Source organism: Arachis hypogaea, chromosome 3 (assembly GCF_003086295.3).
Source record: "Arachis hypogaea cultivar Tifrunner chromosome 3, arahy.Tifrunner.gnm2.J5K5, whole genome shotgun sequence".
In the NCBI taxonomy this organism is placed as follows: Eukaryota; Viridiplantae; Streptophyta; class Magnoliopsida; order Fabales; family Fabaceae; genus Arachis; species Arachis hypogaea.
The window spans coordinates 120,796,126-120,868,214 of NC_092038.1; the positions used below are offsets into that span (position 1 = coordinate 120,796,126).

At 34.3% G+C, this 72,089-nt stretch overlaps 4 protein-coding genes and 1 long non-coding RNA gene across 5 annotated transcripts; 2 read left to right on the plus strand and 3 right to left on the minus strand.

The window, feature by feature from the left end:
* Nucleotides 1–14,297: 14,297 nt before the first annotated feature.
* Nucleotides 14,298–17,275, minus strand: LOC114927527 (uncharacterized). Its single transcript, XR_011878843.1, has 4 exons — nucleotides 17,207–17,275; nucleotides 15,944–16,019; nucleotides 14,901–15,320; nucleotides 14,298–14,479 (listed from the first exon to the last, which is right to left on the minus strand). It is a non-coding gene; the product is annotated as an uncharacterized lncRNA (long non-coding RNA).
* Nucleotides 17,276–19,235: 1,960 nt separating this feature from the next.
* LOC112791127 (cell wall / vacuolar inhibitor of fructosidase 2) lies at nucleotides 19,236–20,105 on the plus strand. Its single transcript, XM_025833846.2, has one exon. The coding sequence runs from the start codon at nucleotides 19,275–19,277 to the stop codon at nucleotides 19,953–19,955; it is 681 nt and encodes a 226-aa protein (XP_025689631.1). The 5' UTR covers nucleotides 19,236–19,274; the 3' UTR covers nucleotides 19,956–20,105.
* A 1,567-nt stretch (nucleotides 20,106–21,672) lies between these two features.
* On the plus strand, nucleotides 21,673–26,203 carry LOC112791128 (chromatin assembly factor 1 subunit FAS2). The gene is made up of 12 exons (XM_025833848.3): nucleotides 21,673–22,219; nucleotides 22,378–22,489; nucleotides 22,812–22,838; nucleotides 22,956–23,028; nucleotides 23,344–23,447; nucleotides 23,555–23,766; nucleotides 23,858–23,954; nucleotides 24,481–24,553; nucleotides 24,733–24,821; nucleotides 25,018–25,156; nucleotides 25,251–25,351; nucleotides 25,427–26,203. Exons 1-12 carry the CDS (start codon nucleotides 22,106–22,108, stop codon nucleotides 26,065–26,067), a joined length of 1,782 nt encoding a protein of 593 aa, XP_025689633.1. The 5' UTR covers nucleotides 21,673–22,105; the 3' UTR covers nucleotides 26,068–26,203.
* A 641-nt stretch (nucleotides 26,204–26,844) lies between these two features.
* On the minus strand, nucleotides 26,845–30,014 carry LOC112791129 (protein trichome berefringence-like 7). Its single transcript, XM_025833849.3, has 5 exons — nucleotides 28,725–30,014; nucleotides 28,120–28,278; nucleotides 27,549–27,869; nucleotides 27,312–27,382; nucleotides 26,845–27,232 (listed from the first exon to the last, which is right to left on the minus strand). Exons 1-3 carry the CDS (start codon nucleotides 29,558–29,560, stop codon nucleotides 27,554–27,556), a joined length of 1,311 nt encoding a protein of 436 aa, XP_025689634.1. The 5' UTR covers nucleotides 29,561–30,014; the 3' UTR covers nucleotides 26,845–27,232; nucleotides 27,312–27,382; nucleotides 27,549–27,553.
* A 12,787-nt stretch (nucleotides 30,015–42,801) lies between these two features.
* On the minus strand, nucleotides 42,802–43,575 carry LOC112771186 (uncharacterized). Its single transcript, XM_025815837.3, has one exon. The coding sequence runs from the start codon at nucleotides 43,573–43,575 to the stop codon at nucleotides 42,802–42,804; it is 774 nt and encodes a 257-aa protein (XP_025671622.2).
* Between the last annotated feature and the right edge of the window lie 28,514 nt (nucleotides 43,576–72,089).

The following is a 72,089-nucleotide window of genomic DNA, read 5'->3' on the forward strand; positions in this document are numbered from 1 at the left end:
CTCATCCCTTAATTGTAGTGTATTGTAGTGGCCAGAAGTCCACATGTTAACCCGTTCATTGTTCTTGTTGCTCCAGTCATGGTTCTGTGGGTCGGTTAACCGCCTGCAATGAGCATCACCAATCTGGAATGCTGGCTCTGGTCGAAGTTGTTGGAGCTCGAATTGTCATCTAACTCGGTTTGTTGGGTGCCACTCTATACACTCGAATAAACTAACGGCGACTTTGTGGAGCAGATAAACAAATTAAATTTACGGCTAGGTCGTCAAGAACCACCATTGCCATATACGGCCGCCATATAAACTACACATCAGTAACCACGAGGCCGATTAGTAAACTTATTATTCTAAATAAGCTACTTAACATAAAATTTTAAAACCTACCTTGTTGACTCCTATGCCATCAAGTTGTCGCCAAAACTGTGCCGTAGACCTTCGCGTATATCTTGTTAGCTGGTGCCAATGACTCCACCTAAACAAGACTAGAATGCTTTGCTGAGTTAAGAAATTAACTAAATTAATTAGTGATGACAAACATTATTTTATTGGGCAAAATGAATAATTAAATATTAATTATTTACAATTATATGCTGCTGATTATTTATGATGATATGTTGCAGGCCAAAAATAAATATAATGCAACAGCGGTCCAAGTGAATGAGAGAAACATATAAATAAGGCTGGTGGGCTAAAATTCAAACGAAGCCCAAAAGAAACAAAAAATACAAGGCAACGGGCTGAATGAAAAAGATCCGATCCAAGCCCAGTTCGTTGCCTCTCTCATTCAAACTCTTCCATCTTGCTCTCACCCAAAAGCGACATTAACTTGTCTCCTCTTGGTCAGAACTCAGAAAACGAAAGAGAGAGCTTCTTCCCTAAGCTATTCACTAAAGAAGCAAGAAATAGAAGATTAAGCAAATAATAGAAGTCTAATCACCCATCATCAATCTATATCAAGAAGAGGTTAGAAGTTAAAGGTGATTTTCATTTCCTTCTACATGCATCTCATTTTCTTCTCTTCTTTCCAACACTCTGCTATTCCAAAAATGGGTTACAAAGAAAGGTTGATTTCTGCTCTAATCTATTGTGTATCCACGGTCACAAGTGTATCTTGGGAACCAAGTTGGTTTTCAATGGCTGAAATAGGGTTTTACTATTGGAAACATCTGTTTATGATTTCAAATGTCTTCGGTCAAGCAAAAAGGAGACAGCTTGGAAATCCCTAATTTGGGATAAATGAAAAAAGTAATCTCTGTTCACCACTGCTGTACATCAATGGTCAAGATTATTTCTTGGAGACCAAAAAGTATCTCAAAGGTTCAGATCTGGGTTCACTATTGAAAATAATTTTCTTTGCTTTCCTGAGGCTTTCGGTCAAGCAAGAAAAAGTCATACTCAAATTTCTAATTTGGGGATTAACTGGAAAATTGGCGTAGTAAGCTGGAAGCACACAGCTCAAGAAGTTGACCTAGAGAGAGCAGCCCAGCAACATGCAAGGAGATAAAAGAAGACTTTCTACTCATTCAGAAGCAAGGAGAGAAAATCAGAGTTTGGTGAGTTGAGTTCTGTGAAGTTCCTCTACTTGGATAATGCTCTCTTTCAAAGAAGCATTCGGCCAACACTGAAGAACTGTACCTGAGGTTTGCAAATCTGGTTTTGCACATAACAAAGAGGCTGCTGATGAAGTCAATATCCTTCATGTTTTACAGATTGTGATGTACTTTTCTATGTTTATCTTTCTGTAATTTCTTGTGAGAAAAGGCATTGTGAGAAAGCTCAAGTAAAAGCCATGAGTGGAAAAAGGCTGAGTGATACACTTGAGTAAAAAGCCTAGAGTTATTTTCTGATTTCTTTAGGTTGGTTAAGTGTCTTGTATCTTGTACCTGTTAGGTATCCCTTTCTTAGTTGGGTTAGCACTAAGAGCGAATAGTTAGTGTTAGCATAGCCAATGTCAAGTTAGGTTAGAACTTGAGTGTGAAATTGGTGTATGTAATACTTTTAACTATAGTGGAAATTCCTCCATTGTTGTGGAGGAGACTAGACGTAGGTTGCGTAGCACAAGGCAACCAAACCAAGATATATGCTGGTGTTAGCTTTTTTCTTCTCTGCTGTGTTCTGTTTTCTGATATTCATGAGACAAAAATAAATTGTCTCATAAATTTCTGCTGCTGAGTACAAACAGAATCAGAACTGAAAGATTGATTTAAAAGGTCATAACAGCAACTTAAAAGGAAGGCATAGATTCAACTCCCCCTTCTCTAAGCCTACCACAACCTTCAATTGGTATCAACAGCTAAGGTCTCAAGAATCAAGCCTAACAGCTTGGAGCAAAGATCCAATGGCGAACAACTTGGGCACAATCACAGTTGCCTACACCCTCACTGAAGGCCAGTCCAACAACCGGCCACCTTTCTTCAATGGGAAGAACTATGCCTACTGGAAAGAAAGGATAAGGATCTTCATCCAGTCCATTGACTACAACATATGGAAGATCGTTGTGAACAGTCCAAAGATCTCAACAAAAACAAGTGCTGATAGAGTGGTGACTCCAAAAGAAGAAGCTGAATGGAATGAAGATAATAAGAAGAAGATGGAGCTGAATGCAAAAGCAATCAACCTTCTTCACTGTGCTATCAGCTTTGAAGAGTATCGGAAGGTGTCTAGATGCAAGACAGCCAAAGAAATCTGGGAAAAACTCCAGGTTACACACGAAGGCACTAAACAAGTCAAAGAAACGAGGATTGATATGCTGCGAAAAGAATACGAGATGTTCAACATGAAGGATGGAGAAAGCATTGATGAAGCGTTTGAGAGATTCTCAATCATAATTAACAACCTTGATGCTATGGGTACAAACTATGCAGAACATACCTTGGTGAGAAAACTCCTTAGAAGCCTCACAAATAAATGGGAAACCACTGTCACTGTCCTAACCGAGAGCAACAACCTAAGCCCCATAACCTATGATGAGTTGAGAGAAAAACTCATTGCCTATGAAACCACACACACAAACACCGACTCAAAGAAAAAGAGAATAGCCCTTAAGTCAAAAGTAGAACCAAAAGAGAGTGAGTCTAGTGATGGTATTTCAGATGATGAACTCTTATTTTTTGCTAGGAGATTTAGAAAGATGATGAAGAACAAGAGCAAGTACAAGGGTTCAAGCTCAAAGGAACACAAGATGGACTTAAGCAAGGTGACTTGTCATAATTTCAAGGAGGCTGGACACTTCAAGCTAAACTGTCCAAAGCTCAAGAAGGATGACAAAGGCAAGAAAGAAAGGAAAAGAGTGCTCATGGCAGTTTGGGAGGATCTTGAGAATGACTCAAATGAGGAAGAAGATTCTGAAGGTGAAGACAAAGACTGTCTCATGGCTGGAAACAATAACTTTGATGAGGTAAATTACTTTGACTTGTCTATGGATGATTTACATGCTATTATTGATGATCTCACTTCAAACACCTCAAAATTGCTTGACAAGTACAATGAGTGCAGATCTGAAAGAGATGCGTTAAGAGCTAAAAATGATTTTTTAAAAGAAAAAGTGAAGAAAACTGAATGTGCTTTGGACATTATTGAAGAAAATAGATTTCTAAAATATGAACTTGAAAAACTAAAAGGAAAGTACATTATGGATCCTTCTCATGAGTTAATTGCTGAAAATGAAAGATTAAATGATATGATTAAAAGGCTGAATGGTGACTTAGCAAAATTTGCTCAAAGTTCTAGTAACTTGGACAAATTACTTGCAAGCCAAAGACCATTATTTGAAAAATCTGGTTTAGGTTATATAGCCAAAGAAGATGCAGTTTTTAATGATTCCTCTATAAAATTTGTGGCTTCTTCATCAAATATTAAATTCACACCAATCAAATCTGGTCTTAGACATGTTCCAACAATTGAAGAAAAATTTGATAAAGTATACACAAGTGAAACTGAACCTTCACCAAGAACCGAACCTAGTTCAAATAGACCAGGTTTATGATACATTTCGAAAAATGAGGTTGCTTTCAAGAAATCACCTTTTTACAACAAAACCTCATATTCAAAAAGTCCAAAAGTTCAAAAAAAAATCTGGTGAAAATGTTTTTTCAAAGAGGAACAATTTAAAAAAAAAATCAATTTGTCAAAAGAAATGCACCTCCTCCAAAAACCAAAAAAATTCAACCTTTCTATCATTTCCAGCAAAGCAACTCACCTCAATTTCAGCGATACACATCAGAAAATCATTATGTAAATTGCAAGAAATTTGGTCACTCATATGCACAATGTTTCATTGAAAAGAGAGTTGTAGGAAATAAAATTTACAATGTTATTTGTGATTTCAATGCACTTGGGCAACCAAGATGGATTAACTTCAAAGGATCCAAATTAATTTGGATACCTAAGGCTGCTTGAAACTCTTCATGCAGATTTGCCTACCATCCAAAAATAAAAAGGACATGTGGTACATGGATAGTGGATGCTCAAGGCACATGACTGGAAGGTCAACTTATTTCATCAAACTAAACAAGTATGATGGAGGTTTTGTGACTTTTAGAGATGATGGTAAAGGTAAAATCATTGCTGTTGGAAAAGTAGGTAATGAACAATCTACTTTCATTGATGATGTGTTTTTGGTATGTGGCTTGAAACACAATCTTTTGAGCATAAGTCAGCTGTGTGATTTAGGATATTTAGTGGTTTTCAAAAGACTTGAATGCTGTGTTGTTGATGAGAAAACAAATGAAGTGCTTTTTGTTGCCAAGCGTTTTAATAATGTGTATGGACTTACTCTTGATGAGCTAAAGGATCAAAATGTAGCTTGTTTTCACTCTAAAGAATCTAAAAAGTGGTTATGGCACAAGAGATTGGGCCATGCAAGTATGTTTCAAATAAACAAACTTGTAAAGAAGGAATTAGTAAGAGGTCTTCCTTTGATAAAATTTGACAAAACATCACATGTGATGCTTGCCAAATGGGAAAACAAACAAGAAGTTCTTTTAAACCTAAGGAAGACATCTCTACTAAAAGATCACTTGAGTTACTACACATTGATTTATTTAGTCCAATAAGAACTCAAAGCCTACGTGGTAAACATTATGGTTTAGTGATTGTGGATGACTATACTAGGTTTGGTTGGGTTTTATTTATTGCACACAAAAATGAAGCCTTTTCGGCCTTTGAACCTTTTTGCAAGAAAATTTAAAATGAAAAGGATTTAAAAATCTCTTCAATAAGAAGTGATCATGGAACTGAATTTGAAAACAATTTATTTGAATCCTTTTGTGAGGAATTTGGAATATCTTACAACTTCTCTTATCCAAGGATACCACAACAAAATGGTGTTGTGGAAAGAAGAAATAGAAGCATACAAGAGATGGCAAGAGCTATGATTTGTGAGAGTAATGTTCCAAAATTCCTTTGGGCTGAAGCAGTTAACACGGCTTGCCACATTTTGAATAGAACAATCATAAGGAAATCTTTGAAGAAAACCCCTTATGAACTTTGGAAAGGCTACCCACCAAACTTAGACTACTTACACATCTTTGGATGCAATTTTGTTTTAAATAACAAGGATAATTTGGGTAAATTTGATCCAAAGGCGTATGAGTGTTTGTTTGTAGGATATTCCACAACTAGTAAAGCATATAGGGTTTATCATCAAGATGCTAGAATTATTGAAGAGTCCATATATGTTACATTTTGTGATACTAACTTAGTGCAAAGTATTTTGGAAGATTGTGATGCAGAGAATCAAGTTCAAAAGGACAATAAAACTGTTCAGAATAAAGAAAATGGAAATTCTGGACTAGCTGAACCAGATGCTGCAGCTGCTGAAAATTCGAGAGACAATTCCATTTTGTCTCATGAATTTGAAGGAAATCCTGAAACCAGCAGTATCCAGAATCCCTTGGTGACTGAATCTGCCTCCAAGTTCACCAGACCTCGTGAATGGATATTCTTAAAGAATTATCCTGAGGAATTTGTCATTGGGGACGTCTCTCATGGAGTGCAAACTCGGTTTTCCACTAGAAAGGCAAATGAAGGATCAAACATTGCCCTTATTTCACAAATAGAGCCTCAAAATGTCAAGGAAGTCCTTAGTGGCCCTTCTTGGGTTAAAGCAATGGAGGATGAGCTTCTTGAGTTTGAGAAGAACCAAGTGTGGACTTTGGTTCCAAGGCCAAGTGGAAAGAAAGTGACCGACACCAAGTGGATATTTTGGAACAAGTTAGGAGAAGATGACAGCATTGCAAGAAACAAAGCAAGGCTGGTGGCACAAGGATATGACCAAGAAGAAGGAATAGACTTTGATGAATCCTTTGCCCCTGTTGCCCGAATAGAAGCAATAAGACTTCTCTTAACTTATGCTGCATTTTGTGGTTTTAAATTATATCAAATGGATGTGAAATGTGCATTTTTGAAAGGTGTGATAGATAGAGAAGTGTATATGGAGTAGCCACTTGGTTTTGAAAATAAAGAGCATTCTAATCATGTTTTCAAATTATCTAAAGCTCTCTATAGTTTAAGACAAGCTTCTAGAGCTTGGTATGAGAGACTTAGCTCTTTTCTTTTGAAAAAATAGTTTCTAAAGAGGCACCACAGACACAACTCTATTTATCAAGAATTCTAATGATTCTTTTATTCTAGTCCAAATATATGTTGATGACATTATTTTTGGATCAGCTAATGAATCCATTTGTTCTGAATTTGGAAAACTCATGACAAGTGAATTTGACATGAGTATGATGGGTGAACTTAATTTTTTTCTTGGGCTGCAAATTAAACAAACTGAAAATGGTATTTTCATTCATCAAGAGAAGTATGCCAAGGAATTAGTTAAAAAATTTGGTATAGAAAATGCCAAACTCATGGGAACTCCCATGCACCCTAATTCTAAATTAGATAAGGGAGAAACTGAGAAAGATGTAGACGAGACTAGGTATAGAGAAATGATTGGTTCTCTTATATACTTAACTTTTTCTAGACCCGATATTGTGCAAAGTGTTGGATTGTGTTCAAGGTTCCAATCCAAACCTAAAGAGTCACATCTTTTAGCAATTAAAAGGATCATTAGATATGTTCATGGCACATCCAATTTTGGTCTTTGGTATCCTAAGATTGATGATTTTTTTGTAGTTGGTTATTGTGATGCAGATTTTGCCAGTGATAGAGTTGATAGAATGAGCACTTCAGGCTTATGTTGCTTCCTTGGAAAGTCCTTAAATGTTTGGTCAAGTAAGAAGCAGCCAACAGTGGCTTTATCCACTGCAGAGGCTGAGTATATAGATGCTTCTTCATGTTGTTCTCAGCTTATGTGGTTAAAAACACAGCTTGCTGATTACAAATTAAATGCTGAAAATATTTCCTTGCTGTGTGATAATATGAGTGCCATTAATATTTCTAAAAATCCAGTTTTGTACTCTAGGACTAAACATATTGAAGTGAAATTTCACTCAATAAGAGAACATGTCCAAAAGGGGGAATATTAGCATTCAATTTGTTAAATCAGAAGAGCAATTGACAGATATTTTCACTAAACCACTAGCTGAGGACAGATTTTGCATGCTTAGGACTAGTTTAGGGATTTTAAGTCATGATTCATTGTTTGAAGATTGCTTATGTGTTTGTTGAAGATTTTGTTTCATAGGTTCGGATAAGACAATTTTGGGCAGAAGAAGAACCATCATTTCGAATTTAATTTTCTGGGCTCTGAACTTTCTTGGAATAGGATTATGAACTTTCTTTTTTCCAAGAACACTCTTAACTTGTAGCTATTGCAAACCCATTCATGTATTGTGCATGTATTTTTGAAATTTCTCATTATCATCATTTCAATTTTTGAAAAACTACAACTTCTGTTTTAATTGTGCTAATATCTTGTTTGAGAATTCTATTTTGCAGGTCAAAGAGACATTTGCTGAATAAGAAATGAGAGATCTGGATTTTGTAGTGTAAAAATGGACATGGACCAAGCTTGAATCTTATTACACATGTGGTCTCTTTTTGTTCTCTGAAACCTTCAAGTGATATGAAACTCTCTTTTTGGTTCTAATGAGTCTTTACCAAGAATTGGTCTTTGCACATTGTGAGTTTTGTTATATAACTATGGTGTTGCGGGTTGAAATATGATCTTTATTTCTCTTCCAAATTTTTCTTAGTATTTCAAAACGCAACATTTAGCTTTAACATGTCTCTAACACACTTTTTGAGGTCCTATTTTGTTTTATTTTTCCCACCTTGATGACTAAAGGGGGGAGAAAAATGCATATATGAGACTTGATAAGACATAAGACTTATTGAGATTATTGGATATTAATTTTGACTAGTCTTGTGTTTGTTAACTGACTTGTGTTTATGAGCTGAAATCTGTTTGATTTATTTGTGAACTGAACTTGGATGACTTGTTTGTGAACTGAACATGGATGACTTTAAGTCATTTGAACTCTATGTTGTGCTGGTGAATTGTTGTGTTGGCATTATTGTTTGTGTCCTCAGGATAAGCAATAAGCATACATTAAGGGGGAGCAACTCATATGAAAGAAAGGGAGAGCATATCAAGCTAATCTGGTATCATCAAAGGAAAGTCTCTGACACTTTCTTGCAGGGATTAAGGTGCTATTTTTTGTTGATCTTGCTTATTGTCTGCCCTTGATGACAAAAGGGGGAGTAATAGCTGCTGAATGCTACCTTTGCTGCTACTGAATTTTCTGTTATTTGAATTGTGAACTTTTGATTGTTGCTGATGATAGTGTTGAGCATATAAATTTTGTTTTGCAACTGTGCTGCTACAGGAAATGTATCCCCACTAATAATTAAAACTTGATTTCATATGTTGTTGACTTGCCCTTGATTAATCTTGATACTTTGATTTTGCTGCTGACATAATATGTTGAGTATTGGGCTAAATTTGTAGTGTTGATTGTTTAAACTCCCTTAGTCAAAATATTTTTATGTAGCTCTTTATGGTGCTCTCTATAAGTAAATGCAAACAGGAAAGAAAAGAAGAGTACAAATCCAGGGGGAGCTAACTTTAAAAAAGAAAGGGAAAGTAACACTAAAGCAAGAAACATCAATCAAAAGGAAGTTTTCTAACTTTACTAAAATTCAATTCCTTTTGGTTATTGCTTAAATATGTTTGTCATCAAGGAGGAGATTGTTGAGTTAAGAAATTAACTAAATTAATTAGTGATGACAAATATTATTTTATTGGGTAAAATGAATAATTAAATATTAATTATTTACAATTATATGCTGCTGATTATTTATGATGATATATTGCAGGCCAAAAATAAATATAATGCAGCAGCAGCCCAAGTGAATGAGAGAAACATATAAATAAGGCTGGTGGGCTAAAATGCAAACGAAGCCCAAAAAAACAAAGAATACAAGGCAGCGGGTTAAATGAAAAAGATCCGATCCAAGCCCAGTTCGTTGCCACTCTCATTCAAACTCTTTCATCTTGCTCTCACCCAAAAGCAACGTTAACCTGTCCCCTCTTGGTCAGAACTCAGAAAAAGAAAGAGAGAGCTTCTTCCCTAAACTATTCACTAAAGAAGCAAGAAAGAGAAGATTAAGCAAATGATAGAAGTCTAATCACCTATCATCAATCTATATCAAGAAGAGGTTATAAGTTAAAGGTGATTTTCATTTTCTTCTACATGCATCTCATTTTCTTCTCTTCTTCCCAACACTCTACCATTCCAAAAATGGGTTACAAGGAAAAGTTGATTTCTTCTCTAATCTGCTGTGTATCCACGGTCACAAGTGTATCTTGTGGACCAAGTTGATTTTCAATGGCTGAGATAGGGTTTTACCATTGGAAATATCTGTTTATGATGTCAAATATCTTCGGTCAAGCAAAAAGGAGACAGCTTGGAAATCCCTAATTTGGGATAAATGAAGAAAGTAATCTCTGTTCACCACTGCTGTACATCAATGGTCAAGATTATTTCTTGGGGACCAAGATGTATCTCAAAGGTTCAGATCTGGGTTCACCATTGAAAATAATTTTCTTTGCTTCCCTGAGGCTTTCGGTGAAGCAAGAAAAAGTCAGACTCAAATTTCTAATTTGAGGATTAACTGGAAAAGTGACGTGGTAAGCTGGAAGCACACAGCTCAAGAAGTTGACCTAGGGAGAGCAGCCCAGCAACATGCAAGGAGATAAAAGAAGACTTTCTACTCATTCAGAAGCAAGGAGAGAAAACTAGAGTTTGGTGAGTTGAGTTCTGTGAAGTTCCTCTACTTGGATAATGCTCTCTTTCAAAGAAGCATTCGGCTAACACTGAAGAACTGTACCTGAGGTTTACAAATCTGGTTTTGCACATAGCAAAGAGGCTGCTGATGAAGTCAATCTCCTTCATGTTTTACAGATTGTGATGTACTTTTCTATGTTTATCTTTCTGTAATTTCTTGTGAGAAAAGGCATTGTGAGAAAGCTCAAGTAAAAGCCATGAGTGAAAAAAGGCTGAGTGATACACTTGAGTGAAAAGCTTAGAGTTATTTTCTGATTTCTTTAGGTTGGTTAAGTGTCTTGTATCTTGTACCTGTTAGGTATCCCTTTCTTAGTTGGGTTAGCACTAAGAGCAAATAGTTAGGTGTTAGCATAGCCAATGTCAAGTTAGGTTAGAACTTGAGTATGAAATTGGTGTATGTAATACTTTTTAACTATAGTGGAAATTTCTCCATTGTTGTGGAGGAGACTAGACGTAGGTTGCATAGCACAAGGCAACCGAACCAGGATATATACTGGTGTTAGCTTTTCTCTTCTCTGCTGTGTTCTATTTTCTGATATTTATGAGACAAAAATAAATTGTCTCATAAATTTCCACTGCTGAGTACAAACAGAATTAGAATTGAAAGTTTGATTTAAAAGGTCATAACAGCGACTTAAAAGGAAGGCATAGATTCAACCCCCCTTCTCTAAGCCTACCACAACCTTCATGCTTGTAATCAGAACAACACAACAACAACAACAACAACAACAACGGCAACAACAATGATAACCAATAGTGGCGCACAAGTGGAACACCAACATCGACGAGCTCATCGCGAGAAATAGGTACCAGGAACGGCATACATTCTCACGCCCAAACAAAAAGCAGAACGAGGGGCCCATCTATCTCTTTACAGTTGTATCGTGCATCATGACACAACAACCTGTAAAGATGTACCAGACTAGCTGCCCCTAACTGTATAGTGGAATGCGGTAGAAATCTTGAAGTAGAGGCAAAAACTTCGAGTTTAAAGAATTGGTCGACTTATCTGGAAATAAAAATGTTCTGAGCACGCAGAAAATGTGAGCTTGCACATACCGCTCGATTAACTCCTGCGTGTCACACAGTTCGGTGTCTTTGCACCGCCAGACCCATGCAAGATTTATTTTACCCAATACGTGATCGTCCAGACCAGGCACCCGATCAAAACAAGCGAAGCAGTTCTCTACCAATAATAATAATAATAATAATAATAATAATAATAATAATAATAATAATAATAATAATAATAATAATAATAATAATAATAATAATAATAATAATAATAATAATAATAATAATAATAATAATAATAATGATGATGATGAAATTAACAATAAATCTAATAGTAAAAAACACAAATAAAATAAAATAAAATAAATAAATTTATTCATCATAAAATTAAAAAAATATTTACCTATTAAGGATGATCCAGATATTTAATAGTATGTTCTTGAGGTATTGTAAAATTACGAACCATTTTTTCTCTTAATTTACTCTTCACTCACTGAAATTATCCTTCTTCTCTTCTTCTTCCTTTCTCACTGAAACTCTAAACCCTTGCAACAAACTCCCTCCCTTACAACCCAAAACGTAGAAAGGCTCCTGCAATGTCACTCTAACGAATCCTCAACAAAGTAAAACCTTTGGTCCTTCCCTCCCAATTTGTGTTTTGCATTATAAAGACTCGCTTTAGCAATTTTTCCAACATGTGTCGGTCATGCACCTTGCCAATCACAACCTGCGTTTGGGTAGTTCTAAGGTGGTTAATCAGCTAGTCTTGTCTGCCTGTAGGGGAACATAGAACACATTTCAATATGTGATTATCCTTCCATGTAAACACAGCTGTATATTTATTTATTTATTTTATTTCATCTAAAGTATGACTTGCATTTTGCAGATAAGTGATTATGGTAGATCCATATATGTGAATAATACACCATGCATCAATATAACTGAATATCACTATTTTTTACTCCATTAATAAATTAATTTCTGTTTCTATGACAATAGTTTCTTTAATTTGTTGTAAAATTACCTATAAAATTAAACATGGGGTAATTCACTATAATAAGCCAATGGGGGGAAAAATTTACACCAATAAGCCAAAAGCAAAACTGGTTCATGAATCAACTAAGACACATTTTTATGTAGTTCGAATTAACCTAATTCGAACTTCAAACTCTATGTAATTCTAATCAGTCTGATTCGAATTACACACACGCACACACCCACTAATTCGAATCAACCTGATTCGAATTACACACACACACATTCCAAAATAATTCTAATTGGGGTGATTCGAATTACTCAATTTTTGGTACTAGTAGTAATTCGTTTTTCAGCTAAATTGATGTAGGAGTGGAAGGGTGAGTAGGTCACTGGGTGAATGAGAGAATTAGTGAATGAGTGAAGGAGTGAGTAATCAAACTCAGTGGTGAAATATAGCACCGAACATGACTATAATCAAACTCAATAAAAAATTATAATCAAACTCAGTAGTGAAATATAGCAACGAACATAACTATAACCAAACTCAATAAACATTTATAATCAAACTAAGTAGTCAAGCACTGAACCTGAGTTTGCACCGAACCTGACTATAATCAAACTCAATAAATATTTATAATCAAACTCAGTAGCCAAATATAGCACCGAACCTGACTATAATCAAACTCAACAAACATTTATAATCAAACTCAATAGTAATTTATAATCAAACTCAGCAGTCAAGCACTTAACCTTACTATAATCAAACTCAGTAGACATATATTAATCAAACTCATTAGTCAAATTTAGCACTAAACTTGAGTATAATCAAACTCAGTAAACATGATAATCAAACTATAGTTTATGGTTTAGGGTTTAGGATTTTTGGGTTTATGGGTTTAGGGGTTTGGGATTTATATTTTCAATAAAAACTATTATAATCAAACTTAGTAGTCAAATATAGCACTGAACTTGAATATAATCAAACGCAATAAACATCTATAATCAAACTCAGCTACAAGCACCAAACTTGACTATAATCAAACTCAGCAACGACCATTATCTGGTGATAACTCTATTTTTTTTATAGATAATTGTAGCTTATTTAGAGATATTTTTTTATTAGTTTCGTTATATATTTACGTATTTTTATTCTTGTTTAGCTATGATTGTAGAATATTCGAATTATTTTGAAATGCGTGTGTAATTCGAATCACCCTGATTCAAATTACTGTATGTGTGTAATTCGAATCAAGTTGATTCGAATTAGTGAGTGTGTATGTAATTTGAATAAGACTGATTCGAATTACATAGAGTTTGAAGTTTGAATTAGGTTAATTCGAACTACATAAAAATGTGTCTTGATTGATTTATAAACCAGTTGATTGGTGTAAATTTTCTCTCCCTTGACTTATTATAGTGAATTACCTTAAACATGTCTACATATGTCAACATTCACTACAACAAAACAGCATTTTGGCGACGGTTTTTTCTAATGCTTGGCGACGGTTTTTACTGTCACTAAATGGTTTTGCGACGGTTAAAAAAAGCGTCACAGATTTGAGCGTCGCTAGTTGACATAGTGACGGTTTTGAACCACCGTTGGTAAGGAGTGTCGCTAAATTGTTTGTAACGGTTTTTGAAATATAAAACCGTCACTAATTTGTAACACTTGTAAAGATGTTTTTTATGATGTATTTCGCGACGTTTTGAAACTGTCGTTAAATTACTAATTCCTGTGACAGTTTTTTCTTATATTTCATAACTATTTTAAACCGTCACTAAGTTACTAGTTTTTATGACCGTTTTTAGGTATATTTAGTGATTATTTAAACTGTCACAATATTTTTAGTGACGATTTTTCAATTTAAAACCGTCACTAAGTTACTAATTTATGTGACAGTTTTTTCCTTTATTTAGTGACTGTTTTAAACTGTCATAATCTCTCCAATATCAATGCTTTCTTTTATTAATTATTGCATAAATCATTTCTATTATAAATAATAATTTATGTGTCTACCAACAAAATAATAAATGGCACTATATTTCAATAAATTTAAACTCAATCGCACAAGTTTTACATAGTCATAATCCATAAAATGTAAATTCAAAAAATCCCAACTTAATCCAAACATATAAAGCTAACAATTGTACTTGTAACTTAATCCTCAAAATTTCTCCGCAACTACTTCGCTTCACCTTCAACCTCAATAGTATCCAGTTTCAACAATTGCTTCACAAGCAACTCTTTTCCTCTACAAATGAGATAATGCAATTATTAGAATGCATTTGGTGAATATTGCTAATAACAATTTTATGAGAATTCATGAAATGCAGTAAATAAACATGCTAATAAAGATGAAATTAAACCATGCTAGAACTCCATTGGTTAAGAAGAATGATCAACAACAAAGCCCCTAGATCATTACTGACAGTGACAATAACAATAAATATTTAAAATCCTCAGAACCAGTAATAATTATAGGAAGCTCAGGATCAAAGCATACAGCAGATACATTATGTGTGTGACCCTCCAAAGTCTAGACACAACTTTTAGTCTGATAATCCCATACCTGTTTCATAGGTTTTATCCATGTAATAATTCCAATCTATATATACATAAAAGGCAAACAAATCTTAGCAAAGTGTAAAGAAAATGGAAAACAGAAAACAAACCTTTGTAGTGTGATCATCAGATCTAGTTATTAGGTAAGGTTTGTCACCACCTGTAAAGTAATTAACACAATTCACTCCTTTCTGATGAGCATCCAATGCAAAATTAGGGTCTAGAGAGCCAAGATTCCAAATCTGCAAGGAAGATTATGGCATTAATGCCCTATATTGCAAATTTCTAAAAAAAAAACAGCCAGTGAAGTTGAATCCTTTAAAAATGATATTAGTATAATTCAGATGCTATTCATTAAATCTTAAACTATCTTACAGGTTAGATATACCTTTTACATTTTACCTAAAAAATAACTCAGACTAAAAAAATTATAAATCATAAATAAACCAAGAGCTGTCATCTAGTAGCCTTTGGTGATCTGATACTTCTTCATCACATGATGGAATTTTTTCACTGGTTTTAGGAATATGCTGCAAGTACAGACAAGAGACATTTGTATTAATATCCTAATTGGAATTCTATAGCTACACTTACATATAAAGCACTAAATTCAATATATTCACTACATAAACACTTGGATCAGAAGCTACAATCCTTCAACTCAAACAGAGTTACCCAAATAGTATATCATATACACTTGGATCATAATGCTTTTTCAACATGAGATTAAATATCTAGCTTTGTTTGACCTTGGAAAAAAAAATGATATCCAACCCCAATGCATTAACCTTGGAACATGCAAATCTTTGAATCACAACCTTTTTTCCCCTGAAAAAGAAATATAACAAAGAAATATACCAATAGCTTTAATTCTAATCAAACAAGGGCATACAGTTGCTTCAGCTAAACTATTTTCGAAGGCAAAATCAATAAACCTCCTAACCCCTCGCTCATACTCTATTGAGTTTCGTGGCTTTGTGATCCATGACTTATCCATTGAACCAATATAAGAATATTCCTTCAAATTTCAAACAAGAGTATATCCTTAATTCTATCTACAATGCAATAAATACTAAATTATGAAAAGTACCATGCAATAAAAATATAGTTTGTACAGTAGTAAAAATAAATATAAACTAAGAAAAAAACTAACTGAATGTGGCGATGCCGCAAGGAAGCTCCACCTTCTAACTCTCTCACTTCCAACAATACTTATATGAATCTTCTCTCTGCATTCATATAGAAAATTCTAATGAGAAAATTTCAGGTTGACTTCAAGGACTTAATAAATATAAACCTTCATTTTCACTTGACCTTGAAATTTCACCGCGTGGGCCAGAGATTATTATCAACGAAAGCAAGCAAATACAAGTCAAACCATGATGTGCACAAGGCAAGACCACATATCTACGTCAATCATATTAGATATACATTATTAAAATAGTACAATAATATATTTTTTTAAAATTATCTATCATTTAGTCTTTAAAAAAAAATTAAAAAATAAGTAACTTTTCATAAAAAATAAGTAACTTCTTATAAAAATATATATTCAAATTAATTAAATAATATTATTTAAATAAAAAAATTGACTAAAAACTGAAAATTTAAAAATAAATAGCATTTCTCTTATTATATAAAACAAATATAAAATTGAAACGTGCTTCTGCCACTTGAAATCAAGTTCGAAGTCCAAAAAATACTAAAGACTTACAACCAGTCATCCAAAAAATATTAAACTAAAAAACACTAATTCTGGTCTAAAACTGGTATTAAAGAGAAAGAAAGCACTAGTAAAAATAGCAGCAGCAGTAGTCTCGCAATGTGAAATATATTAGCAATGGAGAATTGGAAATCTCATATATATATTAGCAATTCCATTTCTGTCTCATGACACATATGCTACATTAATTTATTTCCTATAATATAGAAGTTAGACACCTAAGTCAATATGAACACAAGAAAGTTAGTAAGAGATAGTTTTTTTATACTAGTAGTGATGGTGGTCTTTTGCTTTTAGCTTTTGCTATAAATTAGTCATCAAGCTCACATCAAGTTTATAGGTGCACAAAAACAAAACTATCAGGTTTTACAAGGATGGACATAAGAGAGAGAGATGAAATCTAAGACTAAAGTTCAGCTAATTAGCTTTTTCATTTCTAGTATAGCAATTTGCATAATTCAGGAAGATGACTAACTGATTCATGATGTCATCAAGGCACAAAAACATCAAAGAAATCAAGAGAAGAAATAATAAAGGGAGAATTCAAAGAAATCTAGTTGAAGCATTTCATCGAATATGTTAAGTGCAGAAAAAAAGTGAATTCTATACTCTTAATACTGTTACATGCACACAAACAAAGTAAAACAAAACACAATTGCACGATATATAAGTAAAATGGAGAAGAATTATGACCAGAACAGTTCCGAGATTGTAAATTGCCTGATGGAAATCAAATTGTAAACTGAATAGCTGCACGGAACTGCATTGAAGAATATTGGAAAGTTAAAAAGTGGAAGAGAGAATAAGTTATATGCTAAAGGACATAGTAAATGTAAAGAACTGGTTTGCAAATTCTATCTGGTATCCTCCTATAACTTTTGTACCTTGCTGATAGCAGTTCTTACAATCTTTTGCTTTTCTCAAAATGGAACAATGGCACTAAGTTCCTAAATTGGAAAAAAAATACAAAGCACAAAGAAAATAAGTTAGAACTCCAATACAGAAAAAATATAATTCATATATCAAGATTGATAGCAATATCTTGTTTTGTTTAATTAAGTTCATTTTATCAAAGAAATAAAATGATGAAAGCCTGGGTGATTATTTACTATAGAATAATAAATTTTAGCAACATAGTTACACAATCAGTGATATAATGTAAGGACTATTACTTAACAAAATAAAGAAATAGTAGAATAAGCTAATTATGAAATAAGACTCTGGTTTAATATATCTGGAGTGTGCTACATGTATGTACGGATAACCTTCTTAGCTAAGGATTAATAAAAGATGTGACTCCCCTAAATTTACTTAAATTGATAACTAAATTACAATAAAACTAATTCAGTATTATGCAGTATCCATCAACAAATTCAGTATTTCAGATTTTACATTTATTCTTCTCAAGAGCTTCTCAAATTTTGCTTCAGTTTCAGTGGTTCTTCCTTTCTGAAAAATACCTCTAACAAAGTAAGATCAACACTTAAATACTAGATTTACAAGATGATGAATGACTTCGGTTATCATAGTAATATTAACTAATAAATAAAATGAAATTTAAATACCTAAAAAATTTCTAAAACATCTCGGAACAAGTTTATCTGACTATTAAGATCCTTTTTGGCAGAATCCTTGCCACGGGATGAATGAGACTGTTTAGCCCAAAAATCGCACAGCACGATATTTCACTATAACTGAAACTTGAAAGTAGTAACTAGTAGTAGTAAGTATTGAAAGGATAATGACAAACAAAAAAGAATTCTCAAAATTGTTCATTAATAGTACTCAGAAACTCGGTTAAAACGGAGCACAAATTAAACCAAGATCCACTAACAATATCATTCTATAGACCTAACACAAAAGAAAATAGGTTGAAGCATTTCATCGAACATGTTGAGTGCATTCAAAGAAATAATAAATAGAGCATTCAAATTAAAGAAATCTGGTTGAAGCATTTCATCGAACATGTTGAGTGCAGGTAAAATTAAAATGATATAAGAGAATTCAAAGAAACAATTGCAAGTATGAACATGAGGATATAATCATAACAGTAAATTGCAGCAACAACAAAGAAATTGCAGGAAAAAATATAGTAAAAGAACAAGTAAATACTCACTATCAGTGTTCAGTGGGGTTGGAAAAGAAGAAAAAAATCGCCAAATGGAGAATTAGGGTACGGTTCGCACACATAAAATAGGAGAAGAGAAAGGACGACGCGGGGGACGACGAACAGTGAAAGGCGAGCGCGAAGCGCAACGGTGAACAGAGAACGCGACTGCGACGCAGCGACGGTGAACGGCGAACACACTGTGACGGTGAACGGTGAATGCGATCTGCGACGGTGAAGGTAATGGTGTTACTTTTCCTGTTTCTCGTCTCTTCTCATTTCATCTCAAACAGCAGAGTAAAAGGAAGAGTGAAGAGAGATAAATTTTATTACTGACGGTCAAAAAAATTATATTATAAGTGTCACAATGTTAATTAATGGAGACCCTTAGAATTAGGGTCACAAATTTAGTGTAGCTATATAACTAATTTGGTGTAGTGATTTGTATTATCATTCTATGAATGATTGAATGTTAAATGAGCATGTAGTAACATATATGTAAAGTAAATAATTCAATGTCTAATAGTAATACCGAGTATTGTCGGTGTAAATTTTTTAGTCTTGAAAATTATATATAAAATAACACTAGAGACAAATGAAGGCAACTAGATCTAAGGAAGAAAAAGCATCCATATAAGCCCGGTTGTTAGCTTTATGTTGACCCGGTTTTCAACATCACACATTCTCTCTCTACTCTTCTACTCCCAACAAAGTTATCACTCTTCTCAACTAAAGCTTGAGGCTTGTTGGAATCAACATTTTCTTGATCACACACATACACTTGTAATGGCTTCTTCTAAGATCTTATACCATTTACTTCTCCTGTTTTTTGTACTAGGAGACACAAGATTATATGTGAATGGGGACACCAAGTTGATGAAGAAAACATGCAGGCACACAAAGTACTACGATCTATGCTTCTCTTCCCTGAAATCAGATCCAACAAGTTCAAACGCAGACCCAAGGGGACTAGCAATGATCATGGTTGGGGTTGCCATGGCCAATGCAACATCCACTTCTTCCTACTTGTCTTCTCAGTTGCATAACCCGGCCACCAATGACACTACCTTCAAAAGGGTCCTTAAAGAATGTTTAGACAAGTACACATATGCAGGTGAATCACTTCAAGCTTCTGTTCAAGATTTGGCTGATCAAGTCTATGATTATGCTTACATGCACGTTTCTGCGGCCAAAGATTATCCAAATGTTTGCCACAACTTGTTCAAACAGAATCCTGCTTTGGTTTACCCTCCTGAACTTGCTCGTAGAGAGAATGCTTTGAAGCATATATGTGATGTTGCCATGGGGATTATTGATGATTTTAATTGGTATTAGAATCATTAGTATTTGCATTTGCATATTAAACCATTTTCTATCTTGTGCTTATTATATATATTTTCCTTTTAATTTGAGTCTATTATCAAATTCCTCACTAATCGTTTGTAAGTATTGATCTTTATGAAATTTTAGTTGTGTTCATCAGTACAATTTTGCCATTACTCTGTGTAAAGCCAACAATCACGGCACATTTGAAGGCATTTGCGTGTTTATAGCATTAATTAGTGGTCCATTTGTTTGGCTGTAGCTATCACATTCACATTCACATGTCACAGGTGTAGTGAAAAAGCATTACATAACATGAGGATTATGCAAGATAAAAAGTTATATTATTTTCTACCGATGAAGGTGAAAATTGGTCAACTTTTCTTAGGAAGAATAACGAGTTCGTCTATTGTGGTAATTGGTGAAAAGATTCAATCATTACTGCTTGCTAGCTACCCAGTACCCACTATGATTGATGTCCTTTTTCTTTTTGACAAATGATTGATGTGTAGCTACCAGTGGGGTTGCCTTATCGGATTGGTCTTCTACTCATACACACTTATGATTCGATTTTAATCATATCCGGAGAAACAAAATCGGAAAAACAAAATGGTATTTGAGTGAGATATAAATAAAGATATTATATTTAAAAAAATTGTATTAGTATATTTTATATTTTTTAATTATTATTTTAATAAAAAAAGATATAAATATTAATAAGAGATATAATTTATTTTTGATTTTTTGATTTTTTATATTTTTTAAATTTTTTAAATAAAAAATAATAAATTAGACTATTATAATTTATTTTAATTTATTATTAAATAAAATATAAAAATATTAATTTTTATGTTTTTATTTTATTTTTTATATTTTATTTTCAGTGTGTTTTCCTATTCTAGTAATTCACCAAACTCCAGCCTTATATATGATATATAAAATTGAGATAGTTACCTTTTAAAAAATTAGAGGGTATTAATGTAGATGAATTATTTTTCAAAAGATATTTTACCAAAAATTTCTATTGTATTAATCTATTCCTATGTAATTTTTATTGACAAACATTGAAATACTCTAAATTAACTGAATTTTATTCTCTAATAGAATATAACATTTATATATAATATTAATTAAAATAATTTTAAATAGTTATATTTTTTAATAAACTAACTTTCATACGAGCTCCAAACGATACATTTATTTGACCGTATATTAAAATAATTTTTAATTTTTCAATAGTTTTTTTATTAATTACTTCGTATTCTTTCAAAAAAATTGAATGAACTTGAAGCCTGAAGGCATATGCTTCATTTCCTGTTACTGTTGCCTAAATATATTGAAGGGTGGGGCAGGAGGAAAAAAAAGGGTTCACGTCCTTGTAACTGTCTTTGGACTTTTTATTTAGGATAATTTACTGATTTAAATAAATTGGTCGTTAATATTATTAGAATAAACATTTTATAAAGTGGATATACATTTTTTTTATAAGTTATGTAAATTACGATAAGGGTTTACAAATGTGCATAATCTCCTGTAATGTTAGTAAAAAAATATCACATAATTCTGATAATATTGATAACCAATATTTAAATCAGGAAATTACCCTTTTATTTATTTATATCTAAATTTGCTGACCAAAAATCACGTGAGCCTCTGAGCTACATCACCAGTATAAACAAGGCACCGTTCACAACAGTATATTATAATTTTGGATCTATTAAATTCATGTGTTGTGAGCCAACACTTTGAATGGATTTGGGAAAAATAAATGCCAGAAACTAGAATCGTCTCACTTTTTTTTTCGTCAGAATCGTTTCACTTTTTGTAGTACAATTGGGCCGTTTTGGGTCAATGTCACGAAATTGGGCCTTTGTTTAGTTCGATTGGTCCTAAGTGAGCCTTATTAGAGAGAGGGGGGGGGGGGGGTAGCAAGAAGAGGGCAGACAGGAAAAAAAAAAAGAAAAAAAAAAGAGAAGAGGCGTTATGACGTGTAAGTAGTGTCGGGCACTTCCCGCCAAATGAAAAAAAAAGAGGCGCTAAAAATTCCCCCTTCCCTTTCTTCCCTAAGTTTCTTTCAAACACAAACACTACACTTCGAACTTCAAACCCTAACCCTCTGATCTGATCTAATCCGATCTGAATCGCCAACAGAAGAAAAAAAAATGAAGGGTGGGACGGTTCAGATCAGCTGGCACGAAAGTAAGCCCATCTTATCCCTTGATTTCCACCCTTCCTCCTCCACTCTCGCTACCGCCGGCGCCGATTTCGACATCAAGGTCGATCCCTATTCTTTCTTTCCTTACTTTCGTTTTACCCTCTTACTTGTATTACGGTTGAATGCTTGTGACTGTAGCATCATTTCGTTCCCGATGCAATTTCATAACAAGCATCTATCAGTAACCCTCACCTTACTACCATTTTCTTGTTTTAACAGTTATGGTCGATTAAGCCATCCGAATCACAGAAGCTTCCCACAGTTACCTATCTCAACAGCTTGTCTTCTTATCATTCTTCCTCTGTCAATGTTATTCGCTTCTCTTCTTCCGGTCAGTCTTCATTTTCATCTTATCCTTGCATCGTCTCAAATGTGATTTTTGTATTTAACTTGTTAATGTTACTCTGTTTGTCTTGCTATGTAAAATATTAAAATTGAGGTGTAAATTTTCATGAATAAGATTACAAATTGAGCTCGTTTATGAAAAATTTCAGCCTCTTTTTAACCCCAAACCAATCATACTCTAAATATTATAATAATGCATTCTAAGGAATTATATCCTTTTTCTTTTACGACTCACTTGCTATTCTGTTGCCTTATGATTAGTGATTAGTGATTACTAAGTAGTGACAATGCTGTTTTGTATGTTGCAGGGGAGCTACTAGCCTCTGGTGCTGATGGTACGATTTTGATAACTACTATTGAATCTGTGTAGCCTTTTTTTTTTTTTTTTGGGCTTAAGGTAACAAATAGTTTAGATTAGACAATGCTTCGCAATTGAATTCCTCTCTTAACAGGAGGTGACCTGTTAATATGGAAGTTACACTCTACTGATGCTGGCCAGACATGGAAGGTTCTTAAGACTTTACGGTGAGTTTAGGCTTTGATTTATTGATAAGTCCTTTTATATGTTATCAACTACATAAATAAGTGGTGGGTTTAGGATTTAAGGTTTAGGGTTGTATCATGATACAACTGCAGAATTTGTTTGTGCATGGTCACTTCTTGTAATTTTAACAATATTAACTTTTTGATGTTTATATCCTAGATATATTTATGGGGGGTGAAGAATATTACTAAATCAAAAATTACAAACTGTAATTAAAATCACCCATAAACAAGGAACTTGATTCTTCTTTCTAATATCTGCTTATCAAAGATTTGCTTTCTTCGTTTTGGAATTAGATCTCATCACAAGGATATCCTTGACCTGCAGTGGTCTCCTGATGCCAATTATATCATATCTGGATCAGTTGATAATTGTTGCATTATATGGGATGTAAACAAAGGTAATGCAGGCAATGTGAAACTGTGGCATGTGTTCTGATACTCCATAACTGTATGCAGTTGATATGCTTGGTTTCTAATCTTATTGCACTTGCTCCTTGTGTGTCAGGCACTAACCTTCAAACGTTGGATGCCCATGCACATTATGTTCAGGGAGTTGCATGGGACCCTCTAGGGAAGTATGTTGCCTCTCTTAGTTCTGACAGGACATGCCGAATTTACATCAATAAGCCTCATAAATCAAAGGGAATTGAGAAAATCAATTACGTTTGTCAGCAAGTTATTTCCAAGGCAGAACAGCCATTATTCAAGAATTCTAAGGTTGGGATATGGAGCTCCATTTGTGCCTTTATTTGCATTATAGATGTCTTGTCATGTACTTGAAACCTTAGGCATAATTTTCATAATGCAGTCTACAAAGTATCATCTCTTCCATGATGAGACATTGCCATCTTTCTTCAGAAGATTATCCTGGTCTCCTGATGGTTCATTTCTACTTGTGCCTGCAGGTATTTACTTAGATCCTAAACCAGTTAATCTTTGAACTTTATTGCACTAGTTTTTCAGTTTATACTTTTGTACTTGTATGCATGGGTTCTTTTTAGAATGGGTCCATTATTTTATTTCTTATTTGTTCGTCATATTTTTATTGGGTTTAGTTGAAATGTGCCTTTAGAGCACATGTTAAGATCACTGTTAGTAGAAATTTATAAATTTTTCTTAAAATAAAAACATAACAAATGCATTAGAAATTTAAACTTTGTATCTTCTCCATAAAAGCTTTTTCAATTGGTTTTATTTACAAGTGAATGTACTGGTTGAATACTCATGGCCATAAAATTTGGTTTTTCCCTTGTGGTTTGGGCTTACGTGACATCCATATAATTTAATTGCACCTTTCTGGTTGTATTTAAACTATTGTTCCTCCTTTTAGGATTTCAGTTCCAGCGTAGCTTGCACTACATGCTCTTTATTTCTTTCTGTTTTTAATTTTTATTTAATTTAACAAACTCGTGGCACTACCTTTTTATTCAGGTTCTTACAAAATTGGCACTGGATCTGATGCTGTATATGCGACTTACATATTTTCTAGAAACGATCTTTCTCGGTAAGTCTTCCAGTTATACCGAAGACACTATGCAAATCCAAAACAGACTGATGATTATCAGCTACCTAACAACTGATCTTTTTATTCTAAGTTCAATTTCTCATGTTAGGTTATTAAATCAGGTTATGAAAGTATTTGTTTGTGATGAGTGTTATTTTATTATCTGACCTTATATACAGGCCTGCTATACAGCTTCCTTCTGCAAGCAAGGCTGTTGTTGCTGTACGGTTCTGCCCCATATACTTTAACCTTCGGGGAACAAACTCAGGTAGTTATATACGTGATATACATCTAATGAAGAACGTTTATTCATATATAATAGATGATACTGGGACTCTTGGATGGTACTGTTACAATTGAGTTGCCTGAGAGGTGATGGTGTCAACTCATGCCCCCATCAATTAGTATTACTAACGTTATGCATGTCTTGGAGAATGTATTGCTTATATTTTCATTTTGTACAGATGGCTTATTTAAGCTCCCATATCGCATCATATTTGCCGTGGCCACTTTGAATTCACTGTTCATTTATGACACTGAGAGCACTCTTCCAATAGCTGTATTAGCTGGTCTTCACTATTCCTCAATAACGGACATCAGCTGGTAAATGATCTAGTAGATCAAATCCTTTTCAGGCTTGTGAATTAAAATGGATTCTTTTGGGAACAGAATAACTGAACCAGTATTTGTTTACAAGGTCACCTGATGCCCGTTATTTGGCTTTATCTTCACAAGATGGTTTCTGCTCTTTGGTGGAATTTGAAAATGACGAACTTGGAACACCTTTCTCTTTATCAGGTAAGCTTCTTCTTTGGCTGGTTTCCTTTTCTTTAACAATAAGAAGTTTGTAATTCTTTCTGTTGCATGATTTAGATGGAAAGGTGTCAGACAAGGATATTAAAAGTCTGCTGCAGACAGCCAATGACACCATTGTACCAATTAGGAATGTTGGTCCAGTTGTAGATGAAAATTCGAAAATGCAAGCAGAAGGTGCTGATTGTATGATCATTGAATCAGTTAATACTGGTACAGATTTATTAGAAAGCAGGGAAACTTCTGCACAAAGAAAGGCTGATGACAGTGACATGATCAAGTCAACTGGGAGTGCTCAATCTGCTATGACTGACAGTGAGACAAATGAAGCTGAAGAGAAAGCTGATAAGATGGCTGCTGAGGCAACTGTGAATGTTAAAGAGGTTGTATCAGATTGTAGGAAAAAGAAAGCAGAAGAGGTTGATGATGTGGCCACTCAGCCAACTGGGAATGTTGAAGAAGCTGATTTAGGTAGTAGAAAAATTGAAGCTGAAGACAAGGCAGAGAAACAAGTATTGAGTTCAGGCAGCGTAAAATGTGGAGCAGAAGAGAAGGAAGAGAAGCCACAATCAAGTTTAGATGCTACAAAATCAGGACCAAATGAAGAAACAGCAGGGAAACAAATTTCCAGTTCAAAGAGTACACCCATTCCTAACAAGCCAGCCAGGAAGCGTATTACGCCCATTGCAATTGATCCATGATTTCTCAATTCCTGATAAATTCCGTCCATACCCGCATGTGTACATCTATTTTGTGCGGTCTATGATTCTAACTCTACTGGGTTACTGTAGTTTTCTACATGTTATGTAATCTATCCAATATATTCTTTTTAGTTTAGTTCTTCGTCTTGGAAGGTTCTACTACGCCCCGTACCCGTTTTCTCCGGAAAACAAACTACGTAGTACGTAACATACTTAGATTGAAGCTTACAAGCCATGTATCTGAATCCACGATTATTATGGATGGTGGACCATCTGGTGAACATGTTTTTCGGTTAGTGCCAATTAAGGAAAACCAAATTAGTAGAGAACAGAAAAGAAAGAGCCAAGAACCCTATTGCCAGAACTGGTAACTGGAAAACTGTACAGCGTCAGTCAACGATTTCTTGAATGTGCACCTTAGTCAACCGAGGCTTGGATACCTATTGCCATACCTACACTCCATGCTATGGACGAAATAAAAACTTGGCTGACCTGATTTATTATTTTTGTGTTTCTAAGCATTTTGCAGAATGCAGAGCTGAACACCATAGTCCATCGAAGGCCAGAGCCCAGAAGAACAGTGCCATCCAAGTTCCCGTCCAAAACAAAGCCCGCTAAGATACATTCAAGGAAGAGCAGATAAAAGACATTGAAAGTTCGAATTTCATTTTAACCAGCGACAGCCCTTAAATAAAATTCAGATCTAGAACAAATTAGTTTTTTTTGCCAGTTAGGCTGGAAGAAACCGTGGACAACAACAAAAGACAAAATTGAGAGTTGATTCGAACTATTTTTTCTTTGAATAAAATGTAACATTTTCGTGACCAAAATCAAGGATACCCATTTGTTACATCCCAGAGTCCCAGACACAACCTTTTCTGAGATGAAAAAATTAAAAAATAATTAGAAAGTACGTTGCGCTTCATCAATTGTTTTAGACATGCCGGTACAAAATTAACGTGTATTTGGGGTTTACTTAAACAAAACTCTGCAACTGATTATTTCAGAAAACCCGTGGTAGATGAAAGAACTCAACAATTGCAGACTGAGATGCGACAAGATTTACGGTGCTAGTGTGGGGACAAATCTTAACCATCCTAACTTCTTAAGAAGCATCTGAACTTCAAGGTATGCTTGTAATCACAAAGAATGTTATCTCTTTAATCTGCACCCAGAAATTAAAACGTAAGGAAAACAATTTCTTATCTGAAAATGAAGCATTGGCAAGTAAGATAAGTACTCACTCGTTGATGTGAAATAAAGGTTGAGTTCTATTAAGACTTGAGCTTATGACTTGAATTTGAAGTATTCCAACCTAAAAGTAAAGTAACGATTAAAGTCATTGGAGACACACAAAGAAATTCAGCTAGGCAAAGATCAACCTGAGAACAGAAACTACCAAGAGAGAGTGAAATAAATCACCGTACACTAGCATAAGATAAACATATTGACCAGAAAATTGAAGGCTAAATTGAACTTACTGTATTTATTCTGCAATTTCCATTTGCCGATAAGGGGTTTCATTGTTGGAAAAGAGTTGGGACAGGACAATTTCATTCCACATATCAGGTACTCCTGGTAGACACCAGTGACTACAATCTTGAATGGATGGATTATCACTCCAATTACCAACATGTCCATCGCTCCGGAAAGACGACATAGAAGTAACGCGGAGAACATTTATAGGAACTCTGACATTCTTAACCACTTCCAAAACCGTGTCCAAAAACAAGCTCTGGTCCCTTCCCTCAGTTTCTGGGGCAGGGTACTTAGTCACATTGCACTGCCTGAAGGTTTGATCACTGCAGCATGCATGAAAACTAGATAAATGATGGTTGAACTTGAAGTGCACTGATTCTAAAAGAAAACACCAAGTTATACTTAAAGAATAGGATAGTCCGTAAGCAATGTTTCAACAGTTAGAAGTTACGAAGCACAAGCTAAGATTGCCTAAATTATGCAGCATTTGCAACATAAAAGTATACTTTTGAATAGTTTTTAAAGAAAAACATATTCAAATAGAGCATCACGTTACCAATGGTGTAGGAATACCTCCAGTGAGATGGCTCATAAGTCCTAAAGAAGATGCGCGTTCTATTTCTATCGATCTCTCTTTCAACCCATGATGCCCAAGTTTCAAGTGCTATTTTAAAGGCAGCAGGAATCGACATCCCAAGTTTCAGAGACCTTTTAACCTGGAAATAGCAACCTCTGCTCAACAAAAGAAGAGCACAAACATTATGCCTATCATTTAGGAATTCAAAATGCAATTGGAATAAAAGATTAATGAAAAATGAACTTATTATATAGATCTCGTTCTGCTTCAAGTGCTACAAGATAACAAAATGATAGCTAATTAAAACCAGTCTTACTATTCATACTTTCAGGATGAAAGGTATACCCACCAGGCCACCACTTCTTTTCATAGCATCATCTTCTACATGTTACATTCACCAGATAGCAATTCATAGCCAATTTTACATGTTACATTCACAATTTAGAACTTAGGTGAACTGTCATGAAAATTTTCCAGTTGTTCAGCAGTTTTCTCGGTAGCTTCAATTAAAATATATTGATAGATAAGAATTGTCTATATTATTGGAATCAAGTTTACCAAATATGCTCCTAAAATGTCAATTAAAAAAATGAGAGCTTACATGTCAAAAAGCTTAGATGGCACCCACCAATGGCCAGTGTTGAATATCAGAACATCTGAATTAACCCACTGGTCACTTATATCATCTAACTTGTCCAGCATAAGGGTGGATTTCACCCTCCTTGGCCTTTGCATATATCTGGGCAAATTACCCTGCTGCACAAGGAAAACCGACCGGAAAAACTCAATGGTGAAGTTGAAGGCACTGAACCTAACCCCCAAGAACCTAATTCGCTTTGTTATGTTATTTTGATTGACTTCATAAACACCACTCTTATCCTCAACACCAGCCATAAGCATACAAATCATAGATTCCCACTGTGTTCTACTCATTGAATCACCAACAAAAACAACCCTTTTGCTCCTCAGCATTTCCAAAACGCTACGCACATCAAACGTTGGAATGTTACAACCCTTTGGTTTCCACCTCCAGCTGAGATAATCCGTGTCAACCCTTCCATTCCCCAAACAATTGAATCCTTTTTCCACAAAGGGACACTCAGTGGCATTGTACAAAGGGTACCCTTGGACCTGAACCCAACTTCCATCAAAGACATCACAGCTTGTGAGTAATTCGTTATCGTTGTGGTCAGATAAGAGACCTTGGGCATTTAAGAGAGCATGGCTAACGCTAGGAAGCACATAAATGTAGCCACAACCAATTGCTACAAAGAAGGAAATGACAGAGGCAATGATAACAAGAACCTGAATTCTCAAAGAGACCCATCCAAATCGAACGTGATTGGCGACCTTGGGGCTTGCAAGGCCAACACTGAAGCCCCTTCGATTGAATGATCCATTCCTGTTCAATGAAATGCTCCTATTCAACACACTCATTGTCACACTCCAACTCCACAGCCATTACCGCTTACGCAATCAGCTCGTCAAAGGAAACTAGCATCGCAACAAAGCTAACCCCACTGACCCTTGTGAAAATCTGAATAACCAGCAAAGTTCAACCTTGAAAAGAAAGATTGCAAATCCAGAGGACCTAGATAGGAAAGATTCGATCTTTGGGAGAGAGAAAGACACCCAGATGCAGAAAATTGGAACAGTTAAAATCTTTGTGGGAATCGGTGGTAGTGGTTAGAAGTTGGAGCTCTAAATCAAATAGATAAACTGAAAGAACAACAGAATAGAAGAACGCGGAGGGAGACAACTGATTCCGAGTTGTTAAGATTAAGACAGATATCTGTGTGCCATCAGACAATTACTAAACACACGCATCTGCAACAACACCTTCAATTCTAAGAAATCTTTGTTTTTCTTTTTATTCTCATTTATTTATATTTATAAATTCTTAATTAAACTTCGTTAAATAATGTTTAAAAACATTTATTAAGATATTGAAATTCAATGTTTATTATTAAACTTTTTCACTCATGAAATTCTTAACAAATACATTTAATAAAAGGATTTTTTAATTGCAGTTAAACCGCCAAATACTGAGCACCTAAATATAAATACAAAAATATAGAATTATATTTAATAAATAAAATATAAATATAAATATTATGTAAAAAAAGCAAATTAAATATTTTAATATTTATTTTATTTTATATTTAATTTATTATTAAATAAAATACAAAATATTTATTTTTATATTTTTATTCTTTATGTTTTATTTTTAATATTCTGTCTTATTTTACTTAGATTCTCTAAATGCATCACAATCTTAGTGCTTGGATTTTGCTATTATGTTAACTAAACAAATGATTTATATCTTCCATTTTTGTCTGTCTACGTGTCGTTTATGATGCACGTGTCCGATCTAGTCGTGTTTAGATATGACAAGATCCTTTTCTTGTTCGACTAATTTGCTTTTTGATATTATTAGTGATTAGTGATTACCCTTTCTTTTTCCAATTAAAACTAATGGAAATTTCTTTTTGTTTTACTTGTTGTATACACTTGCACATTGAGGAAACAAGATTTTACTTGTCTAAAAAAAGAGATGATTTGATTGTGTTTTAAGAGATGATTCTGAATATTGGATTAGAGAATATTGTGAAAAGATCTTTTAAGGTAGCGTTTGTTTTGAGGCGTACTGAGATAGAGATTAAAAGACTGAGATTTAGTATCGTATTTGTTAGTTCAAAGACTGGTACTAAAATTTTTGTTTTTGTCTCTAAAATTTCAGTATTTCAGTACCTCCAAAAAGTAGGGACACAGGAGACTGAAATTTTTAGAGATGGAGACTAAAATTTTAATAATATTTTATACCTAAAATACTTTTATTTCAATTAATTAATTCTAATTTTACCCTTTGTGCAAATTAAATTAGAATTTTATTCTTGTTTCAATTCCTGTCTTCTATTTTGCACCAAACAGAATACTGAGATTTATTTCAATCCCGGTCTCTTAGTCTTTGTCTATCAGTCTCAATCTTTCCGTCTCTATCTCTCTACCAAACGCTACCAAAGTGTTTTAGTCGAAATTCTGCGCGATTTGACAAGAATTATGCTGGCTTGGGGAATGAAATTCAGAAAAATTAAGTGTGAATTAGATTGTACAAAAGCAACACGCATGGTTAAAAATTAAAAAAGTATCATTAGGTTATGCATGAAGAGATATAATCACGAGAATTTTTGAAAAGAAATAAACTTCACAAATCTTTGATGGTGTGATTTATTCTGATACAAAGAAAGACAAATAATGTAGCTGACTTTCTTGTAAAGCGAGATGTCCAAATAGATTTGAACTATGACAAGTAAGTAACTCATTCCAAATGATAATCATTCTCGAATTTTTTGCATTAATGTTATCAATTAGGAAGAGTTAATGTTCCTTCTTTTCGTTTTTTTTTTTAAATCCAAGATATATTCAACAAATTAGGGGAAAAATGATACTTAAAAAAATTATTAGTCAATTTTAAAAAAGCAAATATTGAAATTGATTCTAAAAAATATAATAATAAATTAAATTAGTATTTTAAGTTAAATGATGATGTATCACAAAATAATTAAATTAATATTATTGTTTAAAAGAACTAATTTAATTTAGAGAAAAATTTAAGATTCAACAATTTTAATTTATATTTGCTAATATTTTTAGCTAATAATTTAATATTTTTTGTCCAACAATTCAGTATCATATTTTTAGCAGATACTTTAAATATTGTTAGTTAACTGCTGCTGGTAAAAAACAATAAATTATATTGATCATATAATATTGCTGCATAATTTATGCATAAATTTTTTAAAAACTATTTTGACCGTTAATATACAATTCTACAAAGTAATAACACTATTTTTTTTTAGGTGACTAAGTCATAACACTATTAATTATAGTTAGATATGGTAATATTAACTCTATTTGAAGACCTCCAACTCAACTCGTTGTGGATAGAATTGGAAAGCGACGCAAGTTGATTTATTAGTATATATTTTAAAAATTATTATTAGCGAGCACTTAACGATGAATTAATAATTACGATGTTTGTAATTTTAACTTGAATTTGATTATGATTTTGTTGCTTTTAATTTTAATATGAATTATTTTTTTAATTTTATTATTATGCTTATGAAATATAAAATAGTTAAATATTATTTTTAATTAAAAATAAATAACTTTTTGTGAGTAGGATCAGCTAAAATTAAGTGAAATATTTTAAGATACAAATATAAAATTTGGATTGTAAAAATGTTCAACTCGCAAGTAAAATAAAATTATATTTTAAAAAAATTTAAAATTTCAGATAAAATTAATATATAATTTAAATTATACTCAACTTTATCTATTACCAGTTCAAATCACAATAATTGTTAATTCACAGTCACATTACTATTTTTTTTAATGGAAAAGGTTTGGAAATTAAAATAATTCGGCTATAATTAATAAAAAAATTTTAAAATTAACTTCATTTATATAACTTTTTTATATTTTAATTTTTTTATCTCATTTACATATCAATCAAATGATCACATATTATATGACCCCACTTATTAATCATAATAGGAAAAGTATACGTTACCAAGAGAGAGTCTGCCAACTATTACCAACACGTGATAAATTAGGATTAAACCATAATTAATTTAGATGTGGCTTTATTTAGTAGATGGGCTTCATGTTCAGCCCAACTCAAGTTGGCAGATTTTGACAAATAAAAAGTTGGTAACATAGCACTACTGATCATAATAATATATTCTTAACTATTAGACTAACAGTGTTATGTACTAATGTTACTTTTTATAATTTGATTCTCATATATACTATTATAATAATATACTTTAATTGACGCTAATTTTAATTTATCTCCTTTTGTAACCACTAATATATTAATTCTTTTGTAGCCACTATTATATTGATTCACACCTACTCAATATTAGAAGCAATTTAAAGGGCGCAACTTTTAAGAATTAGGAATCACGACCTGAGAGCATTATCAATCAAGGAGTTTGATGCATCTATTCTTGGAGAATTAGTGAAATAAATTTTGTAACTACTATTATATTGATCCCTTTTGTAACATCTTGAATTTTTCTGAAATATTTTATATTTAATCTTTTTTATTACTATTCAATCCTTTAATTTTATTAAAATTCCTACACTACTCTTATTTCTTTTTCCAAATCTTAACCCTAATTTTATCTATACTATCCCTCTTCTAACACACTCACACATGGCTGAAAATAAAAAAAAAAGAAAGGAAAAATAGAGAAGAAAAAAAACAAAAAGAAGAGGAAAAAGGAGGACAACGCCAGTTAGGACCATACTGCCGTCGTTATCGTCATAATGGCTATGCATGAAGGACCGTCACCGTCACTGAGGGGAGTCGAGGAGAGAGAAGAGAACACACGATGAACATAGGAGAGAGGTTCCGTCGCCATTACTGTCGGAACCCTAGTCGCCGTTGAAGCCAGCCTTGCCGTCATCAAACTGCTGTGCCACCGAAGAAGCCGAAGAGAGAGAGAGAGACTTCGTGAAAGGGAAAGGAGAACGCGGCAAAGCTCGTCACCGGGAAGAGGGGGTAACGGTGGGGTGTGCTGCAGCTGCTGCTACCGTTGCTAGAGAAGGAGGTCACCGTTGAGCTGTGCGCCGTCGTTAGAGTCCTTCCTTGCTAGCGCTATTGCTGGTAGTTGCCTCTACTTCCGATTTAAGCATGCTACCAGAGCTTCTGTCGCCATCACCGTTGCAGGTTTTGAAAAAATGCCGCCGAATAGTGCCTCTGTTCTGGTCTAGGTCATTTCCTTTGACTTGTTTCGTTTTCACTTTTTCTTTAATACTATTTCATTTATGCTACCTTGTTTTAGTTCTGTTTCAGCCGCCACGGCTGTGATTGTTACAATATTGTTGCTGCAGGATTAGTCGGAGTTGTTACTATTGCCTCGGTTTAAATTCTGCATTCTTTCGATCCATTTTATTCTAACCATCCTCACCCTTAATTTAGCATTCTGGGTTAGGTTTTTTCGATCCTGCAGGACCAAGTTATGAGTAGGCTTTACATTTATAACTGTTAACCTTTTGGTTTATCCTATTCTGAGTTTTTAATTATATTTATAAAACTATTGTTGAAAAACTTTGATTTTATTAGAATAATTGATTTATTATAGTTGAATAATTATTTTTATGAAATTGATACCTTAGAAATTTTACATGAGATTATATATATGTTTGATGAAATTTTATATTATTTTAGAATATTTAATTTTATTTGAATATATACTTTGAAGCATTGAAGTATTTGTTGGTACTCACTTACTTTGAAATTGTAAAATATGTTTAACATTTTTGATGATTGAAAAAGTATGATTGTAAGAGATTTCGGTTGAAAAAGTACTATCTGATTTGGTTTGATTCAATACTTATATATTTGAAAGATCAAAGATTTGTTGTATCTGACTTTTGAATTGGTTTAGGAGGCTCGTATTAGAACAACGTAGTTAACGGCGTGTATGACGTTAATTTAAATGTATCTAACTCAGATCCCAGCTAGGAAGGGTGTTGCTAGCCTAACGTGTAATCCACACGTTAGATCTGTTATTCTGTTAGGACACACAAGAGAAAAGGGTTACCCATAGAAGGTGAGCCGCCTAAGTGTGGACTTTTGATTTGATTTCTGTATGAAAACTCCCTTATTGATTTACTTATTCATATAAATTATTATTTTTTAAATAAAATTATTTTTATGATAATGTTTATATGGTCTCATGTAGATTATAGATGTATTGTCTAGTCACTGAGTTGCAAAACTCATTATGTTTTTTCTAAAAATATTTTTCAGGAATAAATATATGAGACTTTCTACTCAAGAGTAATGATCTACAATAAATACTTATTCTTTGTTGTGTTCCTAGATGTTATATGCTCCATATATCACAGACACTCAGATAGGATCCATCCATATTTATTTATTTTACTTTTTATTAAAAATATGTAATTATATATTCTAAAAACTATAAATTTATTCAAAATATTTATAACCTTTTTATTTATGTTATATTCGAATCTATTAGACTTATTAAAAAACTATTTTCCTTAGTGCTAGTCATAGCTCATTCTCGGGACACCTTTATAACTACTATTATATTGATTCACCTACTTAATATAGGAAGCAATTTAAAGGGGTTCAAAATCAACAAATAAAAGTGGAATAATTTGTTTTGATTTTTTAATCACACATGATTTCAAATTTTACAATAATTGAATTTAAAAAAATGCTAAATATTTAAATTAATTTATTTAATTGACAAATTTACTCATAACATCTATAATTTTATATCAATAGCATCTATAGTTTCATACTCATAATATTTATAATTTCATATATATAATATCCATGATTAACAAATTTTTACAATTAATATTATCAAATTTTAAACGGTATCTTATTGTATATTTCAAATTATCTCATATGTGCACTAATGAGTTATGATTTTAATTATTTTAATAATTTTATTCAATATTTATATATATGCTTATTTATTGATTTTAATACGATGAGTTAATAATTACTTTTAAAAATTTATTTTTTAATTTTTGTTTATATTTTATTTTCTATTTATTTTATAATGGTTTATATGTAAAATATGTGTTGTATTGTTGAAGGTAAGCCCACAAATAGGAACTAGTTTGTTAGACTAGTTGGTTAGTTACTAAAGAAGAAAAATATGTTAGTTCTGTTTCTCCACCTCAACAGCTCACGTGCACCTAACCTCTTTGCTCTATAGAGATGTATATATACAAGTGTATGCTTCATTGTATAATATGAGATATAGAAAATAGAATCAATTCAGTTTTGAATAACAAACTCTCCTCTTTACACTGCATTATTAACAGCAAGATTAATTTCTTTTATCTGAGTCCTTTCTGCTAGAACTTCAACTGCTGAAGTCATATTGAGTCAATTCATTCATGTAACATGGTATCAAGGGCAAGGTTGTGAAGATCTATGGCATTTCTTCTTTTGAATTCAACCTCAACTATCAAGAATGCCCTGGTTCCAATACAAGACAAGCTTGAACAAAATAACTTCTCTACATAGCAGCAAGCTATTCTTCTCACCCTTGAAACCCTTGAATTTGAAGATCATTTGGATCCTTCAAAAATCTCTTCTGAATTCGATTCACAAGAACCTATGCAAAAAAAGGTAGATTCAGATTCAACAAAATTAGATACTCCCTTTAAACCACCAGCTACTCCTTCAAGTAAGAAAGAATTCAGCAAATTCAAAGAATGAAGGCAGAATGATAAAGCCCTCATGAACTGGATCTTGACTTTCATGTCAGTAACATTCAAGCATAAAGTGGTAAACTACAGACACTTTTATAAAGTATAGAATGTCATTCGCTCTTATTTTACTACATCCTCAAGAATTCGAATCCAAAGCCTCAAAACACAACTTTGATCGGTCAAGAAAACTTTAAGTGTGACTGAATATCTGGCCAGCATTCGAAAACTTGTGGATTCTCTTTTAGCCATTGGATATCCTCTTACTAAGGATGATCATATTCAAGCTATTTTGGATGGCCTCACAGAAGAATATCATGGATATGTTACCTCGGTAATGTCATGGATGTCAAATTTCACAGTCCAAGAAGCTGAGTCTTTTTTACTTGGCTATGAGGATTTACTTGCAAGATACAAGAAGCTTGATCAGGAAATTGCATTGGCCAACTTAGCATGAATGCCTTCCACTTTGTGGTATAATTTCAATGGAGGAGCTGGTGGAAGAAGAGGGCGTGGAGGTAGGTTTGGTACTCAGCGACCACAGTGCCAATTATGTTGCAAATTTGGCCATATATGGTGCAGAATTGTTTCTTTCGATATGATCCTCAGTACCAAAATTCAACCTACTCTGCAGCCTCCACTCTCCAATACCAGAACTCCACTACTTCTGCACAGTCTAACACACCACCCCCAGCACAAGTTTCTTACAGTAATTCGTTCCTACCAAGAGATGTATACAAGTCTCTGCTCTATAGAGATGTATATATACAAGTGTATGCTTCATTGTATAATATGAGATATAGAAAATAGAATCAATTCAGTTCTGAATAACAAATTCTCCTCTTTACATTGCATTATTAACAGCAAGATTAGTTTCTTTGATCTGAGTTCTTTCCGCTAGAACTTCAATTGCTGAAGTCATATTGATCAGTTAATTCATTTATGTAACATGTATAATAAAATCGAAGTTGTTTAAATTTTTTTAGTTTAATATCCATAACTTTATACATATAACATTTATAATTTTAAATTAAATAGATAATATCTATAATTAATGATATTGGTCCTAATTTATTATTTATTATTTTTTTTGCAGGTCATAAATTAATAATTTTTTATATTTTTATTTTCAATAAATAGAGACTGATTATATTTAAAATGTTTTTATTTTTTATAAAATGTGTTGAGGTGAATTAAAATTTTTTAAAATTAAAAATATAAGAATGTAAAAAAAATAAAAAAAATTATAGAATTATAAATGTAATAATAAAAGAGAGTATTTTAGAATTTGATTCACATTAAATTTAGAATTAATTTATGGTGTAATTAAATGAGAAAAAATAATAATAAAAAATTAATTCTATCAATTAAATAAAAAAAATAATTTACACTTTTTTATAAATACAAATATTATTAATTATATATTTTTATTTATTATTTATAATATTTTAGTTAGGTAAAAGGAAAAGTATATGGAACCAACTAATAATCAACCAAGAATGGAACAACATAATTAATTATAATTAGTTTTATTAATTTATAATTTAATTTGTTTTTTAAATTATTGTTGACCACGTTCAAAACATGAAGGAAGATACGCTAGTGATAGGAGAGAATCACAGAACAATGCTTTGATCATTCATTAGTTGATTCCATATAATTAATTATGTTTTATTAATGCGTAACACATGAAACATAGAAATCATATCGAAAACCATCCAATTTACAAGAAAAAGAAACATCCGTGTGCCTATTAGTAGCAACATCCGATTAAAATCACCGGTACTTCTGGTTTACTAGTTGGCTGATTCTTGGCTTATATAGAGTTGGTTCCTAGCATTGTTGTAGGTAAAATTACTCTTTTTAGTTTTTTAGTTTACCTCGATTGGACCTTTATTAGTATACTGATGCAGGCTGATTAATAGACCATTGTGAGTGCTCATAATTCTAGCCCTTTTTTGCATGTTATCAAAATGGTGATGCTACAAGTTATTTTGGTAATTAAATTTAAATAAGTTGGTTCAATAATTTAAAGATTGATAACCAAAAAATTTAGTTGAAGAAGTTAAAGAAAAGAAGGAAAAGAGGAAGAAAAAAGATTACGTTGAATATGATTATAAAAATAACTTGTATACTAGGTATCTTTTCTCTAATTCAAATTAGGGTTCATGTTGCTCACCACTTGGATGGAGAGCTCTAGCAATATCCTTCTCTCTCGAAACATTCAAGCGCTTACCACCAAACAACTCTGATCAGGCTGAAGACATGCGAATGCATGCAATTCCAAAAGACACCATGTATTTATCAAAACTAATTTTGTCCAACACTTAAATGTGACTACTCAACTGAGATTTAAATAGTTATTTGGGAATTGCTCACAATAATGCTATACCTAATTACCTATATCAAACATCTAATTCAGTATAACGTTTATTATAACAAAAACTAATCAAGTAGTAAATAATTTTTAAGTTATCAAATAAAATCAGCCTAATTATATAACCCTAACTTCTTTAGAGTATGATCCACTGATACTCTTACATTTCGTCACACAGAACTGGTATACAACACAAATGGTGCTACTGCTATTAAATAATTGTTGGATAAAAACTAACAAACTTAAAAATCTTAAAAGAGTTCATCATGTTCATAGATATCATTTCTCCAGGGCTTTATATACGCCCTACTTCAAAAGGATAGATCAATGGTTGAATAATGTCACGAATTCATTATTGGTATATGCATGTTATCATTTTATTCCATCCAACAACTCCTCTTTTTATTATTTATTTATTTAAAAAATCTAACAATATATAAAAAATTGCAGAATAGTATTACAAGATCGATCAACGCTCCTCATAAGTAGTCCTAAGTCAATAAACATAGATATAGGCACAAACACACTATAGCTTCTAGTGATTGTAATTAATTCGGAATTGTCTAAAAAAGTTTTTAACTATCTTAATCATGTATAATATAATAATGTTGAATAATGAAAGGAATTTGATTGTCACAGTAGTGAATGTCTTGATGATGTAAATAATTTTAACAATAAACTCAACAAGTCATTTATATGCTCTCAATGACAAATATATATGTTGTAATCCATGTGAATATTAAATCATAGCTAGTCTCAAAAATTAAAGTATCAAGAGATGGGATTAATTAGTTGAGCGGCATATGCTCCCTCCTCTTAATTAAGTGGAACATGTTCAGGTATTCAGAAGAATTATTCAATGATCATTAGATTATTCATGAGCTGGGTTTGCATTATAATTATTATTAGCCCAGAGTAGTATGTAATAAAATGATATTGTGTATACAGGAAAAAGTAGTAGAAATACAAATATATATATATATATATATATATATAGGTCTGGCATTACTCAAAACTTTAGAGGAAATGCATACAATTGCAGAAATGATCATGCGCATGCATATGCAATGCAATTTCCTGTATACACAATACTATTCTTAATCATTAGGAAAGAGACGTATAATATAATACAGAAATAAAAAATGATCCAATTAGGGGAAGAGAAAGTATAGGGGAAAACCAAAAAGAGACTTAGCTTAGAATATATAAATAGAACAACAACAACAACACGAACAAGCTTTCATATTCAATGTAAAAGAAAACCGTTAAGGTCTTGAAAGAAATTATGAATTATCCCCTTTTGTATGAGTGATTGTCTTTTACTGTTTTACAAGACAAAAGAAGAAACAAAAACTAACATATAAATAGAACATTATTATTAATTTATTATACAATGCATATGTCTTAGGTCCTGGTTAAGACATTTTTATATTATAAAAATTTGTTGATAAATTTTAACAATAATAATATAACCTAAATATAAAACACTGGTAAAATGAAATAGTTATGGTAACAAGTATACCTATAATTATATTTATTAATTAAGTAAGAAATCAATTTTCTCTCTCTAACTTTCTAAAAAATGTTTTCAAATAAATAAACTTCTTAATGGGAAAGCTTTGAAAAACAGGTAAAAATTAAAAGCTTTCATCATTTAGGAAACCTAATTAGGATAATTTAATGAAAGACATTACATACATCTGAAACACTACTCTTAGTCTCTTAGAGCACTTGTCAGAAAATTAAAGATGATATTAACATAGATCTCACGCACACCACAGGAAAAAAAACAAAAAGGAAAAAAAAAGAATGAAAGAAAGAAAAAGCCCATCTCCATATTCAGCTTCTAGCTAGGATTTCTTTGCATTAAATGACACTAAAATCTATCAGTTTTCTTTACAAAAGAATATATATATATATACACACACGAGGTTCATATATATCAGAATTATTAGGTTAATTCTGTCCTTCACTCTTGCATTGCATCCACCCTTAGATTTTAATTAGGGCTTTATCATTCTCTACACAGCGAAGACTCATGATGAAAACCTCCACCCTTACTCATATAAATACACTATTATTACATATTGTGTTGTTAGTTTGAGTAAAATTCACTCATGCCATAGATTATATAACATACATATATGTAAACTGCACACATGGCAATAAGCATGTAAATGTGCAATTATGCACACAAAGTGGAAGAGATAGAAATAGAGAGAGAGAGAGAGAAAGATGACAGCATATATGATAGAGGGAGGGCTCATAATTCAACAGATTCACGTCACATTTGAAAATGAATTTCATATATTTATTGAATTCCCGGAACAGTCTGTGCCAAACATACTTTCCGGCCAACACAAAAACTACATACACATGATTACAATTACATCTCTACGTAACCCAAACACACATACATGATTATTCTACACCCCCTTTAGTCAACACTATCCTAACAAACCTTTCCCTTCACACATGCCTTACCTCTTAATAGTAATAATAATAATAATCACACACTAGCTAATACACACATATCACTAATTCGATTCCTCCGGATCCCTCTTCAATTAATCTTCTCTTCTACATTTTTTTTCGGTTAATTAAACTTAAATAGTCATGGATTTAAGTTATAGAAACAACTGTTCATATAATTATCAAATTAGACTGCGTACATTATATTTTTTGGGTACGACTCTTCTCTCGATTCTATGTTAATATGAAATGCTTTTACATTGAAATACTTTTTTTAAGAATAAATATTCATTTTGCGAAAGATTCAGCTTTTAATAAAATGGATCTCAATATTTATTTTTGACAAAATAATTTTTAAAAAATATTCTATTTGACAAAATAACTCAAATATTTGGTCTAACAGTTAATTTATTTAATCAACTATTAACTTATTATAAAATTACTAATCTATCATCTATTCTCTCTCTTTACTTATAGTCTATCACTATCCCACCATATCACAATTGCAGCAGTTTTCATAAACAACCCAACATTGATACCAATCTTCTCAAAGCGAAAATGTTTGTTGCCAGCTCCATTTTCTTTGTTTAATTTCTCCCACCGCGGCTACCATGATCTTTTCTCTTTTTCCTACGACTAATCACAACCACTGCAAAAGGATCTCTACTTCATATGTTGTCGCCATGGTCGATTCTGCAAGAGAATCTCCACTTAATCAATAGACTCGCCTCGTGACTCATCATCGCCTTTCTCTAATTATCAGTTGTTATGCCGTGTTTCGTTGTCATCTCGTATTTTATTATCTCTCACTTTTATTTCGAAAGAGTCGCAGAGCAAACTTGATTGAAACCAAATTCCCATACATCTACATCTTTTCTCATTTTTCATTCCACTCATAAAACAACCTTATTTTTTTTTCTTACGAGGTATTTCTCTTTCTGATTTTTTGTTTTTGGTCTTCATTTCTATTCTTAATTTCTTCATAACTTACGATTGTGGATATCTAATTTTATAATACCTTACACTACTCTTTGTTGTTAGGATTTAGTAGTGGTTGATAAGTTAATATTTTACTCATTTTGATTGGTGCAATTGAGAGTTGGAGATTGGTTATGGTGGTGGTGAAAGCGGAAATAGGGACAAAGAGAGGATGTGTGATGACATGGGTGAAGGAGGTAGGAATGGTGGTAGGTAATGGTGAGGAAGAGTGAGTAAATTTATAATTTTATAAGAGAAAACAAAAATAAATTAGTATTTTTATAAAAAATTTAACAGTTAACTAAATAAATTAATCATTAAATAGATGTTAGGTTAGTTTGTCAAATGAAATATATTTTTTAGGAGTTATTTTATCAAAAATAAACATTAAAATCAATTTTATCAAAAACCGAATCTTTTCGAATACCAAAATGACTACTACTTACTTTTTTTTTTTAATTAAACTCAAATGTGGTCAACAAAACAAATATACTAATACTAGACGAACAATAGTTGTGGCCTACGGACAATAAATTAATAGATGCACATGTTTTAGAAATAACCCTAATTAATGAAATACTAATCATTCATTAATTACCTCATGATGATTAAAGCTAGAGGGGGCATGATGACCTCCTCCGGCATTGAATCCGAATGAGGCAGGCACGGCGGAGGGCGTGGTGGTGGGTGCAAAAGGCCAATCAGAAGTAGAAGGGCCTAAAGAAAAGGCACTGTTAGGATTATTTGGAAGACCAACATAATTGCATTGTGGCGGTTGATGAGGAGTAGTGGATTGAAGCAACCTGATTTGTCTCTTCAAGAACTTAACATAGCGAATTGCTTCATCCAGCATGGAAGCTGTGTCCATCTTTGTTCCACCGGGAACAAGCCTCTGCAGGATCCGAATCTTCTCGCTGATCCTCTCCCTGCGGTGGCGCGCCGCTACGCTCTGTGGGTCGTCGCTGATGCGAACGTTTCGCCTCTTTGGCTTCCGAATGGTGGCGGGATCGATGTCCACGGGCTGCATAGCTGCGATCTTGTACATCATCTCCTTCATGGCTCCAAGCTCCTCTTCTGGCTCTTCATCTTCATGATCGTGATCATGATCTTGTTCTTGTTCTTGGTGCACTACTCCAAGTATGTCACCAAGGAACCCCGACGAAGAAGAAGAGGGCAGTGCAGTAGTGGTTGTTGAGGGATGATGATGAATTTGAAGAAGGTGATGGTAGTTTGGGAAAACCCCAGAAGCCATGATGTTAGGGATTTGGTGAATGATGTGATTATGATCAGCTTCTGTCCAAGTAGCAGCAGTGAAGACACTAGCATTATTATTCTGCTGCAGGTTTGTGGTATCCATCATCTATGAGCAAATGAAATTACAAGTTTGAAGAGCGTGATGATGAGAAGAAGTTGGGGTTTGTTTGATGATGTGATAAGTTAATTGGAAATGAAACACCGGCCACTTAATTAGCATATATAAAAAGCTAATAAGTAGTATATGCAGAAACAGTTGATGATTAAAAGATGGAGAAGGGGTGGGTCGTTGATGGTTGAATATAACTTAGCTTAGATTGTGAAGAAAGTCTTGCTTTGGTGTATAGAGGGTAGATATAGGGAGGGTAGCTAGAGGAGGGGACCTAAGAGTGGAAGAAGAAGCATTGCATTTGGAACGAGATTTTACTGAAATGGGGAGTGACTGCAAAAAGCATATTGTATTGTAGAGTGAGATGATGAGATGAATGAATTGAATAGAAAGGAAAAGGGTGTGTATGGAATTAATTAAAAGCAAAGGGGGGTATTGAAATGAATGCGCTTCTAAGAAAAATCAAAGGAAAGAAGAAAAAAGGTGATGTAGGGAAGGGAAGGGAAGGATAGGTGCACATTCTATAGACTTATTAGCTTCTCTCTCTCAATTTCATTATGCACTGAATTCCTAGGGCTCCCTTCTCCTTTTATTTATTCTCTCTCTCTCTCTCTCTCTCTCTCTCTCTCTCTCTCTCTCTCTCTCTCTCTCTCTCTCTCTCTCTCTCTCTCTCTCTCTCTCTCTCTCTCTCTCTCTCTCATTGGTGCACTGCTTATTCGTATAACTTTATAGGGTTTTAGTTCATTTTGTTAGAGATCACAACCCTCTTCTTTTGGAATTCATGGTATACATATTTTTTTGGCATTTTTTATGTATTATTTTTTTATTTTGTACTTCCTAATTATTATTAAAACAAATGATTAATTTTAGATATAATAATTAATAAATATATAATTATAGACATTATATATATACTTATAAATATTAAATTAAATAAAATAATTTCATTGTTTTCTTAGCATTATTATTAATTATTTATAGTCTTTGTTGTTTATATTGATAAAATTATGATAGAATTCTTCTTTTCTGGAAGTCTATAATTGTTTGTTTTTTTCTTTTTATGTTCGAATTTGAGAACCCCCCCCACCCCTTTTTTTTATCTAAATGTAATTTTCATTGGTTCGGAAAGATGATACAGGTTGAGTCATAAAAACTAAGTCAATACAAAGACTGAAATGGGATAATTTCATACCTTTGACATCAAATTTCAATAGGTGAGTAAATATTCCTTTTACTCCTAATATTCTGAAAATGATAGCAGTTTAGTCATAAAGTAAAAGCATTTCATATCAATAATTTTAATATATTTTATCACCTATTAAATTTGATGTCAAATTGAAATTAGATATTAAATTGTTTTCTAGAATTGGATATTGAACTTAGGATTACCCTTCAAAGAGAGAAAGTCTTAAAATCTCAAAAATGATAGACTCGAACTTTTAAACCTTTTTTTACCATAGAAATTTTAATATACTACATAAAATCACTCTTTCTAAATATTTAAATTTAATAAGAAAAACATATAAAAGATTATACCTTTAACATAATCTGCTGAAACACAAAAGATTCCAATTTATTTGGACATTAATTCTCTAATCTATTAGAGCAGCACAAAGAAAATAATTTTTTGAAAACCCATGCAATTACATTCAACCAGTGTGAATAACACCACTATTGAATCTCTTTAACTTTTCTCTATCTGGTGAATATGATTGAGATTATTATTTGAATTTGAGATATTTTACTATTTAAACACTTCCTTTTCTTTAATTGATTTTGCCACACACTTAAATGAAAACAAAAATAAAAAAATCATAATTGAATAAAACAATTAGTGACAACTGATGTGAATTAAGTGATCAAATTTTGTCAAAGCCAAAGTCTCTTAGAATTCTATCATCAGCAACAGAAATCAAGATGAATCAATTTTCTTAAACCCAAAATTTAACAAATAAATTACATAAGAAAAATGCCCAGAATGATAAAATTAGATCAATCAATAAGTTTTTCCGTTTAAAATCATTTTATAATTATAATGTGCTTTGTGTTAATTCTTTCAAGAAATGTCAGTGTGCATACCATAGATAATCATTAGCACATCATGGTTGCTATCCATCATTTCATCGAAACAAGGAAGCACTACAAAAATTTCAAGAACTTATAAAAAATTGAAGCAAAATAGTATATGAAAGAAAAGTAATAAGGAAAATAAAAGGGGATAATTTAGTATTTGAAATAGGAAAAGTTTCCATGGCCAGCATTTTTAACAAATTCTAGCCAATATTTGGCCAGCATTAGGCTTTCAATATTTTGTTGCATTTGGACTTTTTTTTGAATTGTGTACAAAAATACTAATAATATTGATTAATTAATAGTCAAGAATAATAAAGTTGGTTGGCTTTCTACACTACTGCTAATATTATAATTTTAGAGAGTTTGGATAATGTGAATTTGCAATTTTAAAAAATAACTTTATACCTAAGTTCAATTGGACATCAAATTTTAATAGGCGAGTAAATATTTTTTTTTTTACTTCTAACTAGTGGCTGAATAGGCATTATCGTGCTTGTTCAACTGTTTTTTTTTATTATTTTTACAAAATTAATTTCTAAATTTTTAATTCTATAATTATTAATTTGATATTAAAAATTTAAAATAATAACTTATTCAAAAATAAAAATAAAAATTGTATCAGTTATTTAATATTTAAAAAGTATAAAATAAATAAACTTGAAGTAATTAAATATGGTGTGATTAAAAATCATTACGTCGTTATGTGTAAGAAAATCAATATGCATATTTATAAACATTATTTACAATGTATGTTATTATTTTTTACTCATTAAAAAATTATTAAAATCATAAATGTTATTGTTTAATAATATAATATATTTATTTTTTTGAATTGTCAAATATGCAATAAAAGTTTAAGATGTATTTCAGTCAAATTTATATCAAAATTCTTTCTGTTAATTGAGTTTAAAAAATCATTCAATTGAACTAATTTTGAGTAGCTTTTTTATGAATAGATTTTTTTCCTTCGATAATGTTGTCATAATTGGTTTAAGAAATAACGAAAATTATTTGATAAATTATTAAACTCTTAGTTTTTTAAAAAGTAGTAATAAAGTTTTTGGAAAACTTCTTTTCTTTTTTGTCCCTTTTTAAAAGAAATATTTGTGTTATATTTAAAATATTTATCTTTTGTTTGGAATGGGTAAGTGTAGGGTTCATGTCTGTAAAGTCATAAAATTAATTTTAAATTTTCTATTATTTTAAGCATAATTTTAAAATGATAAAGGGTGAGAATAAAAGTTAAGTCTCATTTAGTATTAAATGTTTTCACTTTTCAATAATCACCATGAATTAGTGAGTATTTAAAATAGTAAGTTTGAATTTATATTTTGGTATCACATGCTTTAATTTAAATCACTACATGGTTAAATTTATAGAAAACAATAAAATTTTAATTTGTAATATATTACTGTATATAAATTTGAATCAAGTAATTAATGGTTTTGAGTTAAGTTTCAAGTAGTCTTTGAAGTTGCACTCAAAATTTAAAGTAGTAGTCCCTAAAGTTGATAGTTACTCAAATTTGTCTTTGAAATTACATTCTAAGATTTATAATAGTCCCTAAAATACTTTCCGTCATCGGAAAGCTAAACTGGACTGATTCCTGTCATACTAATACTGTAATGGTTAGCTGATGTGACGAAAAAATTTTCTTTTGCAATTTAATTTCTTTCCTTTTTAAAATTCTAAACCCTAAATTATCTTCACCAGATTCTTATCCAAAAATACTAACAATGACAACATCAATATTAGAAATCCCTCCAAAAATCCAAAATTCTACCTGTTACAACAGATCAAATGAGTGAACATGATACCCAAGAGATAGAAGATTTCATGGTATACAACAACATAACTTTTGTACCATCAATTTCTCATACCAATAAATTAGTTATAAATAACTAGAGGATTCAAAAATCAATTAACCAAACAAGTGGTATGCTAGTCATAACCAATGCCCTAACAAACCATTACTCTAAACACAATCTATTAACAAACGACACACCAATTTAAACTCTTACATGCAGCTAACAATAGATTCAAATTTGGTGTACATTAAAGAAGTATAAATTTTTAAGTTTGTTGTTGAACAAGTTTCTATATATCAACTCTGCATTTACAAATTCAAAATTCCAATCTTTGGTGTAATCAATCAACAAGTCAACATGTCAACAAATCAACTCAATAACCAAACGAGTTATTGTCAAATTGAATACTAAAATTATGAATTTCATATCAAGTTATCCACAAGCATAGCTCCAAAAACAAATATGAACAACACTTTGTAGCTAATCTAAGAATGATAACAGTAACGACATCAATCTTGAGGGTGAAAAACGAGACGACAAGGTGGCGCAGAGAGGTCGGCGAGCAGTACGGCGAAGAGATGGAGACCGACGAGAGACAACGGCGGAAAAAGTTGAGGCTTTGAGCTTTTCTGTTTCTGCCGTGTTTGAGTACTGTGAGTGTGAGAGACGAAATTGAAGAGGGAGACGAGCTGCGACGCGACACCAAAACGGTGACCGGCGAGAGGAGGCGAGGTTGAGGAAAGCTCTGCTTGAACTTTGAGTGTGAGAGAGTAGGGTTGAGGAGGGGGTTGAAGGCCATTATTAGGATTTTTTATATATATAAATACAAAAGACATAGTTTTGGTTGCGAAATTTGTCAACGTGGCAAAAATCAATCCAGCTCAACTTTTTGATGATGGAAAGTGTTTTAGAGACTATTATGAATTCTGGAGAATAATTTCAAAAATAAATTTGAGTAACTATTAATTTTAATGACTACTTTAAGATTCGAGTACAATTTTAAAAATTACTTTGAGACTTAACTCAATGATTCCAATAAAGTGTTTAATATTTTGAGATCGTTAATTCAAATATACACTCCTTATATTCCTTAAATTATTATTCTAAGTCATCAGCATCATATATACTTGAAGTATTTTTTTAGTTTTTGTTTTTATTTTTAGATAATTTTATTTTGATTTTTTCTTATGTCATAGTAGAAATTATAGTAAATTCCAGCGGAAAAAAAACATCACAATTAAAAATAAAATGCTTTAAGAAATAATAATATGGTATCTTACATCCAATCTAGTAGATTCATCAGTTATACAACATAAAAGGCACACATGTAGTAAAGTTAAAATTGGACTTCCTTACTGTGCTTTGTGTTATGCACTTAGATAGCATTTATTTTGGAGTATTAGAATTGAGATTGGAGATTAAAATTTATTATTGTATTTAGTAGTTAGAAATTAAAACTAAAATTTTAATTTTAAAATACAAAATTTTAATATTTTTAATATTTTCAAAAAGTAAAAATATAGAAAACTAAAAATTTTAAAGATAAAGATTGAAACTTTAATAACATTTTTTTAAAATATTTTCATTCTACTATAAATAATTTATTGAATATCGTTAAATTTATTGAAAAATTTATAAAAAAATTCGTTGATAATATATTTACACAATCCTTTTTGGTTGAAGCTAAGTTCATTTTGATTTCTCCAGATGAGATTGCAGATATTTGATTCATTAACATGAATTAAATTTCTAGTACGAAAAAAAGAAAAATGGAGTTTGTGCATGATTGTTACTTAAGTTGAGTTTATTAGAGGGAGTTTAAAATTTTTTTATGATGATGATTCTGATAACGAAGAAGAGGAAGGATTAGGGTTTAAGTTTTTGTTTTCATTTTTTTAATTAATAAAAATATTTAAGTATTTTTATTTGTTTTAGTCTTTATATTTTTTTAAATCAAATAGGATATTGAGATATAATTTAGTTTTGTACATTTTATACTAAATGTAAAATATACAGAAATTTAATTTAATTTCTTTTTCAAACGCTATTTTAATTATATAAGAATTTGGAACAACACTATATAGCTAGTAAATATTATCATTTTTAATTAATCAACATTTAGTTAGCAATAATTTATATCTATATTTATAAATATTTTGCATACAAAAAATATATAATTTATATCTATATTTATTTGAATTTTATACACATGAATCAATAAAATAACATAAATTTAAACTTAAGCTTTTTAGAATTTACACATATAAATTAATAAAATAATAATTTAGTATTTATACGGATTAAATAATAACTAAAAATACTAAAATTTATTAACCCTAAGAATTTCTTATTTACAAAATAAATGAAATGTCTATTATATTTATATCTAAAATGATTGCTAGTTATATTCATCATAAGCATCAACATCATTGTGGGCTGACAGTCTCTACAAAAATTTGCAACTATTAAAACACCAAACTTTTAATTACTTATTATTAATTATAATAAACTGTAATTATAAATTATATATTTCAAATTACTTAAATCTATATCAAAAACTGATATTTGTATTATATGCTACATCGTATTCTATTAAATTAATAAAAGAGAGGAGAAGAGAAGAAAAAGTACTACTTTTATCCATAATATTTTTTTTATCGTTACAAAAATTTTTAATAAAATTGTTATGGTGAGAACAAACTGTGTATAATAATAACAACAGAGTATCTACTCAGAATAAAATGGTACAAATAATGACTAACACAAACTTTCTATTTAACAATATAAGAGAAAGGGGAGAGGGGGAGGAGAGAGAACATTACATTTACCTATAAAATTTATTTTTAGGTGATTTCTTGTCAATTCTCTATAAATAAGGACTTAGTTATTCTTTATGACTTGTCCAATGATTATTAAAAGAATTTAATTATGAAATAATACTATATATTTAAATTTTTTTATTAATCAAATTCAATTAAATTAGTTTAAATATAACAAAATTCAATTATGATTAATATTATTTTAAATTTTATTGTTTAATTTGATTCGACTTGATTCATAAAAAAGTTGAATGTGTAAATATTTTTAATTATGTTATTATGATTAACACTAATTTTCTATTTAACAATCAAATTATTGCATAATCGTGAAATCATTTTTGTAAATTACAAGAGCTTTTAAATACTCAATTTGCATTTTTATCCTTTTTTTTTCAAAGCATCGATCCAATTTATTATTAAGTTCCAGTTTCAACTAAAAAAAGAAAATTTCAAAAACGAAAAATAACGTGTTAAAGAAAAAACCAAAAGGCAGAGAATAGTCAAAAATGAAATTAAGGAATTATAGAAAATCTAATTGCAACATATTTCATGTTCCAATAGTTAAAGTAAAAACCTGACAATCCATCTTGCAAGTTTAAAGAATAAGCATACGTTTATTCACATCCATAGTTTTTTTAATCATATATAATAATTGCTTGTATATTAAAAATATAAATTTTTTGAATATAAATAATTTAAAAATAATTTAAAAATATGACAGAAAAAGAGTCAAGTTCTTTTTTTTATAGATGTTAGGTAAAAGAAAGAAATCCAAAAAAATCATTTTGAGAAGTTGAATTTTTTTAATGAGAACTAAATTAATAGAAATAGATTGGTTAGAGTTAGAATGTAGAGAGTATCATCTAGTTAAAAAAAAACACAGATATGCTTTGGATTTAGAATGTAGATGAGTAGATGTCCCTTCACTAATATCATATGTCATGAACACTCTTGTACTCGGACACCTCCTTACTACAGACATCTAAAGCATAATTTTAACTTAACTTGTGGGAATTAATTTTCTCTATTTTTAGTTAAAAAGACTTGAAATGATTGGAATACCTAAAAATTTTTTTTGTCAATTACCCTATTTAGTAACAAGCCTTAGGATAAAAAAGAGTAGGCTAAACATCATATTGTAACCATTAGACAATGTACTCCCTCTTCAAAATAATTTTACAGTATAAAAAGATTTCAACTCACCTCTTTTGGGAGATTTTTCTAAAACCGGGGAGCTCATATTCATCTTTTTTCTCTCCTTAAGTTCTTCCCATTGTTCTTCATTTTGTTCATCAACTTCATACATAAAATTAGCATTTGGGTGTTCCACCAGAATACCTGACAGCAAGATTAATTAATCCTTGTCCACTCTAAAAGAGCTCATTCATCCTCTTGTGATATTAGTGGAGGCAGGTCTCAACACTTGTACTGTTCTCCACTTCTATTTCTCATCATTAGTTCTTGTGTTGCTTATTTGTCATTAATAGAAGTTTATTCCTCACAAGTTTACTTACCTTTGATATCTCATTTTAATCTTTTTTCACTTAATCTATTTCGACAAAACTCACCTGAATCATTTGGCGCTCCACTGGGAAGGAACATTTCAACGTGATGGCAGAGTCTAACAACACCCTTTCTGAAACCCTGGCGACGTCCGGTAACACCTCAGAACCTCAATCTTTGCTTGGGGTCACCTCAAGATGAGGACGGACACAACAAAAAAGAGGAACACATGAAGTAGCAGAATTTAGGTACAGGAAGAGAAGAAGCTCATACTTATGCAAATTTCTTCGATTAGTCTAAAGTGGGTGAAAACTCACCCCAAGAAGTTAGAAAAGTGTGAGTCTAAGAATACCATCGCTGCCAAAGTAAACTCATATCATATCCACTTTGTTGAACACCTAAGTCTGTCAAGAAGAAATCAATTAGTCTTTCTTCAATATATAACAACAAAGTAAAGAAGGGATAAGAATCAATTATGATAATAGATGGTAGAGAATTGAACAACCAACCTGCGGAAGTACAGATAGCCTTAGCAACACCAATAAACTTTAATCTCCTCACAAAATCACCATCCTCCTTAAACAATATTGTGAATACCCACTTCTGCTAAACTTTATTTATGTGAGTAGCTGCTTCAGATTTGAAATATATCCATGAAAATTCTTGGAGTTTCAACCGAGAACGAAGTAGAGCAGAACCCACTTGATATAAAGGTTTCTTAACAAATTCACCTCAAACTCTACAATCTGAATAGTCAAAGTCGGGTTTCATAGTTTTATCCGTATCTAATAATGAGCCAGAGGAGGGAGGGTCCAGAAAAAGATTTTTTAATGAGAGGAGGATCCACAAAAATTGTCCCGTTGTCTGATGGTTTAACCCAATATTAGGAGACAGATTCAGAAAACCCAATGGCATACTCTTAATGAACATCGTCCATATCATCCACAGAGGAGTCGGTACCCAAACTGTTATTAGAGTTCACTGGGTCACTATCCACTATCTCAGCGAGTTTCACACGAGGCATGGCAACAAAAAGAAACAAGTCCTAAAAAAAGAACAGCAACAAAAAAATAGAGTGAATATCAAGATCACATGAATATCAACGACAAAAATACTCAACACCAGTAGCAAAATCAAAAGAGTACCAATATCATCACAATCTCAGTAGTAAAAAATCTAAGAACACCAACTCAAAATATAAAGGAGAAAATCGTAGAACACTTAAGGAAAATCTTTGCTCAATTCACAAAGATACATATTCTTAAAAGTTTTCAACTATATATCAACAACTATAATAAATTAGAAGCAATGTATTTAGAAATTTTGAGAAGGCCAAAGAGCATTGCATGTCAAAAAAACAACCAAAGAGTTCTTAAATGAAACAAAAAAATCAAAGATACTGTTCGCTTAATGGGTGTCGAACGGGTCGGTAGGACGGGTGAGCATAGAGAATGAAAGTCTGAAGGTGGGCGGCTGGCAAAGGAACGAACTTCTCGGGTTCGTGGTGAAGGATGGACAATAGGGGCCTCACGGCCTTCCAGTTGAGATGTTGGGGTAAGGGAGAGCTACCTGCAAAAAGGACTCCGACGCCTAAGTCGGAATCCGTATAGATGGCAGTAAAAGTAAATGGGGTAATAACGTACCTCGGGGAGGGGTAGGGCCCTCCCCCTATATACTCTGTACCTGGGGTGGGTCCCACAAAGGCTGACCCACCTTCTAGAAAGCTTCCTTTTTCCCCAGTTGTCAGATGCTGCGCCGGAGGGGTGGATGCACCGGGTCGAATTCCCGGTTCGGGTCCGATGACCTCGTTAGGCCGACCACCCAGGTCGGGGCGTTATGCCAATTGGGTCAGGCCAAAACAGTGCTCCCAATGTGCCAGCCATGGGCATGAGCACCGTTGTTGACGCATTCTTCTCAGTTGTCTCGTCGTCAGGTCGGCCGCTCGTGATTGAAGCATGCCCACGCGCGGGCCAGCTTTGCCATTTTGGAGAAGCGTTGTTTGTCACCTCGTTCTTCGCGTCCGTAATTACGTGCATTTATGACTTATTTGAAGGCAGAAAGAAAAGTCCATTTTACCCCTGACCTTCGCGCTTCTCTGTGGCAGTTACTCTTCGCCTTAGTTTCCTTTTCCTTCCCTCGCGCTTCCACTCCTTATTTTCTGACAGATACCACAAACTTCCCATTTTCCTTTTACATTCTCTGGAGCTCTTCGTTTGAAATCAATCTAGCAAGGTTCTTTCAAAATTTCGTAACTCCTTTCGATTATCATCATTTTCCTGGTGAGTGGTTCCTTCCTTTCATGCTTTTTAGCTTTACTGCGTGTTTATGTTGCCTGTGTGTTTTTCATTGTTTATGCCTTTTCGGATTAGGCATTGGGTTTGCATGTTTAACAATGCTAGATAGACATTAGGGGATTGCCATTTAGGTTTCTAGTTTTTTATCTTCACTTAGTTGTAGATTTAGCCTTGGCTTAACTGTAGATAGGCTCGCTGTAGCTTTTAGTGGTAGTTCCCTGCATTTGTAGTGCTAGCTCTAGTTTTCCCAGCTTCCCGACTTGGTAATCGGACTTTGTGGTGCCCTCACTGTAGGTATAGCACAACTTCTCCTTCCAAGACCCCTAGTTGACAGACACGCCTGGGTCATCTCGGATGTGAAGGGTACACCTTCGCAAATAACATTAGAGGATCTCACGGATTTCTGCCTTCGCGACCAGCTATGTGGGGGAGGTGACGAGGAAGGGCGTTATGAGGTGTTTGTTCTTACCGACCACGAACGCATCTGCCAGCTTAATCTTAACACCCCACAAATTTTTGACTGGATGTGGGTTTATAAAGCAATGTTCATCGTTCTGGGGGTTCACATCCCCTTCTCCCCCTTCCAGATGGCCCTTTTGAACCGGTGCAACGTGGCCCCGTTACAGTTGCACTCAAACAGTTGGGCCGCGATTTGATGCTTTGAGATGGTATGTGAGTACTTGGACTTGCCGGCCTCCGTGGAGGTGTTTCTTTGGCTATTTGTTTTGACAAATCCTTCTAAAGAGGGGAGGCATAAGAAGGGGTTCATGTCCTTCCGAGCTGCTCAGGGCAGACGGATCTTCTCGGTTTTTGAAGATTTTTTTCATGGTTTTAAGGACAAGTATTTTAAGATCTGACCTGTCGAGGGAGTGCATCCTTTCTGGTTGACCTTGGATGGCGAGCCGCGGATACCAACCTACTGGAGCTTCGGGGCCGGCTCCACTGCTTTTACGAAGATTACGTACAAAGGCCTTACTCAACAGGATAAGAACATTGGTGATGTATTGCTGACCATTTTTAATAAGAACAATATTAACCCTCATCTATTAATGGGAGACTAGGAGATGGGTAGACGGTATATAGGTGAGTGGTAGAAGAGTGGTGCCTTCTGAGGTCGGGCCGATTAGAGAGGGTCCCGATGTCGCAATAGTCGACAACCCTCGTAAGCGGAAACCGACCTGTAGCCCTGAGGGGTCACTTTTTATGATGGAGAAGAACTTTGACGCTGGGGGCTTCATCGACTCACAGTTTATTCCTGGTACTGATGAATTCTTCCATGACGGGGACTTCGACGCTCAGGCTCGGTGGATGTACCGGTGTATGTTGAGGGCTGCTACAATTGCCAGGAGGACTGAGCCCATTTTAACTCAAGCAGGGACATTGGATGGGGAGTATCGCCAATGTACCCGGGAGGTCGAGAGTTTAAGGTTGGAGGTCCAGGTCTTGAAAGAGAAGTTCGCTGACTCGGAGGGACAGCTAAAAACTTTCGACGAGGCGGTCGCCCGACTAACTGAGCAAGAGATGAAGTTGGAATCTGAGCTCAACTCTGCTTGTGGTGAGACGTCAGCAGCCCAGACCAAGATTACTACTTTGGAGGCTAAGCTTGAAGAGGCCGTGAAGTCGGTTAAAAGTGCCAAAGATGAGGTTGCTGGGCTAAAAGGAGAGGTCGCCGGCATGAAGAAGAAAAACAAGGATACAGTGAGGAAGGCGAGGGAGGTGATTAACGGGACCGAGGAGGCGATTAAAGCCCAGGTCAAACTGCTTTCCCCCGACTTCAACACTTCTGCGATCGGGGCCTTTAAGACTATCCGGGATGGTAAAATTGTTGACATCCTAAAGAAATGATGTACCTCTACTTTGTGTTATTTTGTTTTGGGTTTTGTAATAGTTTGTTTAGACCTTTGAACTCTATAGGTTTAATGGACCTGTTTGCCACTTTGTCGGTAGTTAATGAATTGATTTCTTACCGTTTTATTGGTAATTAACGACTTCCTTTCGCTTGTTTACCGTTTCGTTGGCAATTAGTGGATCGTTTTCTTACCATTTGGCTGGTGATTAACGACTTTCTTGTACTTTAAATATGCCTTGTTTGTAATTAATGGATTGTTTGTCACTCTTTGCTTCAACGCCATTTTCGACAAGTGTGTTATTTCCCTAGTTTCATCCACCAGGTCTTTCTCTATAGCCTCTTCTACTCCACCCAGGAGTAGCCACGGACTTGGCTCCCCAATCTCTACGGGGATTACTGCATCGACCCCGTAGGTAAGTCAGAAAGGCGTTTCTCCAGTAGAGGATTGAGTTGTTGTTCTGTACAACCATAGGACCAATGCCAGTTTGTCTGCCCACACTCCCTTCCTCTGGTCGAGTCATTTTTTCAAGCCTTGGAGGATGACTTTATTTGCAGCTTCGACTGGGTCGTTGGTCTGTGGGTTTTCTAGCGACGAGAACCTTTGTTTTACTCCTAAACCAACGAGGAACTCTGACAAACCCCATTTTGAGGGTTTATCTTGTGCTTAATTTAGGGGATTTTATAACCTTTTACCCACATTTATTCAATGAAATAGCGTGGTTTTGTATATTCTCCTTTAATTGTGCTTAAGAGTGAAAACATGCTTTTTAGGCCTTAAAATAGCTAAATCTAATTCACCTTGATTCTATTAGATGCCTTGATATGTTTGTTAAGTGATTTAAGGTTAGGAGGCAAAGATTGGATCAAGGGAATGAAGAAAGAAGCATGAAAAGTTGGATAATTCATGAAGAAATGAAAGAACCGGAAAGCTGTCAAGCCGACCTCTTCGCACTTAAACAACCATAACTTGAGCTACAGAGGTCCAAATGATGCGGTTCCAGTTGGGTTAGAAAGCTAACATCCGGGGCTTCGAAACGATATAAGATTTGCCATAGTTGCTACACGTATGGTGGCGTGCACGCGCAAAATATGCGCACGCGCCGTTGTGCCACCTGGTTCACTTAAAGCAACACATGGCCAGCGATTTTAGAAGCCTTGTGGGCCCAATCCAACTCATTTCTGATGCTATTTAAGCCAAGGATTGAAGGGGGAATGAACATACTTTCACACTTTAGCATCTAGTTACCATTAGCATAGTTTAGTAGTTAGAATTAGTTTCTAGAGAGAGAAGCTCTCACTTCTCTCTAGAATTAGGATTAGGATTAGGTTTAGTTCTTAGATCTAGGTTTTAATTCATGCATTCATCTTCTTCTTCTTCTCAATTCCTTGTTGTTAGAATCATTCTTCTTCCATTCTTTTATTGTAACTTCCTTTATGTTGTCCTTATACTTTGATTGTAGATCCACTTTTGTTCCTTCCTTTCTCTTTCAATTCAATTCAAGGTAAATCATAATAATTGTGTTCCTTTTGATTTGTGTTGTTAATTCCTTTCAATAATTGTTGTTAGATTTTGTTCTTGTTGTTGATTTACTATGTTTTCCTTTTATGCCTTCCAAGTGTTTGATGAAATGCTTGGTTGGATTTTAGAGTAGGATTTTATACTCTTGGCTTGGAAAGGTAACTTAGGACCTCTTGAGTTACTAATGTCCAAGTGATTGATGATTGGGAGCCATTGACTCTAGTTTTCACTAATTGAACTAGTGGAGAGTTAGGACTTATGGACTAGGATTGATATAGCTCATTTGACTTTCCTTTACTACTAGTTAGAGAATGATTTAATGAGATTAATCCTTGTCAATTCTCATATTGTGGTTAGTGATTAGGATAGAGATCCTTGACCACCAACCCTTGCCAAGACCTTTTTAGGCCTTAGTTTACTTTCTTGCCATTTATCTTTCATGCTTCATATCAAAACCCCAAAATAACTCACAACCAATAACAAGACACTCTATTGTAATTCCTAGGGAGAACGACCCGAGGTTTAAATACTTCGGTTTATAGATTTTAGGGGTTTGTACTTGTGACAAACAATCTTTTGTATGAAAGGATTTTTGATTGGTTTAGAAACTATACTTGCAACGAGACTTCAATAGTGAAATTCTATACCGTCAAAAATCCATTCGTCAAAATGGCGCCGTTGCCGGGGAGTTGCAATGGTGTTATGTTATTGGTTATTGTATATATGTGAATATTGTGAATAGCTTGATTTTTTTTTGGATTGCTTGTTAGTTAGGACTTTGTTTCATTATTTCTTAGTAGTTTTTGTTTTTATTTTCTCTTTTCACCATGAATTCTCATTTTGGCTATGAGTGTGATTACAACTATGTTGTAGGTGATGAGAACTTCAATGAAGAGATGCATCAAGGATGGGACAATCAATGGTGGGAGGAGCCATATGCATATGATCAATCTTCATGGCAACAACCCCCACCAATGCACTATGAAGAAGAGCCATTTTTTGATGCATATCAATCCAATGGCTATGGTGAATCTCCTTGTGACTTTCAAGAGCCACCACCATATGCTTATGAACCCCCTCCTCAACATGGCCCCCAACCACACTCACAAGCCCCTTTTCACCAACCACCTTTATATGACCCTAGCCCATATCCATCCTACCAACAACCATATGAGCCATATGAACCACACATAGAGCCACCACCACTCCAACATCAACATTTTCAAGAGCCACCTCCTCCACATTATTACCAAGATGAACCACCTCCAATATATGAAAATTTCCAACCACAAGATGAATACTACTTTCCACCACAACCCCCCATGGAAGAATACTCATGTCTTTCAATCCAAGAGCCTTATGGTCCTACTCATGATATCCAAGAGGAACAAGAGTCAAGGGATCGTCTCAAGGAAGCATTGGATCAATTTCAAGCAACCATGGAGTGTGTTGTGCAACAAGTGGAAAGAGTGGAGAATATTGAACCACCACAACTCTACCAAGAAGAACCATCTTCCTACTATGAACCCTTCCCCCAAAATGAGGAACCCTTCCACCCACCCCAACCTCTAATGGATGAAACCCTTGGTGTTCTTGTTCAAGGACAAGAAGAGATGAAAAGGGATGTGCAAAATTTCATGGCCGCCTTGGATGCGGTAACAAATCAATTAGCCTCCCAATGCTTGAACACTCAAGGAACTCACATGGCTACATGTGGAGAATCAAATGAAGAACATAGCATGAAGGAGAGATTGGAAACTCCGGTGGAAAATGAGGGAAGTTGCTTTGTATTGGAACAATTGGAGGAAGCTTTAATTGTTGAAGACACGGAAGAAGTGGTAGAAGACTTAGGAGATGTGGAGCCTCCATGGGAACATAGAGTTGAAGAAAATCCCTCCAAGATGATTGAAATTGATGCTAGGGAGGAAAGTGCACACCTTCCAAGGCATATTCCATATGAAGACTTGGATGGGATAGAGAAAGAATTGAGTTCCCTTGGTGATGAAGATCAAGCATCAAGTCTTAGTGGTGAAGAATCTTTTGAGCATGAAGAACCTTCTCCGGTTGGATTTGAAAGCGTTGAGGAGGTGGAGGCAATCAAGGAAGCAAACAAGGGAGTAGAGCTTGCAAGCACATTGAAGATACCTCTCCCCAAGCCACCACCATCCACTCTCTCATTCAAGTGGGTAAATTCCTTATACTCAAGCTTTATTATTCCCCTTGAATATGGTTTGCTTGAAACGGATGGTCAACTTAGATATATTTGTGGCTTTAAGAATAAAAAGGAGATGGTTAGTGGTTGGAAGCATCATCCTAGGTTCATTATGGTCACATGTCCAAAGCTTGATAGCAAAGGTTGGTGTATAACTAGAGTACATGAGTCTAGAAGGATGTTTGGTCACTTTGTTGAGAATTCACCTTGCTCACCACCCACATGGATTAATGATAATCAACTTGGAGATGGGTGTGAAGACAAAATATGGGATCCGGGAACACATGATAATCAACATTGGGAGCCCATGGTTTGTGAAGAACTCCATCAAAGCTTGGAGATATTAATCTTGAATGATGGAGCTTATTGGAAGTCCAAGCATTGGTGGAAGTTCCAAGATGAGTACAAGCACAAGCCACCTTGAGAGAAGCTCCCCATAAGTCCAACTTAAGGACAATAAACAAAAGTGCTAGGTGGGAGACAACCCATCATGGTAACTTCTTTTCATTTTTCCTTTTTGTAAATATTGGAAAAAATTAGTTTAATTTCGTGTTTTGTTTAGTTAGTTGAGTATTTTTGGTAGTTTAGTATGTTAAACAAGGTTTTATGTTGTTTTAGTAGTTGTTTGGAGGTTTGGAATGCTTGGATTGGTGCAAAAACATAGCAAAAATTTTTTGAAAAAAAAAAAACAGAGCACCATCCACGCGTACGCGCACTGCGTGCGTACGCGTGCATCAAGCGTTTTCGACCATCCACGCACATGCGTACATGGCGCGTACGCATGGATTGAGAAGTTCCACATTCCATACATTTTCCAGAGAGTTATGCCTATGCCACGCCAACGTTGTGCCTTTGGCACAACCCCACTTGCGCGCATGCGCACATGGCGCGTACGCGCCACTCTCGAAATACACCATCCGCTCGCGCGCGGCATGCGCGCGTACGCGCGGATTTCCTTCCTTCACCACATTTCATTTCTTCTCCTCTTTCTATTTCTTTCCTTTTCCTTTCCTCTTCCCTCCTCCTACCCCTCATCCAACACTTCCAAACACCATTGATAACCATTTATTTTAGTTAGCTAATTAGTTAGTCGGTTAGTTTGTTAGTTAGTTTTAGTTTAGTTCTCATTTTATTTTCTCTCTTTTCATCATAAGTGTTGGATTATTGACTTTGTTTACTATGCATTGCTTCTTCCTTATTGCCTAAATGCTAATTTAGCATTAATGTTTTTAGATAATCTTTGTTGGATCCTATGATTGAGGTTATATTTTGCTACTTGGTCTTGAGTTTTTCATGCTTATCTTTTGAAAAATACCAAGTGATGAGAATTGCCTTCGAGCTTGTAACTCTTCTTGAATTACATGATTTGGCCACCATGTGATTTGAGCCTTATTTTGTGATTAGGTAACCTCTTGATGGATGATGTTATGCATTTACCTTAATGCATGGTATTTCATGATCATATGCATCCATATGTGTTTGACTTGAATGCTTTCATGCTTCTTTAATGCTTGTTTTACCTTACAAGTTCACTTAAAGCATCTCAAGCACACTAGGATAAGTGAAGTGCATGCTTCTTTTGTGACATAGCCTTTTATGCTAATGTGTGTTCTAAACCGCACAATTTAGAATTCACACACTTATTCGTCATTCATGTCACACTAATTCACTCACTCATTTCTAGTGATTTACCTCATTCCAACAAAGTATGCTTCCTTGCTTTTATATCTTCTCATCTTATGGTGTTATATTTTTGTTTTTTATGATGAATGCACCACAAGCACACATGGAAGCGGAAGAAAGAACACGTAGCAATCCGGAGAGTCGTCGTACCCCCTTGCTCATCTTTGAGTGCACCGAGGACGGTGCAAACTTTTAAGTGTGGGGAGGTCGTCCGACCGTTCGGCGATTTTGGGTGACAAGTTTCTAATTCCAACACTTTTGCATTTCTTTCTAGGATTTTAGGATTTTTACTTGCATTTTCTTATTTTTGCATATGTATACACAATAAGCTTAGTCAAAATAATGAAATTTTTCAAGGATTTCTATCTATAGGGCACCAATTGATTTGAGTGAAAACTCTTCATAGAACTTGCTTGAATTATATATATTGTGGATCATGTTTTTGAGCTAAGAACACAAGCAAGTGAGTTTTGAGCCTAATGGTGTGGTTACATCTTATAACCACTTATTTTCCTTCTTGTGTGCATTATTTTCTTTCTATGATTGTAATCTTTGAATTGTTTGATTCTTTATGTCCATTATTTTGTGTATTCATGCATTTATATGATTGAGGCCATCGTTTCATTAGCTCACTTATCCAAATAGCCAACCTTTTATATTCCTTTGTTAGCCAATTTGAGCCTACGCTTAACCCACTTGTTCTTAATTTAGCACATTACAAGCCTAAAGCGGAAAACAATAAATGTCCTTAATTTGGATCTTTGATTAGCTTAGGCTAGTGTGTGTGAGTATTATTAAAGTGTGGGAATCTTGGGACATTGGGTGAATAAAAGGGTAGTTTTGTATTATTATTGAAAATATTGGGAATTGGGTACATACTCATGTATTGATCAAATGTAAAACCTTATGCATTGAAGTTCTTGCACATAGAAAGAAAAAAAATGAGAAAAACAAAGAAAAAGAAAAGAAAAATAATATGGAAAAGAAAAAAGAAAAAAATAGAAAAAGAAAGAAAAAGAGGAAAAAGAAAGAAATAAAAAAGGGACGAAATGCCCCAAATCAAAGTATAGTCCAATAAAATCAATGCATAGGTGTTGTGAAATTAAAAAGGAATACATGAGTATGTGAAAAAGTGAGGAATGGGTAGTTAGATTAGAACTTAATTGTATAGGATGTCATAGGCTAGGTGGGAAGTTCAAGCTTATCAAAGATTCAAATTCCAAGCTCACTTAACCAAATATGCATCCTACCTTGACCCTAGCCCCATTACAACCTATGAAAAGACCTCATGATATATGTATGCATGCATGAAATATTTGTTGATTGTTAGAAGAAAAATAAATCTTAGAAAGCATGATTAGGAGAGAATTGAGTGAATCAACCCTAAACACTTGAGTGAATAGAGTGCAAACACTACTGGTGAGGGTTTGATGCTCAATTACATGTTTCCACCAATGATCATCTCCTTTCATGCAAGTTTGTAAAAATATTTAATAGCTCAATTCAATTGTGGTTTGGCATGGTTGTTAATACCTTTTTCCCTTGTGCTTATATATGCTTCTTGGGAATTGATTTATTTTGATCAAGCAATTGCATTCATTTAGATAGTTGCATATAGGTAGATTGCATTTAGTTAATTTCATTGAATAAATGCCATACCCTTACTTTATTCTTGGTTAAGCATGAGGACATGCTTGGTTTAAGTGTGGGGAGGTTGACAAACCCCATTTTGAGGGTTTATCTTGTGCTTAATTTAGGGGATTTTATAACCTTTTACCCACATTTATTCAATGAAATAGCGTGGTTTTGTATATTCTCCTTTAATTGTGCTTAAGAGTGAAAACATGCTTTTTAGGCCTTAAAATAGCTAAATCTAATTCACCTTTATTCCATTAGATGCCTTGATATGTTTGTTAAGTGATTTAAGGTTAGGAGGCAAAGATTGGATCAAGGGAATGAAGAAAGAAGCATGAAAAGTTGGAGAACTCATGAAGAAATGAAAGAACCGGAAAGCTGTCAAGCCGACCTCTTCGCACTTAAACGACCATAACTTGAGCTACAGAGGTCCAAATGATGCGGTTCCAGTTGGGTTAGAAAGCTAACATCCGGGGCTTCGAAACGATATAAGATTTGCCATAGTTGCTACACGTATGGTGGCGCGCACGTGCAAAGTACGCGCACGCGCCGTTGTGCCACCTGGTTCACTTAAAGCAACACATGGCCAGCGATTTTAGAAGCCTTGTGGGCCCAATCCAACTCATTTCTGATGCTATTTAAGCCAAGGATTGAAGGGGGAATGAACATACTTTCACACTTTAGCATCTAGTTACCATTAGCATAGTTTAGTAGTTAGAATTAGTTTCTAGAGAGAGAAGCTCTCACTTCTCTCTAGAATTAGGATTAGGATCAGGTTTAGTTCTTAGATCTAGGTTTTAATTCATGCATTCATCTTCTTCTTCTTCTCAATTCCTTGTTGTTAGAATCATTCTTCTTCCATTCTTTTATTGTAACTTCCTTTATGTTGTCCTTATACTTTGATTGTAGATCCACTTTTGTTCCTTCCTTTCTCTTTCAATTCAATTCAAGGTAAATCATAATAATTGTGTTCCTTTTGATTTGTGTTGTTAATTCCTTTCAATAATTGTTGTTAGATTTTGTTCTTGTTGTTGATTTACTATGTTTTCCTTTTATGCCTTCCAAGTGTTTGATGAAATGCTTGGTTGGATTTTAGAGTAGGATTTTATACTCTTGGCTTGGAAAGGTAACTTAGGACCTCTTGAGTTACTAATGTCCAAGTGATTGATGATTGGGAGCCATTGACTCTAGTTTTCACTAATTGAACTAGTGGAGAGTTAGGACTTATGGACTAGGATTGATATAGCTCATTTGACTTTCCTTTACTACTAGTTAGAGGATGATTTAATGAGATTAATCCTTGCCAATTCTCATATTGTGGTTAGTGATTAGGATAGAGATCCTTGACCACCAACCCTTGCCAAGACCTTTTTAGGCCTTAGTTTACTTTCTTGCCATTTATCTTTCATGCTTCATATCAAAACCCCAAAATAACTCACAACCAATAACAAGACACTCTATTGTAATTCCTAGGGAGAACGACCCGAGGTTTAAATACTTCGGTTTATAGATTTTAGGGGTTTGTACTTGTGACAAACAATCTTTTGTATGAAAGGATTTTTGATTGGTTTAGAAACTATACTTGCAACGAGACTTCAATAGTGAAATTCTATACCGTCAAAAATCCATTCGTCAAACTCCTTAAATTTTTTGTCCATAAATTGCGTTATGTTGTCCGATATCTCGATCTCTGGGATTCCAAACCTGGATATTATCTGTCTCCATATAAACTTACGGCAGTTAGCTGACGAGATGCTGGCCAATAGTTCTGCTTCAATCCACTTTGTGTAGTAGTTAGTGGCCACAATCAAGTATTTGGCCTGTCCAGGGCCAACTGGGAAGGGACCCAGAAGGTCGATCTCCCATTGACCAAAAGGTCGGAAGGCCATTAGTAGGCTGAGTTCGGAGTCCGACGCCTTACGAAAATTAGCATTTTCTTGGCACTTCTTGCATCTCCTGATAAATTCTTAGGAGTCTACCATCATTGTGGGCCAAAAGTAATCGGCTTTGACGAGCTTCCGAGCCAATGCCTTCCCCCCCATCTGATGGCCACAACAACCCTCGTGGACTTCCCTGAAGATATAGTCCGTCTGGTCGGGTCGTAGGCACTTCAATAGAGGTTGACTCAGCCCTCTCTTAAACAGCTGGCCTTGCACTATCGTGTACTTGGCCGCCTCCCTTCTCAATGCCTTTGCCTTCTTGTGGCTGTTGGGGAGTTTGCACTTTCTAAGAAGTCGATGATTGGGTCGATCCATTAAGGATCGATGTCTACCCGGGTTGCGCACAGGGCGACCGTTGGTTCTTTCACCAAGCCTTGTATCAAGGAACAGTTTCCCGTTCCTAGTTTCGTGCTGGCTAGTTTGGATAAGAGGTCGGCATGTGTGTTCCTTTCCCTTGGGACATGCTGTACCACAACTTCTTCAAAGTCCTTACTTAAGTCTTTAACCTTTTCCAAGTATTTATGTAGTAGGGGGTCCTTGGCTTGATACATCCCGTTGATCTGGGAGGTGACGACCTAAGAGTCACTGTTCACTTCTACTCTCGTCCCCCCTACTTCCTTTGCCAATAGCAGGCTGCTGATAAGGGCTTCGTATTCCGCCGGATTGTTGGAGACTAGGAACCCGAACTTGATGGATTGTTCGTACACTATCCCTGTGGGGCTCTCTAAGATAATCCCTCCACCCCCAGATGTTTGGTTAGAGGCTCCGTCGACGTGGAGCTTCCACCATGTGCCCAGGGTTTTGTGAGGATCTCCCGCGACTTCTACGAGGAAGTCGACCATGGCTTGGGCCTTGATTGCTTGTCTTGGCTCATACTGCAGGTCATACTGAGATAGCTCGATTGCCCAGGTCATCATCCTACCCACCAAGCCGGGTTTTTATAGTACTTGGCGGATCACTTGGTCCGTCCTGACGATTATCTGGTGTCCTTGGAAGTACTATCGCAGCCTTCGGGAGGAGGTCAGGAGCGCATATGCCAGCTTTTCAAGCTTGCTGTACCTCAACTCTGCCCTTTGCAATGCCTTGCTCACAAAGTAAATCAGCTGCTGGGTCTTCCCCTTTTCGCGAATCAGGACGGTCGCTAAAGCCTTATCAGTTACTGCTAAGTACAGAAACAGCGCCTCACCATCCTGGGTTTGCCAAGGACAGGCAATGCTGAGATTATACTCTTGAAGTGGTTGAAAGCTTCCTCGCACGCCGGGGTCCATTTGATCACTATCCCTTTTTTCATCAAGTTGAAGAACAGAAGAGCTTTGGCAGCTGACGCACCGAGGAACTGGGACAGTGCCGTGAGTCTTCCTGCCAGTCTCTGTACATCTTTGACACATCCTGGGCTCGTCATCCACAGGATTGCTTCACATTTCTCCGGGTTGGCTTCCACTCCTCTTTGGGTTATCATAAAACCCAAGAACTTCCCGGCTTCCATGGTGAAGGCACACTTGAGGGGTTAAGCCTCATGTTGTGCTGCCGAAGAGATGCGAACACGGTCTCTAGATCACTGATGAGGTCTTTGGCCTGGGTAGTCTTCACCAAGATGTCGTCCACGTATACTTCCATTCCTGTGTTTTTCAGTCCAAACAGCATCACCTTATAGCAGTATGTACCCCCTGGCGTTATAAATGCCATTTTCTCCTCGTCTGGCCAGTGCATTGGTATCTGGTTGTAGCCAGAGTATGCATCCATGAAACTCAGAAATAGATACCCCGAGGCCGTGTCTACTAGGCATAAATGTTATGGAGGGGGAAGAAATCCTTGGGATAGGCCTTGTTGAGATCGGAATAATCCACGCACATTCTCCACTTCCCGTTGGCTTTCTCGATGAGGACTACGTTTGACAGCCAAGTCGAGTAGTCCACTTCTCGGATGAACCCCGCCTCTAGTAAGCTGGCCGTTTGCCTGGCCACCTCGTCAGCTCTTTCCTGGGACATTTTTCTTCTTCTCTGTGCCACCAGTTTAGCTTCTACCTTCATAGCTAGGTGGTGTGACATGAACCGGGGTTCAATTCTCGGCATGTTGGCTGGTGTCCAGGCAAACAGATCACCGTTTTCCCGGATCATTTCCACCAATGGTTCTTTCAAGTCATGAGGGAGGTTTCTGTTCACGAAGGTGAACTTTTCTTCCAAGTCGCCGACCCTGAACTTCTCGATGTCTCCTTTAGGTTCTGGCCTGGGGTTGTCGTCGACCGTGGCGTCTAGATCAGCGAGGAAGTCCCCGGATGCCTCTTTGGACTTTTTCCTTAGGGAGAGACTGGCATTGTCGTACGCGACCGTCATTTCCAAATCTCCCTTGATGGATCCAACCGACCCATTATCAGCAACAAACTTCATTATCCAAGATGAGGTTGTAGGCCGTGGAGTCCCTTAGAACAACGAACTCCGCCATTACCGACCTCCTCCTATACAGATTGGTAGGGAGACTATTCCATCAAGTTTGATAAAGTTATCACTTAAGCCGACCACACCGTATTAGTGAGTTTTCAGGTCGGTGTCTCGGAGGCCTAAAGCATCAAACACGTTACGGAACATGATGTTCGAATCGGCTCCGATGTCCATGAGGATTCGTCTGACCAGGCCAGTTCCCACTCTTGCTGTGATCATCATAGGAGAGTTCTCCGGCAGGTCGTCGAACCACTGATCCTTTGATCCGAATGATATTGATGGGACTCTCCTGGAGGGAGGCGCGGGACTAGATGATGACACAGCCAAGACTTTGGCATCTTTCTTGCATGCCGACTTCGACCTAGGGGCAACGTCTCTCCCAACTACAACGTTCACAATGGTGAGGCCGCGTTCATTGTCCTCCTCAGATTCTTGTCTTGGTCTCACGGCACGGCTCCTGTTGTCACTAGATCGGTCACGGTCCCGTCTCCTGGGTTCTCTTATAAGGTGAGAGAACTCTACCAGCTTACCTTCCCAGATCACCTGCTCCAGAGTATCCTTCAAATCGAAACAATTTTGGGTCTTGTGGCCAAAGCCCTTGTGGTAGTCACAATAGAGGTTTCTATTCCCTCCAGTTCTATCCTTGAGTTGTCGGGGCTTCGATAGGATGCCTTTGTCGGCTATCTGCTAGTCCACTTCGACGATCGAGAGTGTCAGGGGAGTGTAGTTAGTAAACTTCCCTACCCGGAAGAACGGCTTGAAGGCTTTAGCTGGCCCTTCGTCCTTGGATTGGTCTTTGGGCTTTTCCCCGTTACTGGGTTGACGAGCAGGGTTATAGGCGGGCTGCCGCTTGTTGGCTGCCACGACTTGACTGACTTCCTCGTTGTTGATATACTCCATAGCCACATTTTGGATTTCTTGGTAAGGTGCTTCCTGAAATCTTCGTTCAGCAACCCGTTCATCAAGCATAATCTGGCCACTGAATCAGTCAGGCCGTCAATCTCCAAGCATTCATCATTGAGCCTATCAAGTACTTCCTGGTCAGTTTCCCACTTCTCTGCGTCACCCCCAACAAGTTGATCGGGTGCTTAGCTTTAGCAATACGCATGGTAAACTAAGCTAGGAAGGCGCGGGTTATGTCCGCAAAAGTTGTCACAGAACCTTGGAGGAGAGCGTTGAACCAGCGGATTGCCGGCCTCGCTAAGGTCACGGGAAAGGCGCGACATCTCACTTCATCACCCAGGCCTTCCAGATTCATCCTGGCATCAAAGGCCGTTAGATGTTCTTGAGGATCTTGGGTGCCATCATATCTCATGTCCGTCGGCTTATCGAAATGCTTTGGAAGCCGGACCTCGAGAATGGAGTAGTAGAAAGGGGTTGCCCCCATGATCACAGGGCTATGCGGTGTCCTCCTTGGTCTCTCTTTGCTGTCCTCTCGATTTTCCTCCTCAGTGTGTCTCGCTGGAGGTCGGGTGTAAATTATAGGGTCTTTCCGTCTCTTCGGCGCCTCTGTGCTTTCCCCTTGGCTTTCTGGGTCAGACTCGGGGTCGGTGTGCCCCTGGAGTGGTCTCTTCGGGAACTTCTTTCTCTGGTTTCCCTCCTTAGGGGGGACTGGAACCGATGTTGACTCGGGGCTGGCTGGTAGCGCTTTCTGCTTGCTAGCTCCCGTTCCAGGTTCTGCACCCTGTGGTGCAGCTCCTGCATTATCCGAGGATAGTCGCTCCTCGTCCCTCCGAAGGGATAAAACCTGCCCGAGTTGGGGCGTTATGCCATCTGGGCCAGGGAGAAACAGATACAAATGAGGATATGACAGTTAAAGTTGTAAGTTAAAGGACTTTTGTCATGAAATTCAGCTGATTTTAGAATTAACAATCTAATATATATGGAGGTTGAGATGGGTTACATGAGAATATATAAAAAGAGTTACATTCAGATGCAAAAACAATGAATACAATAACAAGGGTTCAAAGTAACAAGAGTTCAGAGTAACATGAGTTCAGGATAACAAGGTTTAGATTAACAAAAATATCAAAAATATAATAGTAGAAATTCAAGTGTAAGAATCCCATACAAAAAAAAAGAGTAAACATCATATGACAAAGGAGAGTAAAGATGAAAAAAAAAGATCAAGAAGAAGAAGAAAAAAAATCTTACTAAGAGAGAAGACAAAACAAACGTGAATGTGAGAATGTTTCTTGCTCTAAGAAAAGCTCTCACTTGTTGAGGAAGATAAAGAGTCTAGTAGTGATGGTGATAGTAGTGATAGTACTGAAAAAGATAATATCCTAACAAAAAAGATGATGAACTAACACACTTCCTTTTTTTGTTTCTGGTCTAATAATGGTACTTTTCTTTTTTTTCTCTCTCCAAATCTAACTAGGTACTCAAAATTTAAAACGCATCAAAATTAGAAGGATAAGAATTTTTTTCGTTCTCTTTTTTTAAATAATAATAATAATATAATAAATTAAATCATCTCTCTTTTTTTATTTAATAATAATAATAATATTTATTATTATTATTATTATTATTATTATTATGTATATATGTATATATAACTTTTAAAAATAAATAAATAAATACATACAAATATATTATAAATTTATTATTTATTTATTTTTTTATTAACATTTAAAATATTTGCAAAATAGTATTCTCTTATTTTTTATGAGTACATAATTATATTCAAATTATATAAACATATTTATATTTTAATATCGTAATATATACAAATATGCATATAATTATAACAAAAAAATAAAATAAAAAAGATAGATTTGATTATTTAGAATAATAATATATTAAAAAAGTTATTATTATTGTTATTATTTAATATATATATATATATATATATATATATATATATAATAAATTTAATAGTTTTATGGAGAACAAAAAATTTAATACAGTTTAAGAAAATACTTTGTATCCTCAACGATTATACGAGAGTTTATGATTGCACATTAAAACTATAATTCTTTTGTATATAAATAATTTTAAGATGATCCAAAAATATGGTAAAGAAAGAGTCAAGTTCTTCTTATAGGAGCTAATTAGTAAAGGAACTAATTTTAAAGAGAACTAATTTGGTTTTATGTTAGGCCGATCCACCACTGAAGTACTACACTTGTTAAGAAGGATGATGGAGAGGTATTGTAGTAATAAAATGGATTTATATATATGATATTTATTAATTTGAAAAAAGCGTACGATAGGGTGTCAAGGGAGGTCTTATAGACCATTTTGAAAAGGAAAAGAATAAGGATCACATATATTTATACAATTAAAAACATGTATGATGAAACTACAACTAGTGTGAAAACTCAAGGTGACAGAAGAATTTTTCATTGGTATATGATTATACCAAGGATTATCTTGAAGTCCATACCTTTTCACATTAGTTTTAGAAATACTCATAGAGCATATTCAAGAGCCTATACTATGGTGCATGTTTTTTGCCGATGATATCGTCCTTGTAGGAGAGTTAAGGGAAAGACCTAAATAAAAAGTTGGATTTATGGAGAGAAGCTCTAGAAGTGTATGGTCTGCGCATAAGTTGTAGCAAGATGGAATATAAGTTCGGCCGCCAAATGGAAAATTCTAACAGATGTGAAGATTGGAGAAAATATTCTACAAAAAGTTAAAAGTTTTAAGTATTTTGGGTGCATCATACATGATAATGGAGAGATTAAACAAGGTGTAAATCATAGGACCCAAATAGGTTGGTCAAAATGACGGAGTGCATTTGGTTTTATATGTGACAAAAAAGTGCCTTTAAAACTTAAAGATATATTCTATCGCACTGCTATCAGACCGGCTATGCTTTATGGTACAGAGTGTTCGGTGACCAAAAGGGAGCACGGACATAAGTTAAGTGTGGCAGAGAATGAAGATATTGAGATGGATGAATGGTCATACACGATTGGATAGAATAAGAAACGAAGATATAAGAGAGAGAGAGAGAGAGAGAGAGAGAGAGAGAGAGAGAGAGAGAGAGAGAGTAGTTTTTATTGTGGAAAAGATGATAAAATCGCGTCTCAGGTGGTTTAGACATGTGAGAAGGAGATCGACAGAACACCCAGTTAGGATGGTGGATAAAATGAAAGATTGACAAGAGGTGAAAGACAGAAGAAGACCTAAGAAGACCATCCATGTGGTGATCAAATGAAGTCTACATGTAAACCGTCTTTCTATAAACATGATACATGATATAGTTCAATGACATCATTTGATTCATGTAGCCAACCCCACCTAATGATACAAGACTTTATTGTTGTTGTTGTTGATGTACTACTTATACGTGGCAATTGACTAATAAGGTAATGAGTTACTTTCTAAACTCGCTTATTTGTGGAATATGAGTTAAATCTTACTCAATTGTGCTTGTAACTCTCATTAGATAATTATTGATGATTGATGAATCAAAAAGATATATCATTTCAAAGTCATAATAATTAATTTTGACATCACATACATTTGTCATATGGATTTTTAATGCTCTATATATAGCTTCTGGTGAAACATAAGATGATTGAAATATCAATGATTGCTGATCATTACTTTTAATGACAAATTATCCCACCACCAAATAATTAAGGTGATATTGTGATGTTGAAGCCAACTAATCCTTAAAAGAGGAAGCTGATGATGCTGTATTTTCCAAAAGTAGAAGAATTTTAATGTCAAAGAGCATCACCTAACCTATGGAAAAAATGAAAAGCCATACACAACAAAA

Bases quoted from the DNA above. Each gene is read 5' to 3' on its own strand.
- LOC112791127 (XM_025833846.2), top strand. From the start codon at position 19,275: ATGTTGACCCGGTTTTCAACATCACACATTCTCTCTCTACTCTTCTAC.
- LOC112791128 (XM_025833848.3), top strand. From the start codon at position 22,106: ATGAAGGGTGGGACGGTTCAGATCAGCTGGCACGAAAGTAAGCCCATC. The intron at 22,490-22,811 runs GTCAGTCTTCAT...TGTATGTTGCAG, and splicing joins TATTCGCTTCTCTTCTTCCG to GGGAGCTACTAGCCTCTGGT. The intron at 23,955-24,480 runs GTATTTACTTAG...CTTTTTATTCAG, and splicing joins ATTTCTACTTGTGCCTGCAG to GTTCTTACAAAATTGGCACT.
- LOC112791129 (XM_025833849.3), bottom strand. From the start codon at position 29,560: ATGAGTGTGTTGAATAGGAGCATTTCATTGAACAGGAATGGATCATTC. The intron at 28,279-28,724 runs GTAAGCTCTCAT...TTTGTTGAGCAG, and splicing joins CCATCTAAGCTTTTTGACAT to AGGTTGCTATTTCCAGGTTA. The intron at 27,870-28,119 runs GTATTCCTACAC...TGCATGCTGCAG, and splicing joins TATGAGCCATCTCACTGGAG to TGATCAAACCTTCAGGCAGT.
- LOC112771186 (XM_025815837.3), bottom strand. From the start codon at position 43,575: ATGGATACCACAAACCTGCAGCAGAATAATAATGCTAGTGTCTTCACT.